This window comes from Salvia splendens, chromosome 22, assembly GCF_004379255.2.
Source record: "Salvia splendens isolate huo1 chromosome 22, SspV2, whole genome shotgun sequence".
Taxonomy (NCBI): Eukaryota; Viridiplantae; Streptophyta; class Magnoliopsida; order Lamiales; family Lamiaceae; genus Salvia; species Salvia splendens.
The window spans coordinates 3,901,312-3,971,202 of record NC_056053.1 but is presented as its reverse complement, the minus strand read 5'-3'; the positions used below and the strand labels follow the sequence as shown (position 1 = coordinate 3,971,202).

Below are 69,891 nucleotides of genomic sequence, written 5' to 3'. Positions count from 1 at the left end.
CGAAGGCTCTTGCCTGTGGGGGAAGTCTCGGGCGTAGCTGTCGCTGAGGACGTGGTGCAGGGAGCATCGCCTTCTCTCTCCTTGGTTCAACCTGGAGTGCCCGTAGTTGCGGACGCTGTCCTCCCGTTCCAGTCGCCTTGCTCGGGCAGTTTCTGGCAATATGTCCCTTCTGCCCGCAGTGGAAACATCCACCAGTCCCGGCCTTACACTCGCCGTCATGTCTCTTCGAGCATCTCGCACATAGAGGTGCCTGGGCTCCGCGCTCCGCAGCTGGAGTCGGGGCAGTTTGGTACCAACGGTTCTGCTGTGGCTTAGGGGCAAACTGTGGTTTCTTAGCATCAGTCGGGACTCGGTCTCCTTCCCATTTCCTCTTTTCTCGAGGGGACCGCTGCTGTGGCGGCGGTGGAGCAGTGGTGACATGTGTCGTCGGCCTCTCTTTGGGCATAGCTGCCTCAATGTCCAGGGCCCGGCCCAATGACTCGACATAAGACAGACCTCCATGACTGGCCAGAGCCATTCTTATTTCCGATCTCAGGCCAGTACAAAACTTTTCGGCCATTTTCTCGTCCGTGTCTACTAGTTCAGGCGCATAGCGTGACATGTCACAGAATAACCTATCGTACTCGGTCACTGTCATCTTTCCCTGTTTCAAACTGTAAAACTCCACCTCTTTGGCCTTGCGGTAGCTCTTGGGGATGTACTTGCCGTACAGCTCATTCTTAAACTCCTCCCAGGTCAGGTGCTCCAACTGTTCGCGAGTCATAACCTTTCGCCTAGCTTCCCACCAGAAGTCGGCGGACTCAACCAGCTGAAACTTCACACATGAGAGTCGCTCTCTGTCGGTGCACCGAAGAAAATCAAAGATGCGCTCGATCGCACGCACCCAGGTCTCTGCTGCAGCAGGATTCCCCAGACCATTGAACACAGGTGGGTTCTGTTTGAGAAATGTTTCTTCCACTCGCCTCTCCGGCACTGCAGGAGGCGGTGGTGGAGGAGGTGGCGGTTGTGCACCTGCTTCCCCAGCTTGATTTCTCCGGGGTACATTCCCTGGTACTTGCGCGTACCTTCTTGGTCTGCCTGCCTGTCTTCTGGGAGGCATTCTGTTTATAAAGTGATGTTAGTACTAGTTATTCACTTTCTTCAATAACAAAGTGTGTATCTCTTTAGGATTCATTTCATATCTTATGCATTTTCTTTCATGCATATACTTAAAATAAATCAATAGGAGCCATAATTTGTGCAACGTCATATGCATTCATCATAGAGTGGAAAATTGCCTCTCGCGAGGTCTTAATATCTTTTACATATGACATCATCGAAGTTCTACAAAAGAAAGGAAACTAATCTACTACGCTAGCACGGCTATGACCCGTCTGACCGAGCCCTACTCCGAGTCGCTGCTGATCCATACCGGGTCGCCGTGGCTCGTCCCTGGGAAGGGCATCTCAAGTGGTGACCACAGCTCCTCCTCGTCCTTGGGAATGGCGACAGGCTGTGGAACTACTGGGGTCACATAAGGCGCCACTGGTATGTTGGGATCGGCGGCAATGTTGGGATCCACGTACTTCGCGTATAGATATAGGCTCCCGTAGAAAGCCTGGTCTACCGGATGGAGCGGCAGCTGCGGCTCCTCAGGATAAGGCTCCACAGGGGGCGGAGGAATCTCTAGTGGAGGCTCAAGAGGCTGTGGTGGTCTGGTATCTGTCATCAGGTCCGTGAGGCCGCCAGTCTGTGGCTCCTCGTCGTCGTCATCATCCCCCACCATATCCTCCTCGGGATCCTCTTCCTCTGGATTCTCCTCTTCCGGATCTTCCTCGGGATCCTCGTTGCTCTCTCCACCTCCTGTGCCACTCTCCATCGGCTCAAACTCGTCGCCGGACTCCGACACATCTCCTATCTCTGCCCTACTCCTGCGACGGCCGGGAACTCGGGACGACTGTCCCTCCTCAAATACCCCGTCTGCCGCCCGCATCAAGGCCAAAGGTGGCAGGCTACGGAACCGCTCACTCCCCGGGGCCTGCATGTCTGGCGGGGGCCCGTTCCCAAAGTGGAAACACCCTGCCGAGACTGCACTCAAGAAGCCCGGCATGTCTCCTATCGGCTCATAGGTCGGAGGCCGCGAAGAAGTGTACAACTGGGCTGTGGTTGCCATCCACCCCTGCCACTCCGGTGGGAACAACTCCACCAGTCTCATGATGCCCTCGTAGGGTTTCACCCCATGCCAATTCGCCTCCTCCCATAGCTTACCATAATGGGCGACGAATTCGGCGAGAGTGTCCCCGTGGCAACGCCGGTACGTCCTGTAGTAACGTACCACCGCATCTGGATCAGCACCTGTCCGGAGTGGGCGTCGGTGGGTAAAACGCTGTCGTGCCATCTCTACATAAAAGAAGAAAAGCCCTCAAAACGGCTCGTAACTGAAAGTATGCATATACAAGTATGCGAAAAGCTGTAAAAGATGGTATGAACTGAGTCGTTGTCTCTCGAAGAGGTCGTACTAGATTTTTCTGTGGCTATGTCTCATAACCGGCTGGTATACACATATATCTATATGTGTACTATCTGTATGCTCAAAGGAATGGATTTCCTTTCTTTGCTGTCTATTGATATTGCAACGATACTTTCTGGTTCGTTGTTGATTGATTTTTTTTTTTTTGAAATTCTGTGGAATTAGGGGTTCTCCCTAACTGATGAGTTCAGTTGGTCTCGTCGCCGTGGAAGGCGGTAACAAGTTCTCATTCTGCTAATACTTGATTCTGCATGTCTCACCTAAGGTACTTCTCTAAAGCACTCTAGGTTCACATACATAGTCCCCATGACATCTATACATTCATGTCAAGCTCATAAAACACAGATACAGTAAGCATATCTCATGCAAAGTATCAGCTATCACGTTGCATCTTGCAAGCATTTCAAATAAACATTTTCGTTCCCATGAGGGCTGTGAAAATTATTTTCTTTTTCTGGAAAAACTTAGAAAATTTCATTTTCTTTCTCAAAATGGAAAAAATATTTTCTTTCTTCAGAATTCTCTTTTCTGGACGAGCGGGCGTCGACCCCTGTTTCTGGTGCAGTTGATCGTGTCGAGCTGAGGTGTTGGGATCTTGTACTGATCATTCTGTTCACTTTCTAGCCTAGTGCTACTGTTCTGGACTGAGGCTTAGAAAGAAGGTTCTTGGGTCAGAGCGAAAGAAAAGTGCTCTGATACCACTCTGTCACGACCACAACTTCCTAGTCAAAGAAAGCGCAGCTATTTCGCGACTAAAATTCTAAACTGCCTCAACACATCATCATAATTACTGAAATTAAGGAAATACTGTCTAAGAGTCATCAAGATAGCAAGTTATTACATCAGAGTGAAATGTGGGACATTGTCTTTACTGAGACAAAGCTAGGTCTATGCAGCGGAAGAGTTCCAAGACAAGTATAACATGTATGGAGACATACTACACTAGCTACCCTTCTTTTATTTCATCTTCAGTCCCAACACCTCCTCTGCCTCGATCGATCAACCTGCACATTTAGGAAAACAATATGCAGGGCTGAGTACTTGATATACTCAGTGGCTTATGCCGAAAACTGTTTTTCTTTTAATTGTCTGCCAAGCTGAGTGAACGCGGGGTTTTTCTGAAAACAAGTCCCGGTCACTAAAATCTGTTATTTCTTTCTGAAATAGACTGCAGTCTTTTAACTTTCTGATGATATACCATGTCAAGCTGTGTGAATCGGGAATGTGGCCACATTCCACGATCACTGGGTCGGCCAACCTGGCGCTAGCTCACGACCCACGAACCGGCCAACCTTGCGCTAGCTCACGGTCCCTATGTGTACACTAGTCCGAGTAGGATTTACTGACCTACTGGGACCCGAATTCGTTTTAACCATGAATGGCAATCACAAAATAAAACATGGCATGACAATTCATTCAAAAGTTCACACTTATTCTCATAGAGTTCTGTAAATAAAAAGGAAAGAAGCCCACACCTCAATTGCTTAACTCTTGCAAAAAGGTGCTTTCCCCTGTTCTGAGATTATGCGTCGAACGACGACGTTCCTTTACAAAATTAATATATTTAAATTAGACCTCAAAAATCTTGCATGAATGCATGCCTAAGCGTGTGCTTATTATTTTAATTTCTGCCTTCTAAAATTAGAAGTCTTAAATCTTTAAATCGGTGATTTAATTTGTTCTGTAACCGGCTGACCCGTTCGGTATTAGAAATTCTCGGATTATCTTAAGTATTTTAAGAAATACTTTCTGTGACTATTAAAGTCCGCTTTAATTATTCACTGGCTTTTATTTCACTCACGGCTTATAAGTTCTTTTCTTCCGTGGCTTAGGAAATAATTTCCATTATACTTGAAAAGAGGCTCTTCACTAAAAGTATTAAACCGGGAACTAATTTCTTAAGTCCAGCAAGGAGTTTACTTAATCTGGGCCAAGGTATTATTTCATTCAGCATTTTCGGTCCAGCTTAACTAATTGGCCCAATTCTTTTCTTCTTCTCATTTAATCTGGCCCAGCTTAATTAATTCCAGGCCCAAGTGATGAATAGTGGAAAAGGCCCAAATACCCCCTTCTCCAACCATCGTCACTATCTCTCTCTCATTTCTCAAAAAAAATCCCCAAATTGAAAATGAGGAACCCTAGCCCCCTTTCTCTCCTTCCTCTCGGCGATTTCGCACCCCGCCACCTTCAGCGTTCCTCGCCGGCGTGTGAGGAACCGGAGTCAGCCCATTTCTATTCCGTTCCTCTCCGCATCGCACGACCGCTCCCACCCTCTGTCTCCTACTCGGCAAGAAGGGGTCTAAAATTCGGAAACCTGGGGAGGTGGAGGACTCGTCGCTGTCTAACCGGCGACCCACTACCCACCATCTCTTCCCCCCTTTGAGGCATAACCTTGTACGGGCAATCTTGACAACGTTTTGTTCGCGGAGGGGTCACCCGTGGAGGGAAGACGTCGTATTCTCCGTCCTTCAGCGGCATCCCTCGGTCCACGCTGCCGTCGCCTCCATCTTCCTCCCTTCGGCGACGCTGGACCCCTCGGCTTAGGGGTGACACGCAGACGGCGGTTCTGCCGCTGCGGAGACCCTCGTAGCAGTGCGCCGTTTAATCAGGCAGTCGCCTCGCCGAAGCTAAGTTCCTACTAGTTATCTTCTTTCTCTTGTCATAGTCTAGTCCTAGTTCGCGTTTGAAAAGCAATGTGGTTGTGCTTCTATGTGACTGATTCTGTGTGGAAGACACCATTCCATGGTTCCTTTCCTCCAGTCTCAAAAGTGCTACACTACCCTAGACATGCATCCTAATGAGGCTGGGGTATGTGCAAGGGAGGTTTACTGATTTCTCAGATTCTCATGTTATCATAAATCGTTTCCATGTTTTGTGTCTATCATGCTCGAATGATGCCATTAAACTTGAGATTTAAGCTGATGGGTGTTACCTTTCCCTTGTAACTCCGCTGAACTTGCTAAGCTACTCTCTTCCTTGGTCTTGACCTCTCTTGCTCCTCCGCTTGCTGCTCCGTTTAGTAACTAGTTTGTTGTGTGGTGGGGGATGGAACTGAGGAGGAGATTGGCATATTTATGCACAGCTTGTAACTGAAAGCTGCACAATGACTGAGGTACTTGGCTGACCTTGCAGCATTCTTTAACTGATTTTGGTGTTTTGTGCTGCCTTGTACTCTGATTCATTCATGAATTTTGTCTTCTTTTGCAGGTGCACACTAGAGGTGGCACTGTGGGGGCTGATTTCCGGACTATAACCGGTTTGGGTAGGGAAAGCAAGGGCTGTTATCTGCAGCTTTGCAGAGTATTAGCTGGAGGGGAGCCTGCTGGCTGGAGTTTGCTTCTTTCGGTCCAACACTCACTCACGTTTCTGCAAGGTATTGTTTCCCCTTCCCTTTCTTAGTACACTTCTCTTGTTGTCTCTGTAAACGATTGAGGAGATCTAACGGCTGTTGAAACGAGTTGTCATAACAGCCGAGCTCTTCTTCATGTTTTGATCTTTCTCTCCAGATCACGGAGTTGCCGAGCTTGGTGCCGAACTGCCGAGCTTGGTGGCGAACTGCCGAGCTCGGTGCCGAACTGCCGTGCTTGGTGGCGAACTGCCGAGCTCGGTGCCGAACTGCCGTGCTTGGTGGCGAACTGCCGAGCTCGGTGCCGAACTGCCGTGCTTGGTGGCGAACTGCCGAGCTCGGTGCCGAACTGCCGTGCTTGGTGGCGAACTGCCGAGCTCGGTGCCGAACTGCCGTGCTTGGTGGCTGCTCGTTTGGCTGGTGTGAGCCGTGGAGTGCAGGGATAAAGCAACCTCTTACCTTCTTTTTTTTTCGGTAAGTTTTGGTCTTCAAAGCTTAAAGTAGGTTTGTTCCTTATCCTTGCTTACTTTGCCAACTAAAAGCTTTAGTGTCTTATGTAACCTCTTGTTTATCTTGTTGTTTTCTGGCAGGGACAAGAGGCTGACTCTCCTCGGTTGCTGTCTCGTCTGTTCAGCCCAACGGGCCATCGGAAACTGGGCCGAAAGCATGCTAGAAGAAGGGCCCGAAGCTAGTAGTTTCATTTGTAAAGAGATAGGGTTTCTATTTGAAATTCTCTCTTTTCTTAACATGTAAAAGTTTATTGGTGTGTATTTAATTCCAAACACTTGAAATTTGGTGGCTTTGAAATTTCTGAAGTTGCACTTGTACCCTTATTCAAGAAATAAAAATACTCTTTCATTCGTCAATAAAAGTTCTAGTATTTTATTTCATAACTCCCGAGGAATCTAAGTCTCGGCTATTACATTCTACCCCCCTTAACAAAAATTTCGTCCCGAAATTTTGTCTCGGTTAGGTAAAAAGCTGTGGGTACTTCTCTTTCATCTGGTCCTCGAGCTCCCACGTCGCCTCCTCGCGGCCGTGATGCTTCCATAGGACTTTCACTGTTACAATATTCTTATTTCTCAACTCTTTAACTTTTCTGTCCAGAATTGCTTCTGGCTTTTCTTCATAGCTCAAATCTGGTTCTAACACCATTTCTTCTTGGTGCACTATGTGTTTGGGGTCAAACACGTACTTTCTCAACTGTGATACATGAAACACATTGTGAACATTCCCGAAACTTGGCGGGAGCGCTAATCTGTACGCCACAGGGCCGACTGTTTCTAGGATCTCATAAGGTCCGATAAAACGCGGTTTCAGCTTGCCCTTGACGCCAAATCTGGTTATCCCTTTCGATGGGGATATTTTCAGAAAGACCTTGTCTCCTGTCTTGAACTGTAGATCCGTTCTGCGAGCATCTGCATAGGATTTCTGCCTATCTTGAGCTTCCTTGATTCTCCCTCGGATTTGTCGGACAATTTCTATCATTTCCTCTACCGAGTCCGGTCCGAGAATCCTTCTCTCACCAACTTCATCCCAGTAAAGTGGTGATCTGCACTTTTTCCCATATAATGCCTCGTATGGAGCCATGTCAATAGTTGCCTGGTAACTGTTATTGTAGGCGAACTCTATAAGTGGAAGTACTGACTCCCAGCTCACTCCACGGTCGAGCACTACAGCTCTTAACATATCTTCCAATGTCTGGATCGTCCTCTCGGACTGTCCGTCCGTCTGTGGATGGAACGCTGTGCTGAAATTCAGCTGAGTGCCTAACTCTCGCTGTAGGCTTATCCAAAATCTAGAAGTAAATTTTGAATCTCGATCTGAGGTGATCGTTACTGGGACACCGTGTAAACGTACGATCTCTCGCACGTAAATCTGTGCCAACTTGTCTGAACCGTATGTGATACGAATTGGTATGAAATGAGCACTTTTGGTGAGGCGATCGATTACAACCCAGATGGCCGTGTTTCCCCGTTGTGATTTTGGCAATCCTGTCACAAAATCCATTGCTATATGCTCCCATTTCCATTCTGGAATCTCGAGAGGCTGCAACTTTCCATAGGGTCGTTGATGCAAAGCTTTCACTTGCTGACAAGCCAGGCATTTTTCCACAAATGACGCTATGCTTCTCTTCATGCCATCCCACCAAAATTGCTTCTTCAAGTCCTGATACATCTTCGTACTTCCAGGATGGGCAGTATAGGGTGTCTCATGAGCTTCACTCATGATCTCATTTCTGAGTGTCTCCTTATTGGGTACGCATAATCTCCCTTTGAAAGTGAGAGCATTATCCGCCTCTTCGTGGTAGTATTCCCCTTTTCCCGTCCTTACTCTGAGACGGATCTTTTCTAGAGCGTCATCGTCTCTCTGGGCTTCCACAATTCTGGCTCTTAAATCTGGTTCTATGACCAAGGTGGATATTCTGCTGTCCACTGTCTCCGGGGCTCTTACTATTTCCAGCCGCATCTTGGCGAATTCCCGGATAAGCTCTTCCCTCTTGTGTGAGGAAAACAGCTGCTTGAGGCGCTGTCTTTCTGCTCAAAGCATCTGCTACTACATTGGCTTTGCCTGGGTGGTAGTTTATACCACAGTCGTAGTCCTTGACTAGTTCCAGCCATCTGCGCTGTCTCATATTCAGATCTTTCTGTTCGAAAAAGTATTTGAGACTCTTATGATCTGTGAAGATCTCACACCGAACTCCGTAGAGGTGATGTCTCCAAATCTTCAGCGCATAGACCACTGCTGCTAATTCCAGATCGTGCGTCGGATAGTTCAACTCGTGCGGCCTCAATTGGCGTGACGCATATGCTATCACCTTACCCCTCTGCATCAGCACGCACCCGAGTCCGACCTTCGATGCATCTGTATACACCACATAGTCGACTCCCGCCTCTGGTACGGCTAGCACCGGCGCTGTGGTCAACTTTTCCTTAAGCAATTGGAAACTTGCTTCACATTCTGGGGTCCAGTTGACTTTAACTCCTTTCTTGAGTTGTTGAGTCATCGGCCTTGCTATTTTAGAAAACCCCTCAATGAATCTTCGGTAGTATCCTGCCAGTCCTAGGAAACTTCGAATTTCATTGGGCGTTGCTGGTGACTGCCAACGTTGCACGGCTTCAACTTTAGCGGGGTCTACTCGGATCCCTTCTGCTGTCACTATGTGTCCAAGGAAATTCACTTCATTGAGCCAGAACTCACACTTGCTGAACTTAGCATAGAGTTTCTCGGCTCTTAACGTTTCCAAGGTGGTTCTCAAATGTTCTTCGTGTTCCTTTTTGTTCTTCGAATAGATGAGCACATCATCTATGAAGACCAGAACGAACTTGTCCAGGTACGGGTGGAACACGCGGTTCATTAGGTCCATGAACACAGCTGGAGCATTGGTAAGCCCAAAAGGCATTACCGTAAATTCATAATGGCCATATCTGGTGCGGAACGCAGTCTTTGGTATATCGTCTTGTCGAACTCTCAACTGGTGATAACCCGATCTCAAATCCATCTTCGAGAACACTCCAGCTCCTTGCAGCTGATCGAAGAGGTCGTCGATTCTCGGTAAAGGATACTTGTTCTTGAGGGTTATTTTGTTCAGCTCTCGATAGTCGATACACATCCTTAAGGTGCCATCTTTCTTCTTTACAAAAAGTACTGGTGCGCCCCACGGCGACACACTGGGTCGAATGAAGCCCAGGTCTAGTAGTTCCTGTAATTGCATTTTGAGTTCCTCTAACTCCCTTGGTGCCATTCTGTAAGGCGCCTTTGATATTGGAGCTGATCCTGGTTCCAGATCGATGCTGAACTCCAATTGCCTGTTTGGTGGCAAGCCTGGTAGCTTTTCTGGGAATACATCAGGATATTCTCGTACTATTGCCACGTCCTCAATTTTCTTGTCCTTTTTCTCTTCTTCGTTCAAAAAGACGAGGTATGCAGGGCATCCTTTCCTCATCATGGTTGTTGCTTGCAGGGCAGAAATAATCGATTTTCGTTTCCTCATGGAGATCCCATGAAACATTACGGGTTCTGTCCCAGGGTATTGTAGCGCTATCTGTCTCTCCTTACAACGGATTGTGGCGTAGTTCTCGGCTAACCAATCCATTCCTAGTATAATGTCGACGCTCCACATCCACATCACATGTAAGTTATGAGCTACTAGGTTCAGGTTTCCCATGGAAAATTTTATGTTTGAGCACGTTCGTGTGATATCTATCAGGCCTCCTACGGGTGAGGACACCCTCATACTATGTTCCATCACGTCCGTAGGCAAGTTCAAAGTATCCACACAAGATGTTGATATAAAGGAGTGTGATGCACCGGTATCAAACAAAAGGGCGATTGGTACGTTGAGGAGAGTTCCCATACCTGCCAAATTGCCTTGCTCCCGTTTCCCTTCCTCGGCCCTGGCCTGCTTCTGCTGCAGTGCGAAGGCTCTTGCCTGTGGGGGAAGTCTCGGGCGTAGCTGTCGCTGAGGACGTGGTGCAGGGAGCATCGCCTTCTCTCTCCTTGGTTCAACCTGGAGTGCCCGTAGTTGCGGACGCTGTCCTCCCGTTCCAGTCGCCTTGCTCGGGCAGTTTCTGGCAAAATGTCCCTTCTGCCCGCAGTGGAAACATCCACCAGTCCCGGCCTTACACTCGCCGTCATGTCTCTTCGAGCATCTCGCACATAGAGGTGCCTGGGCTCCGCGCTCCGCAGCTGGAGTCGGGGCAGTTTGGTACCAACGGTTCTGCTGTGGCTTAGGGGCAAACTGTGGTTTCTTAGCATCAGTCGGGACTCGGTCTCCTTCCCATTTCCTCTTTTCTCGAGGGGACCGCTGCTGTGGCGGCGGTGGAGCAGTGGTGACATGTGTCGTCGGCCTCTCTTTGGGCATAGCTGCCTCAATGTCCAGGGCCCGGCCCAATGACTCGACATAAGACAGACCTCCATGACTGGCCAGAGCCATTCTTATTTCCGATCTCAGGCCAGTACAAAACTTTTCGGCCATTTTCTCGTCCGTGTCTACTAGTTCAGGCGCATAGCGTGACATGTCACAGAATAACCTATCGTACTCGGTCACTGTCATCTTTCCCTGTTTCAAACTGTAAAACTCCACCTCTTTGGCCTTGCGGTAGCTCTTGGGGATGTACTTGCCGTACAGCTCATTCTTAAACTCCTCCCAGGTCAGGTGCTCCAACTGTTCGCGAGTCATAACCTTTCGCCTAGCTTCCCACCAGAAGTCGGCGGACTCAACCAGCTGAAACTTCACACATGAGAGTCGCTCTCTGTCGGTGCACCGAAGAAAATCAAAGATGCGCTCGATCGCACGCACCCAGGTCTCTGCTGCAGCAGGATTCCCCAGACCATTGAACACAGGTGGGTTCTGTTTGAGAAATGTTTCTTCCACTCGCCTCTCCGGCACTGCAGGAGGCGGTGGTGGAGGAGGTGGCGGTTGTGCACCTGCTTCCCCAGCTTGATTTCTCCGGGGTACATTCCCTGGTACTTGCGCGTACCTTCTTGGTCTGCCTGCCTGTCTTCTGGGAGGCATTCTGTTTATAAAGTGATGTTAGTACTAGTTATTCACTTTCTTCAATAACAAAGTGTGTATCTCTTTAGGATTCATTTCATATCTTATGCATTTTCTTTCATGCATATACTTAAAATAAATCAATAGGAGCCATAATTTGTGCAACGTCATATGCATTCATCATAGAGTGGAAAATTGCCTCTCGCGAGGTCTTAATATCTTTTACATATGACATCATCGAAGTTCTACAAAAGAAAGGAAACTAATCTACTACGCTAGCACGGCTATGACCCGTCTGACCGAGCCCTACTCCGAGTCGCTGCTGATCCATACCGGGTCGCCGTGGCTCGTCCCTGGGAAGGGCATCTCAAGTGGTGACCACAGCTCCTCCTCGTCCTTGGGAATGGCGACAGGCTGTGGAACTACTGGGGTCACATAAGGCGCCACTGGTATGTTGGGATCGGCGGCAATGTTGGGATCCACGTACTTCGCGTATAGATATAGGCTCCCGTAGAAAGCCTGGTCTACCGGATGGAGCGGCAGCTGCGGCTCCTCAGGATAAGGCTCCACAGGGGGCGGAGGAATCTCTAGTGGAGGCTCAAGAGGCTGTGGTGGTCTGGTATCTGTCATCAGGTCCGTGAGGCCGCCAGTCTGTGGCTCCTCGTCGTCGTCATCATCCCCCACCATATCCTCCTCGGGATCCTCTTCCTCTGGATTCTCCTCTTCCGGATCCTCCTCGGGATCCTCGTTGCTCTCTCCACCTCCTGTGCCACTCTCCATCGGCTCAAACTCGTCGCCGGACTCCGACACATCTCCTATCTCTGCCCTACTCCTGCGACGGCCAGGAACTCGGGACGACTGTCCCTCCTCAAATACCCCGTCTGCCGCCCGCATCAGGGCCAAAGGTGGCAGGCTACGGAACCGCTCACTCCCCGGGGCCTGCATGTCTGGCGGGGGCCCGTTCCCAAAGTGGAAACACCCTGCCGAGACTGCACTCAAGAAGCCCGGCATGTCTCCTATCGGCTCATAGGTCGGAGGCCGCGAAGAAGTGTACAACTGGGCTGTGGTTGCCATCCACCCCTGCCACTCCGGTGGGAACAACTCCACTAGTCTCATGATGCCCTCGTAGGGTTTCACCCCATGCCAATTCGCCTCCTCCCATAGCTTACCATAATGGGCGACGAATTCGGCGAGAGTGTCCCCGTGGCAACGCCGGTACGTCCTGTAGTAACGTACCACCGCATCTGGATCAGCACCTGTCCGGAGTGGGCGTCGGTGGGTAAAACGCTGTCGTGCCATCTCTACATAAAAGAAGAAAAGCCCTCAAAACGGCTCGTAACTGAAAGTATGCATATACAAGTATGCGAAAAGCTGTAAAAGATGGTATGAACTGAGTCGTTGTCTCTCGAAGAGGTCGTACTAGATTTGTCTGTGGCTATGTCTCATAACCGGCTGGTATACACATATATCTATATGTGTACTATCTGTATGCTCAAAGGAATGGATTTCCTTTCTTTGCTGTCTATTGATATTGCAACGATACTTTCTGGTTCGTTGTTGATTGATTTTTTTTTTTTTTGAAATTCTGTGGAATTAGGGGTTCTCCCTAACTGATGAGTTCAGTTGGTCTCGTCGCCGTGGAAGGCGGTAACAAGTTCTCATTCTGCTAATACTTGATTCTGCATGTCTCACCTAAGGTACTTCTCTAAAGCACTCTAGGTTCACATACATAGTCCCCATGACATCTATACATTCATGTCAAGCTCATAAAACACAGATACAGTAAGCATATCTCATGCAAAGTATCAGCTATCACGTTGCATCTTGCAAGCATTTCAAATAAACATTTTCGTTCCCATGAGGGCTGTGAAAATTATTTTCTTTTTCTGGAAAAACTTAGAAATTTCATTTTCTTTCTCAAAATGGAAAAAATATTTTCTTTCTTCAGAATTCTCTTTTCTGGACGAGCGGGCGTCGACCCCTGTTTCTGGTGCAGTTGATCGTGTCGAGCTGAGGTGTTGGGATCTTGTACTGATCATTCTGTTCACTTTCTAGCCTAGTGCTACTGTTCTGGACTGAGGCTTAGAAAGAAGGTTCTTGGGTCAGAGCGAAAGAAAAGTGCTCTGATACCACTCTGTCACGACCACAACTTCCTAGTCAAAGAAAGCGCAGCTATTTCGCGACTAAAATTCTAAACTGCCTCAACACATCATCATAATTACTGAAATTAAGGAAATACTGTCTAAGAGTCATCAAGATAGCAAGTTATTACATCAGAGTGAAATGTGGGACATTGTCTTTACTGAGACAAAGCTAGGTCTATGCAGCGGAAGAGTTCCAAGACAAGTATAACATGTATGGAGACATACTACACTAGCTACCCTTCTTTTATTTCATCTTCAGTCCCAACACCTCCTCTGCCTCGATCGATCAACCTGCACATTTAGGAAAACAATATGCAGGGCTGAGTACTTGATATACTCAGTGGCTTATGCCGAAAACTGTTTTTCTTTTAATTGTCTGCCAAGCTGAGTGAACGCGGGGTTTTTCTGAAAACAAGTCCCGGTCACTAAAATCTGTTATTTCTTTCTGAAATAGACTGCAGTCTTTTAACTTTCTGATGATATACCATGTCAAGCTGTGTGAATCGGGAATGTGGCCACATTCCACGATCACTGGGTCGGCCAACCTGGCGCTAGCTCACGACCCACGAACCGGCCAACCTTGCGCTAGCTCACGGTCCCTATGTGTACACTAGTCCGAGTAGGATTTACTGACCTACTGGGACCCGAATTCGTTTTAACCATGAATGGCAATCACAAAATAAAACATGGCATGACAATTCATTCAAAAGTTCACACTTATTCTCATAGAGTTCTGTAAATAAAAAGGAAAGAAGCCCACACCTCAATTGCTTAACTCTTGCAAAAAGGTGCTTTCCCCTGTTCTGAGATTATGCGTCGAACGACGACGTTCCTTTACAAAATTAATATATTTAAATTAGACCTCAAAAATCTTGCATGAATGCATGCCTAAGCGTGTGCTTATTATTTTAATTTCTGCCTTCTAAAATTAGAAGTCTTAAATCTTTAAATCGGTGATTTAATTTGTTCTGTAACCGGCTGACCCGTTCGGTATTAGAAATTCTCGGATTATCTTAAGTATTTTAAGAAATACTTTCTGTGACTATTAAAGTCCGCTTTAATTATTCACTGGCTTTTATTTCACTCACGGCTTATAAGTTCTTTTCTTCCGTGGCTTAGGAAATAATTTCCATTATACTTGAAAAGAGGCTCTTCACTAAAAGTATTAAACCGAGAACTAATTTCTTAAGTCCAGCAAGGAGTTTACTTAATCTGGGCCAAGGTATTATTTCATTCAGCATTTTCGGTCCAGCTTAACTAATTGGCCCAATTCTTTTCTTCTTCTCATTTAATCTGGCCCAGCTTAATTAATTCCAGGCCCAAGTGATGAATAGTGGAAAAGGCCCAAATACCCCCTTCTCCAACCATCGTCACTATCTCTCTCTCATTTCTCAAAAAAAATCCCCAAATTGAAAATGAGGAACCCTAGCCCCCTTTCTCTCATTCCTCTCGGCGATTTCGCACCCCGCCACCTTCAGCGTTCCTCGCCGGCGTGTGAGGAACCGGAGTCAGCCCATTTCTATTCCGTTCCTCTCCGCATCGCACGACCGCTCCCATCCTCTGTCTCCTACTCGGCAAGAAGGGGTCTAAAATTCAGAAACCTGGGGAGGTGGAGGACTCGTCGCTGTCTAACCGGCGACCCACTACCCACCATCTCTTCCCCCCTTTGAGGCATAACCTTGTACGGGCAATCTTGACGACGTTTTGTTCGCGGAGGGGTCACCCGTGGAGGGAAGACGTCGTATTCTCCGTCCTTCAGCGGCATCCCTCGGTCCACGCTGCCGTCGCCTCCATCTTCCTCCCTTCGGCGACGCTGGACCCCTCGGCTTAGGGGTGACACGCAGACGGCGGTTCTGCCGCTGCGGAGACCCTCGTAGCAGTGCGCCGTTTAATCAGGCAGTCGCCTCGCCGAAGCTAAGTTCCTACTAGTTATCTTCTTTCTCTTGTCATAGTCTAGTCCTAGTTCGCGTTTGAAAAGCAATGTGGTTGTGCTTCTATGTGACTGATTCTGTGTGGAAGACACCATTCCATGGTTCCTTTCCTCCAGTCTCAAAAGTGCTACACTACCCTAGACATGCATCCTAATGAGGCTGGGGTATGTGCAAGGGAGGTTTACTGATTTCTCAGATTCTCATGTTATCATAAATCGTTTCCATGTTTTGTGTCTATCATGCTCGAATGATGCCATTAAACTTGAGATTTAAGCTGATGGGTGTTACCTTTCCCTTGTAACTCCGCTGAACTTGCTAAGCTACTCTCTTCCTTGGTCTTGACCTCTCTTGCTCCTCCGCTTGCTGCTCCGTTTAGTAACTAGTTTGTTGTGTGGTGGGGGATGGAACTGAGGAGGAGATTGGCATATTTATGCACAGCTTGTAACTGAAAGCTGCACAATGACTGAGGTACTTGGCTGACCTTGCAGCATTCTTTAACTGATTTTGGTGTTTTGTGCTGCCTTGTACTCTGATTCATTCATGAATTTTGTCTTCTTTTGCAGGTGCACACTAGAGGTGGCACTGTGGGGGCTGATTTCCGGACTATAACCGGTTTGGGTAGGGAAAGCAAGGGCTGTTATCTGCAGCTTTGCAGAGTATTAGCTGGAGGGGAGCCTGCTGGCTGGAGTTTGCTTCTTTCGGTCCAACACTCACTCACGTTTCTGCAAGGTATTGTTTCCCCTTCCCTTTCTTAGTACACTTCTCTTGTTGTCTCTGTAAACGATTGAGGAGATCTAACGGCTGTTGAAACGAGTTGTCATAACAGCCGAGCTCTTCTTCATGTTTTGATCTTTCTCTCCAGATCACGGAGTTGCCGAGCTTGGTGCCGAACTGCCGAGCTTGGTGGCGAACTGCCGAGCTCGGTGCCGAACTGCCGTGCTTGGTGGCGAACTGCCGAGCTCGGTGCCGAACTGCCGTGCTTGGTGGCGAACTGCCGAGCTCGGTGCCGAACTGCCGTGCTTGGTGGCGAACTGCCGAGCTCGGTGCCGAACTGCCGTGCTTGGTGGCTGCTCGTTTGGCTGGTGTGAGCCGTGGAGTGCAGGGATAAAGCAACCTCTTACCTTCTTTTTTTTTCGGTAAGTTTTGGTCTTCAAAGCTTAAAGTAGGTTTGTTCCTTATCCTTGCTTACTTTGCCAACTAAAAGCTTTAGTGTCTTATGTAACCTCTTGTTTATCTTGTTGTTTTCTGGCAGGGACAAGAGGCTGACTCTCCTCGGTTGCTGTCTCGTCTGTTCAGCCCAACGGGCCATCGGAAACTGGGCCGAAAGCATGCTAGAAGAAGGGCCCGAAGCTAGTAGTTTCATTTGTAAAGAGATAGGGTTTCTATTTGAAATTCTCTCTTTTCTTAACATGTAAAAGTTTATTGGTGTGTATTTAATTCCAAACACTTGAAATTTGGTGGCTTTGAAATTTCTGAAGTTGCACTTGTACCCTTATTCAAGAAATAAAAATACTCTTTCATTCGTCAATAAAAGTTCTAGTATTTTATTTCATAACTCCCGAGGAATCTAAGTCTCGGCTATTACATTCCACCTCCCCCAGGACCGGGGAAGTCTGGGACCCTACCCCGGGAGTCGGGGGAGTCTTAGACCCTACCCCGGGAGTCGGGGGAGTCTGAGACCATCCCCCGGGAGTCACTGGAGTTCCTGCGTAGTTGTTCTCCATTGCTCGTTATTGATCTTGTACAGAAAGAAAGACAGAGTATTCGTTAAAACAAGTGGTGCGAATGAAAATGACGTTCAAAGCGCGTATATATAGTGTTTTCGAAAAAAAAAATTAAAAATTAAATTCTGACGCCGGTTCGGGGCCTACAATGGCGCCGTGAGGATCGGCGTTAGAACCGACGTCACCACACGAATCGGCATGGGTACGCCGAAATTGACGCCGATATCACTGACGCCGGTCGCAATGGTTCAGCGTTAGAACTGGCGTCGGTAAAAAATCGGCGTCGCTGTTTTGACGCCTCCATTGCTGATGCTCTTATCATGGTAATTCCTATAAGAAAGGAAAATCTAAAACCCATAAAATATGTGAAAAGAAAAACCCTAATTCATAATTCATCCCTATCTATCTTTCTTCCTCTTTTCCTCTGCTTGCAGCCCAGACTCACGACCGCCGTTGACTGACGTTAATTCAGCTGTCAACGCCACCACTGCGCCACTTGTCTCGTCGGTTAACGGCGGCCTTCTGCTTTCTATCATTACCTCTGTGAACTAATTCGAAGATTGATAGAGTCAGTCATAATTTTATTTTTTGCCTTACTCAATGCTTTAATGAAACTACATTGAATTGGAAATTAACACAAACAATATTCCCCCCCTCTCTTTCTTCTCTCAGGTTTTGCAAGAAAAATAATAACTGATGGCTCTTCGTTTTGAGGTAATATTGCTCATCTCGTAAAATATGACGATGAATGTTGAATTATTGACTTTGAATCTTAAATAGTGTAAAGATTGAATTTTGCTTTTTTTCTCAAGCTTTTGAATGTCATTATTGAAACAGCATCGATTTATATTAGATACAATTTCGTTTGATGTGTGTTTCTGAATCAAAATTGCAGCTTTCAGCCTTATTTTTGTGTTTTATTAACTTAAAATGCTCTGTTTCTTCCTAAAAATATTGACTTTAATGCTCAGTTTCTAAATTTCTGAGCAGACATAGAGACATAGAGTATTAATCAAATTCCAGAACAACCTTGTTGTATAACCTGTGCAATTATAACTGATGTTTCGGTATCATGCGCTAGATTCTTGGGAAGTTCAATCGTGCTCGGGCAGCTCGACTTACACTACCTCACTTTGTGTGCCAGACGCCTTTATTTATGCCTGTGGGTACACAAGGTATGCTTTTTCAATGTTTCTTAGATGTATAATATTCCTGATTGAATAAATAAAGATTTCAGTAATTAGTGATAGAGGGAATTGTTGTGAATGCAAAGTGATACCCTTGTTGTCTTGTTAACTGAATGAAGTACAGATATGAAGGATTATAGACGAACGAGAATTCTGTAAATAGGAAGCAAGATAATATTTCTGCTCGAAATTCTATTTTCATAAGATTCAAACACAGAGTCCGAAATAGACTCCTGTATATGTGTGAAAGAATTTTATAATTTCCTGTTCTCCCTCTGTTGTGGTGTTAAAAGTCATATACAGTCCCAGTGTTCATAATGTTCTTTCCGGAAAAGTTTCGATAGTATCATTTGATCATTCACAACTTTGAAAAGATGTAGATTGTAGGGTATGAAACTGAAGTGTGCTTCCTCATCACTCTTATTACCAAGATATACATTACTTTCTTCATCTTTACAGGTACAATAAAAGGTTTGACGACCAGTCAGCTTGAGGACATTGGATGCCAAATAATTCTTGGAAACACATATCACTTGGCCCTCCGTCCCACTTCTGAGCTCATTGATGAGTTGGGAGGGCTCCATAAATTTATGAATTGGCCTAGGGGGTTGCTTACTGACTCAGGTGGCTTTCAAATGGTAATGCATCATTTTAGTGTTGAACATTCTCAGACCATTTGGGTGTTGTTTATATGACTGTCTTTTCTGTGTCTTTGATCATTGCACCATATTATCATGAAGTAATGCAACCCCTACCTCTAAGTTTGTCATTTTTGTAATTGTTTCATGCACTGGCTTTATGCTTGTAGAATGTAGATTATGGTTGGTCGAAGGATTTTAAGGATGGGTTTGATATCCATATTAGTATATACTATATCATCATTGATTAGGATTATAGATTTGAACAATGAATTCAAAATCCATGATCCATCACTCATACTTTGCAGTTCTATTGAAGGATTTCTGGATGGATTTGTTATCCATAATACTGAATACATTTATGCTTCTTTCTCTCGTTTTTTTAATGAGAGAAAAACATATGCTCGAGCCTGCATCTGCGGCGAGCTATTGTTCGACAGCCAAAATGTCCAATTAAAAAAACAAAAAACTGATGCACTTTGGGTGAGCATCTATAGTTTCCAACTTGTTATTTATTATGTCAGGTAACTTGTAACTTTTTGTGCATCGTGTGGAAGACATCTCCTTTTTCTTGATATTGTCTATTAAATCAAGGATTTGTTTTTTTTTGGCTAAGAATAAACAATCATTGTTTCTGCAAATCAGAGAAAGAGGAGGAAAAAGAAGCAACAGAGAAAAAATAGTACTCCGTATTAACTTGACCTTATTACTGGCTTTCTAAATATAACTAACTCAAGGTTTTCAGGAATTCCTCTTATCTTGTTCCACAGTCTAGTGCACTTTGGTTCTATGTTGGAAACCTGCAAACATGAGTGTCATAGTATTTTTCGCATCTTTAGATTTGTTATACTATTTGCACTTTGGCTGTATTATCAGTTTATTATCAACTTCAACAGCTGCTTCTGATTCTGCGGCTGTGTCTCTGTTTTAAAGTTGTTGCTTTGCAAATTTATGATGTGAATCTTAGATATAAGATTACGTACCTGTTTCATGTCTATCTTCGTTTCTGTTGGGACTTGCATTAATAAATCCATTAAATATGTTTTTCAAAAAACATTGGAGTATTAGTTTGTGAATGTGATTGACTGATTTGGTGCAATCTGCATCGTCTTGATATCATATTTGGTTCACATATTGACTATACTTCTTAATGATGGCAGGTCTCCTTATTGCATTTGGCTGACATTACAGAACAGGGTGTCACCTTTCAGGTACTATTTATCTACTTGTTGGCATATAAAAGATCTAAGTTAGAGATTAAAGTTGTTCATTAAGATAGTATATGATAGAGGCCGTTCTTTGTAGTTTGTTCTAGATGTTGTTCTCTGTTATAGAGATCGTTGACCTACAGTTTATCCTTAGAATTAGTTCATTATTTATTAAGTTGTTTACTGTTTAGAGATTCTAACACATGACTAGGAATTTGTTAGAGATACTAGATTTTATCTTTTAGAGTTAGTGTCAAGTTACAAGTTTTATTTCAGTTAGGAGTCTGTCTTTAGATGGTTATAAATAGGGCTTATCCAAAATAAAGTTGAGTTAGGCGTTCTGCTTTGGCCCTTTTCGGAGGAGTGGCCTCTTCGGAGCAGAATCTATCTTTTATTTTTTTTGGTTGTCACTCAAACTATTTAAGGAGATGATTAATTCAATTGTTGCTCTTATTGTGTTTGTTGTAGTTCATTGTTTTTCCCTGGTTCCAGGAGGCCGTACTTAATGCTTAATCCATATATTTATATATGCTTTTGCAGTCACCGGTTGATGGGAAACCCATGTTACTCACTCCAGAAGAGTCAATACAGATACAAGTAAAATTCTTTCACTAATCTTGTTACCTCACCTAATTATTTCTATTATGTATTTCTAGCTCCATTTCCCTAGTAAATGTTAATTTTGTGCCATTGATTAGATAGTCAATGAGCAATGTGATTTATCGTCAAAATAATACTCCGTATATCAGTAGTTTTTATTATTCTGTGCCGCTATGCTTGAATGAACTTAATATTTGTTGTGAAATAATTTAAGATTGTCTAGTTTTACATTTGAATAGGGTAGCAATGTCAATTTTAATGCGACTTTTTTTACTTTTTTTTTTCAGATTGTCTGCTAAGTGATTACTCTTGTTCTGAGATACAAATATTGGTTTTATTACCCAATATTGCTAATGTGTTGTTTCTGTGCCTCTAATATATTTAGCTACATGGTTTCCCTCTTCTGTTGCAGAATCGAATAGGAGCTGATATTATTATGGCTCTTGACGATGTTGTGAAAACCACTATTACAGGTCCTCGGATTGAAGAGGCAATGTACCGTACCCTTCGTTGGATAGATAGGTGCATTGCAGGTATTTATCCAGTAAATGCTGAATTTTCATTATCTCACTTATGTACTTGAGAAAGGCAAGAGAATAACATCTTGTTTTATGAACGTGTCCATGATATTAAGTTTCTCTGTCCATAGCAGTGAATAAGTACTCCAACATAAGTGACATTGAGGACAGTTACTTGAAAATCGTAGAAAGATATTTAATGTTTCATTCGATAGGCTCTTCTGACGTGCTTGAAGTTCTTTGAGAAATGATTCTTTAGCTCTGAATAGATGAAAAAAATATTTGAAAATAGTCTGCTGCTTTTTTGGTAACAGCTCATTGTTACGGCTTGCTAAAATGCTACTGTTTTCATCAGCACACGAGAGACCCCATGATCAGAATTTATTCGGAATTGTGCAAGGTGGCTTGGATCCAGTTTTAAGGTTCGTTTCAGTTTTAACTTTGCTCTAATTTTCTCAAAGACTTCTGTATATTTTCCACTTGTTTAAATTCTTATGATCTTTTGTGCAATAAATCACTGACAGGGATATATGTGTCAAAGGCTTGGTAGACCGTAATTTACCTGGGTATGTCTATCTTACCAGTTACCTGTGCAACACTACAATTTTTTGAATTATTTGAACTAATGAAATTATTGTTGACAGCTATGCGATTGGCGGTCTTGCTGGAGGCGAAGATAAAGATTCATTTTGGCGTGTTGTAGCCCAGTGTACAGCTGCATTGCCCGAGGATAAACCGCGCTATGTTATGGTACATCTTTGATAATATAAAGAATCAGTAACAAGATTTATTATTTGTCGTCCAATTTCTGAGACTTAACGTGTCTTTGCTGATAATATTCCAGGGTGTTGGCTATCCTCTAGACATCGTAGTTTGCAGTGCATTAGGTGCTGACATGTATGATTGTGTCTACCCCACACGTACTGCTCGATTTGGAACAGCTCTTGTGCCCGGGGTATTTATTCTTGATTTTGCTCATCCATTTTGATTCATTATAACTAGAGACAGTGAAGCTGAATATCTGATTTGATGGTGAATATTGTATCCTTTTGCAGGGGGTTTTAAAACTTAAACACCAAGCAATGGCTGATGATACTCAACCGATTGATCCAACATGTGAATGCATGGTATTGTTTACTTTTTTCCTAGATTATGATCTCGATGCTTAACACCTTATTCTATTTCTCGATACTGTGGCAGGTATGTAAAACTTACTCGAGAGCATACATTCACTGCCTTGTCACTAAAGATGCAATGGGATCTCAGCTTCTTTCGTACCACAATTTATTTTACATGTTGAAGGTCTGTTCTACATCATTTTACTTTTTTTCGTACGATTGTTGCTATATCTCTCCGGGCTAGGAGTTTAACGAGCTTTATTATATATTTGTCGCAGCTTAGCAGGGATTTGCACTCATCAATTGTCAATGGCCAGTTTCCAGAGTATGCTTTTTTGCACATTAGTAACTTTGCTTTTATCTTTTCTAGGGTGGTTTTACATATGATTTCAAATGTTTTTAGAATATGTTGTTTGCCTTTTCGATTAGTACACATTAGTAACCAATTTTTTTTGTCTTAACAGGTTTGTTTGCAACTTCCTCCAGAAAATGGTATTTCTCTCAAATTATCTCACACATCCTATGTTTTTGGTGTAATATGGGAAATATGACTACTTTTACTCCTTCGATCTTCCTGTCATTTATATATCCAGTTCCTGATTGCTGATAAATTTGAACTGCTGAATTTGTAGTTTCCGAAAGGAGACGTTCCTCAATGGGTTTGCAATGCTATGGAGGTAGCTGGTATCGACATAACGTCCTGCTGTAGCCCCTTCCCATTGTCGTTGATCGACTCTCAAGCGGGAAGTGTCAAGTATTCTAGGAAAAACTCAATTAAATTGGTACATGCCAAAGATCAATGAGGAGGCAAAAAGATAAAGAGAGATATACACAGCTCCATATAATTTGTAGTCAATATGGTGCAATTTTGTCTAGGGTTATTATTTATTAACATTTGAGGTCCAAGTGTATTGTTGTAAACTGTTTCAGATAAATTTTGATCATAAATCTCATTTTCATGAAGCTAATATGTTCAATAGCACCTCAGTTTACACTAATATTTGAATTTTTATAGAGAAAAGAGTGGTTTGAGTGATCAATATATATACTTATATGCTTTCCTTTTTTTATGTCTGATCATGCTTTATACATAAAGCATGATTTACAATGTAGAGTCTGGTGTTATAGTTGTAGCAAAAGTGATGTGAATTATTTGAAGACTGAAGCAATTCTTCGATTATTATGCCCTTTCTCGTCTCTGCATGCCTTATTGTAGACGTCATAGATAACGAGAAGTATATACTAAAGAGAGAACTCAAATGAGTTGATCTTATTTTGTCTGTCAGGCTCCAGTGAAGCTGGACTTAGCAACATGAGATTTATGTATTCTGCAAGCACCGGAAGGCGTTGATTGTCGTCATAACTATACATGAGCGGCACCATTCTTGCAAGATTAAGAGCAGCTTCTTGAATGGGCCGTGTTGAGTGATTGAAGCTCTCCTTGTTGAGCTGTTTCCATTCTCTTTCCATCATATCTGCAACGTGCTCTCGTGTCTGCTGATATGATACCCCCGGTCGATCATTCATATAGCACTGTATATACGATCCATCAGCACCATTCTGATGCTCATCCTGTTCATGAATAACATCCGCTAAAATTAGCTATCCTCCCATGAGTCACATTAGAGTCAGTCGAACGAAAGATTCAAATTTCACTACCTCAGCAGTCCCTAAGTCGTCCCAAAGGCGAAGAATTGCAGCGACCGATGAAATGAGATTGGATATATCATACAAATTGGCTGCACTGTGACCTAAAAGAAAGAACAAGTGGACAAGCACCACATGCACCCCTGAGCTCACCTTTCCATTGGCTAAATACTCATTTGCATTTGGCAAATTATCTGAGGCAAACCATTTTGCTTCCACTAGAAATGCTTTACACAAACTTGCCCACTGCATTGAGATATTGTATAAGCAATATGAAATAGAGTAACCATCTTCTTGAATTTGAGAGTAAATGAACATTAACATAATTTAAAAAACATACAGTTTGTTTTAGAGAGTTGATAGGATTGTATCCATGCTTTTCACAAATAGTCCATCCAATCTCGTTCGTGGTATCAAGCAGTGCCTTGTAACACGACTTCATGTAGTCCGGCAGCGTATTCATCGCATCATAGTCCCATCTATATAAACATTCATTAATTATTTTTCATAAGAAATTCACATCTTACTATATACTTATGTGTGTAAATTGTCTTACTTTTGAACTGCTTCTGTAAAGACTGTCAATTCATCTAAGGTCCCATAAAGATCAAAAATATCATCAATCAAATAAATAAAAGCAATGGATTTGGAGAGCTGCAGCCTCTGTGAAGAGAGGCTGATATCATCAATGAGCATTGCCATGGACCATGTGTACCATTTAATTGGTTCATTTCTTGCCAGCTTTAGCTCTCTTGTCAGTCCTAAATCTTTCCACCACCTGTAATAACGACAACCTCTTATCATTTTTTTAAGAATTATATATATAAAACCATGTTAAATTATTAAACTATCCTACAAAAACTGTCAAAATCCATTTGCTTACTTGGAAAGTTGGCGCAGTTCATCTCTATGGACATATTTCCCCCGGAGAAAATCCATTTCCGACAGCTCTGTTAACGTTGTTATCGATTTATCGATGCCTCTAACGTCTCTTTGGAAGTTCAACCTTGCAATGCTTTTGTGGAAAGGGTGCTTAAATCTCATCTTCACAACATCATAATTTGTGTTTTCAGCCAAGTGTTTAAGCAGTTGTTTGCTGCTAAAATGTTGTGCCTCATTGAGTATGTTTTCTCCTTCAAAACTCAAATGTGTAGCCTCGAACAATTCAAGCAATCCCCAAACATCTTGCTTTAGTTCATCTCTGAATTTCCCATCCTGTCCCTTGAAATTGTTGAACACATCTGTATATACATTTTGATATATTAGTATCTTCACAATGATGCTAAAATAAATATATTGATATAGATTGAATTCTCGACCAGAATAAGTATTATAACTTGTAAGTTTTCCTATAATAATTGTGACATTTGCATAAACTTTGGAGAGGGAATTCACCTGCCGACACATGGTATCCTGTTTGCCTCAACAGTCGAAATGAAAGGGACATATCAAGGAGAGATGATTGGAATCCACAAAAATCAACATCTCCTAATTTCAAATAATGCTTCTGCATTATTGTTTCAATCTCCTTCCGGTAATGACCGGCCACGCCTAGCCGTTGGATCGTGTCCACAAATACCAAGCTCCCGATTGGATCATCTTCTTCTTCCCCCCTAGACTTCACTAATAAATCCCTAATCTTCTCCAATTTCTTTTCATACTCACTTGCAAAATAACCCTACACATCAAAGTTGTAACAAAAAGTCACTACAACAAATATATAATATAAAGACGCACATGTGAATAGATGCATGTGAATATTGTCAGATGTATCTAAGTTTTTTAACATATAAAGATATAGTTAACAAACTTTACTATACATATTTTGGCATCACAAAACATGACACTATTGGAGTAACTAGGCATATATATATAGATAGAGGATGTATTCATTTCCTTTTTGTATCTTTTGTTCTTTGTTCTTTTTAATCTCAGCCCCACGATTTTGTCATCCGACGGTTAGATTGGTGCCACGTGTCATTTAATAATGCGGATTTTCAGTTGAGTAATGCACACCGACTAATAATGCACCATTATTGTGTAATAATGCAGATTTTCAGTTGAATAATGCACACCGACTAATAATGCACCATTATAGTGTAATAATGCAGATCATCTGGACCGTTGATGAATGAGATCTAACGGCCCATATTAAGAAGAATAAATGATCTAATGGATGAATAGGAGAATAACGCTCCCCTATATATATATATATATATATATATATATATATATATAATTGGTTGTAGTGAAAAAGAATAGAGATAGAGTTGAAGCTTCACCTTGAAAATGTTGTCATTAATGGGATCATCAAAGTGGTAGTCTTGAAGTGTAGAAGCTCCTCTAGGGTTAGCGAGAAACTTGGTGGTGCATTGCACGGAGGTTCTCCTCCGAATAGTGGCGGCTGCCAACGGCCGCTGCGTCGGAGATATGCAAGAATAGTGTTTAGGAAGAGGTGTGTTCATCACTAAACTAGACATTATGATCAACCTTATTAAGGACTATTTTTCCCTCTTTCTTTCAATGTGTTTCATTATTACGGAATTTATACTGTATTGTATTTATAGAGTTGGGTCCTATCCTCTAACATAGAACACTAAGTTACTCACAAACACTCAACCAAACTTATTAAAACATGTGCCCTAAAACAATAGGCATGTTTTTAGAATATTTTCATTTTTTTTATCATACGTACACATTAAGTAGGTCCTACACAGTACTACTCTCTACATTCCCACGCTACTTACTATTCTCTACATTAATCGCTCTCTTATTTTACTTTTTCTCCACTTATCATTTTTCCAAAATAACTGCGAAAAAGAAATGTATCAGATAGCATGAAACAAATGGAGTAGTTGTAATAAAATCAAATATTGTTCTTAGGTTGGTAGTCCATTTTTAATGTAATTATTAACTCTGGATCAAAATATATTGTTTAAGACCATAAACTAGCATAATTAATGTGAGAGCCAAAATACTTTTTGAACAAATAGAAGATTAATTTTGGACGGTAATCTTATTTTTATTAAAAATTCATTGAGGAAAAAATCGTTTATTCATAAAATTGATTAAAATTCATAAAGGAGTATATTTTTATTTATCATGCCCTAGGATTGTGATTGCATAATAATTTTTTTAATACGAGAATATGAAACCAATATGGATCATTGGATCAGAAAATAGATAGCCTAGATCTATTCATAACGATATGAGTTTGTTTTTTATAAGCGGTAGAGAGGTTAATGGCTAATGTAACGACTTTCTCAATTCTAACCATGTGAGTTGGTCAAGCGGTAGAAAGGTTAATGCCTGAACCCAAAGATCTTGGGTTCGAGTAATTTCGAGTCCTTCGTGCGACCTTCAAAATATTTAAATTTATTCATCCATAATAGAAATATCTTAAAATTTTGTATTAAACATAATTCTCTTAGTTTATGAGAAATCTAATGATTTCCTAATTGTATATGTTCAGATTAAAAAAAATCGATAATATTTTATATCGTATTCATATATTTTTCAAAAGCAGTCAAAAATCAACTTATTTATTACTTTTTCTGTTTCCTAAAAATAGAAACTCTTTCCTTTTTGGTCTAGCCCCTAAAAGTAGAAACTTTCTGTTTAAAGAAATTTCTTTTTTTAATGTAGTGGCACTCATTTTCCACTAACATAATTTTCTTTCTATCTTCTCTTACTTTATTAATTTTACATTAAAACTCATGAAATTTTTTAAATTTCTATTTTTAAAGGATTTTATTAGAATTTAGACATGTATAATGGAGTATCAGTTTACGGAAACCATAAAATTAGTTTTTTTACACGCAATATTAATATATGTATTCAAAGTTTTCTTCCACGTCTAACTTAGCTCTAATTAATAATTGTACCATTTAAGAAATAAAATAATTACTACTTTCATCCCATCTTGAGAGGAGTATCAGTTTACGGAGACCATAATATTAGTTTCTTACACGCAATATTAATATATGTATTCAAAGTTTTCTTCCACGTCTAACTTAGCTCTATTTAATAATTGTACCATTTAAGAAATAAAATAATTACTACTTCTTTCATCCCATCATCAAGATGACCATTTTACTTTTTACTTTGTCCCACACAAGATGACTCATTATAAAAAAAAAACCTCTTGAATTCTATTTTATCTCCACCTAAAATATAAAATAAAACTGCATAAAATCTCGTGCCGCCGAAGGAAGAAGTCGTCTTCCTTAGAATGAAGAGAGTAGTATTCACCGTCTCTTTATTCCATATTCTCTCTATTCCACTCTCATTTAATTTGTGACTTGACATGTTCTTTCCCAGTTGTAGTATAGTATAATTTCATTATATAAATTTTCATTGTTGCTTTTTTAATATACTCTCTCCGTCTCACTTAAAATGTCCACATTTCCTTATTAGTTTGTTAAACTCAAGATGTCAATTTTCTATATTTGAAAATAAATATCTCTCTCTTTTCTCTTCTCATTAAAATATTCAACTACATTTTTTCTATTACTTACTCCACCTAATAACTCATCCTAAAATAAATAAGAGCATGACAAAAAATAAATAAATTAGTACTCCTATGTAATACTTCCCATGTTCCATTAAATATACAATATTTGGGAATCAACACGGAATTTTATGTAATGTTGTTTTGTGAGTTAATGAAAAGAGAATAAAGTAAGAGAGATGAAAAAATAGAGATAAAATTATTTCTATAATAGGAAATATTTTATTTTTTATGGGATAATCCTAAAAAAAAACATTCTATTTTTAATGAAACAAGGAGTATACTGTATATATGTAGGCTGATTTTGAAGGCACTGTTGATAATGCCCACCTTGACAATTGCATCTTGACACGTTAACAGAAATATATCTCCTACCACGTGCACTATTATTGCACCATTCATTCAAGTAATGATTAATGAGTATTGTTTTAAATGTGGAGTACTATAGTTAAATGGGTCTAAATAATGCTTTAGCAACCAAATCCTCCATGTGCATCCACAATAATGAATCATGTCCTTATAATATAGACGTTATTCAGATTTACTCCTTGTTTATCAAGAACTTTTTATTTCATGCATTTTTCATGTCCTTATAATATAGACGTAATTCAGATTTATTCCTTGTTTATCAATTTTTTTTATTTCATGCATTTTTTACCCCATATAGCATGAGATCTCTCTCTGCATTCTTCATTTGTCGAAGCTCTGTCCTCGCCTCATCCAATTTGTTGGAGTTTAGTTGCCAAAGGTGTTGCACTACATATCAAACAAAGATATTTTATCTTGGAAAAGACACGTCAAATTTGACAGCACTACCGTGGCGCATCTCGTCTCGCGAAAGAAAATGTCCTCCGGATAACGTATGGTTTAAAGTTTTGTTTATGTATTTTCAATTAATTTCAGTTTTATTTCTGTACAATCTCCTTCCTCGATTACTTTATTTCCTTTGTTTGTAGACTGTAGTACTCCCTCTGCCCGCCATTAAATGTCTCATTTTTCCTTCCGTCCGCAAATAAATATCTCAGTTCACTTTTACTATATTTGGTTTCACTGACTCATTACACTCACATTATTATAAAATCAAGACTAAAGTCCTAAAATGGTCCTTAACATATTGCAATTTTTTGATTTTGGTTCAAAACATTATCTTTTGGATTATTCGGTCCTTAACATTTAAAAACGGGTCACATTTGGTCCATTTTGGACGGTTCCGTCAAATTTTTGACAGTTTTAATTACCGGGTCACAAATCCGTCACTAACACAAACCAAGCTCAACACCGCCCCTTTATGCCCTTTCAAGCAGCAAGCAATGAAGAAATACATCTCTTCATCGTCTCCGCCGTTGTCTCTCCTCTCCCAAACCAGAATCACTCCGCCGCCGGAGGCCAACCCCGCCCCATCCGGCGTCAGTGTGAGAGCATTCACGCTAGAATCGTGCTTCGATAGCGTCGTTTTCAAGCTCCGTTTTCTCCTGTCGCCGGAAGCGGAGGCTCTCCACACCTTGATCTTCCAGTCGGCGGAGCCGGTCTAGACGGTTCCGCCGGAGGAGGCGACGACGTTCACGGCATCGGAATGCGCTGAACCGACGGAGTCGATGCAAGCCATATCGGAAGATGTTTTCCACGTTTTGAAGCTCTTATCCCATGACATTGAGTAGAGCTCGCCGCGATCGCCGTCGACGGCTAGTCCGGAGACGGCGTCGGCGTGCTGGATTCATAAATTCTGCTTGTGGCGGCGGATTTTGACGTAGTTTTTGGCTGATAGGCAGTTGAAATCAATTGGTGATTTTTCAATTTGGGGGAAATTGGAGCTGTCCAAACCCTAATTTTGCAATCCAGGTATGCGGTGAAGATTTTTCCGCCGGTGAAGGTGATTGATTTGGCCCAGCCCGAGCCCGACCCGAACGGTGTTCAGCTCGTCGGCGGACAAGTTGCGACGGTGTTCAGCTCGTTGTTGATTTGGTGGCGACGGTGTTCAGCTCGTCGTTGATTTGGCGGCGACGGTGTTCAGCTCGTCGGCGGACATGCGGTCGGTGGAGGATGCGTTGAGGGCGGCGTTAGTGACGGATTTGTGACCCGATAATTAAAACCGTCAAAAATTTGACGGAACCGTCCAAAAAGGACCAAATGTGACCCGTTTTCAAATGTGAGGGACCAAATAATTCAAAAGATAATATTTTGAACCAAAATAAAAAAATCGCAATATGTTAAGGACCATTTTGGGACTTTAGTCTAAAATCAATATATAAAAGTAAGTCTCACATTCCACTAACTTTTCTACTCATTTTACTACATAAAATCAAACAATTTCTTAAAACCCGTGCCGATCAAATATGAGATATTTAATCACGGACGGTGGGAGCATTACGTATTTATCTTGTTTAAACAGAACAACAGTTCCACAAGTGAAACTATATTCGAAAACTCAAAAAAAAAAAAAATCGACAACGAATGCGTCCGAATCTCTCAATTATAGTGTGCTAATCGTGAGAATTAGTCCCACAACCATTTAAGCTAAAACTCTAAATCTTAGAAATTAGAACAATAATTAAATGATGTTTTAAGTGTAACTATTTTATTGGACTAAAACAGAATTAATTCTTCTTCTTTTTTTTTTATCATAGCTTACTACAATTTCTGCTAAGTTATGTTTTGTTTCTTGATACTTATGAATGTTTTGAATAATGAAAATTTTAGATTATTTGAATACTGTTACAGTCGTAGCAAAATTGATGTGAATTATTTGAAGACTGAAGCATTTAATCAATTACTATGCCCGTTTGACGTCTCTGGGTGCCTTATGTATTCAGTGTAAGCAAGCCTTAGGGCACCCACAATGAGGCGCCGACGCCCTATGCGTGCCATCGTCCTCGGGCGCGGACGATGCCTCCATTGTGGGTGCTCGCCATAGGGCGCGCCCTATGCCCATGCCCTAAGCTTCGGACGAGGAAGAAGCACGGACGATGGCCTATCGTCCGCGCCATCGTCCGCAGCATCGGGCACCACTGTGGGCTCGGCGGACGATGGACATGGACGATAGGCCATCGTCCGCGGCATCGGGCACCATTGTGGGCTCGGCGGACGATGAGCGCGGCCGATGACACTCGTTATTTATTATTTTTTAAATGTTAAATTCAAAAATTTTGTATAAATACCCTCTACCCCACGTTCATTTGTAACATTTCATTTCACGATTTCACTCTCGAAACTCACATTTACTACGAAATAGATTCAAGTCCCAATAGTCCAATGTTTAGTGGTGATGCGCGTTGGCCGGGTACAGAACCCGACGAATATCGGTCGTTCGACGCCAACACGCAGTACGATGCCGAATTCAGTACGGAATCGTACTGTTTGTCTGACATGGAGCCGTCTCCAAACCGACTCGTCACCCCCTCCCGCCGCGCCGTCGAGGCGCCGACGCCACCCCATCCGCCCGCACAAAAAAGAAGCGGATCTGGCACCGCACGACCAAGATGCCACCTCCGGCAATGAATGAAGAGTACGCCCCTGGCCGTACGAACTACCAGCTGGATGAAACCCTTGTCTTGACGAGGTGTTGGGTGTATATATCGGAAGACCCGATATTCGCGAGCAACCAGAAGCAACTCGCGTACTGGGAGCGCATCGCCGAGCGCTACAATACGACGAAGCCGCCGACCGCGTACAAGCACCAACGGGAGCAGCTCCGCAAGCACTGGGATTAGGTGAAGAAGCAAGTCAACCTGTTCGCGGCGGAGTACGAGAAGTGCGCGAGGGAGCAGCGAGAGCTTGAGCGAAGTGCGCGATAGAGCGCTTTTTTCGTACCAGTCCCTGTACGGCGACTTCAAGCATTTGGCCATCTGGGCGCTCTTGAGGGACAAGCAGAAGTTCCAAGGCGGGATTCTGCATACCGTGCTCCAAAGAGGACGAAGACCACCGAAGCTGGTGGTTACACGAGCAGCGAAAGCGGAACTCGTCCGATGGACCTCAACCGGACGTACACGGAGGAAGAGAGTTCCGGCACATCGATGTCCTCCCGGCGTCCCATAGGCGTCAAGGCTGCGAAGAACAAGGGGAAGGCGACGGCGACATCATCCTCGACCGCCGCCACCCCATCGCTGATCCCGGTCCCGATCCCGACCCCGACCCCGACCCCGACGGCCACCGCGTATGAGTCGTTGGCAACAGCCTCGATGGCGAAGACCTTGTTGCAGACGCACAAGGCCCTCGCGAAGTGTACGGCCCCCGCCCAAGCCGAATATCTTCGGGGGTTGATCGATGAGCTGCGACGGAAGTTGGAAATTGCGTAGATTAGCCAACTTGAATCGTGTAACTTTTGTTTAATCAATGCAGTCTTCGCCGGTTTTTAGCTACTCGTTGTGTTTTTTAATTAGTTTGCATTAAATATTTGAAAATATTTAAATTAATTAACTAAACAATAGTAAAACATATAGGGCGTGCCATAGGGTGCGTCTTAGGGCGCCACACTGCAGGTGGGAGGGTAAGAGGATAAAAATGATGACGTGGTGGTGCATAGGGCGTGCCTAAGGGCGCCCCATTGCTAATGCTCTTATTATAGACCTCATGTATAATGAGAAGTACACTAAAGAGAGAACTCAGATGAGTTGATCCTATGAGAATTATGTATTCTGCAAGCACCGGAAGGCGTTGATTGTCGTCATAACTATACATGAGCGGCACCATTCTTGCAAGATTAAGAGCAGCTTCTTGAATGGGCCGTGTTGAGTGATTGAAGCTCTACTTGTTGAGCCGTTTCCATTCTCTGTCCATCATATCTGAGACATGCTCTCGTGCTTGATCATTACCATTTTGATGCTCATCCTGTTCACTTTCCAATTGTTTTATTTAGAGTTAGTCATACAAAAAATGTCTACGATTCAAATAACTTCACTACCTCGGCAGTCCCCAAGTCGTCCCGAAGGCGAAGAATTGCAGCGACCGATGAAACGAGATTGGATATATCATCCAAATTGGTTGCATTGTGACCTAATGTTGTTTCATGAATTAAATGAAGATAGAATAAAAAAAAAAGAAAAAGAATTGAGATGATGCTATTTCAATTTTGGGAAACACTTCGTTTTACTAGGATAATTTAAAAAGAAAAACGTTTCATTTTTAGTAGGATAAATGGATTATTAGAATTTTCAAAAGCATGCTTTGATATTTTCATGTCCGTTGTGATCAAATGTTTTATTTCATTTTTATTATTTTTAGGTAAATAAATCATTATATTCTACTAATTAATGATTATGTAGATATTTTATTATAATATGAATATATAAAAATAAAATTTATAACTTATATTATTAAAAGATGCTTAAGTGTGATATTTAATCTTGGGAGAGGAACTTTTATATTTGGCCACTTAAACGTTGAATTTTCTTTTTAAAAAAAAAAAAAGGTAAGCACACTTTGTCTGCATGAAATTTTCGGCGCCTGAGGGTATCGACAATAGAAGACAAAAAATCTGTCTCAAAATCTTCATTTTAAATTCCAACCTCAATATCTGTAATGATGCCCACTCTAAAATTGGTGCCAAAATTCGCTACAACTTATTTAATCATTTTTATTTGAAATAAAAATTATTTAATTATCAATATTTTATAAATATACTGTATTAATTAGCTAGTACTAATTGGGTTGACAATTTTTGGAGAAAACTAGCCAATACTTGGCCATTAATTTTGGGAAGACAATATTTGGAAAAAATCAGCCATTAATTTTGGAAGGATAATTTTTTAAAACAAAATTAGCCAAAAATCTCAATATACGTATATTAATTGGTCATTAATTATCAATATTCTTTCTCTGTCACTCATTTCTCCTATCAAACTTCTTCTTCCCAACACTTTAATGAAAGAACCGTGAAAATGGAAAATTCCCACATCTTCTTTCTCTCACATTTTTCCTATTCATTTTCTTCTTCCTCACTTCATCTCCTTTGTTTGTTTTGTAAATTGAAAAAAAAAATATTACCGGCAGCAGTTTCGGTGGCGAAGCCTGCCTCAAATCCACAATAGCGCCCCCGCCGCTGCACCCTCCTCGCCCAGCCCTCTGCTGTAGTGGATTTCTAACTATTTTCGAATACTAGATTTCATTATTTTACATTCAGTTTTAATTACTCAATTATTAATACATTTAGATTGCTAATGTAAAATATTTATTAATAACAGTTAGAAACTGGATATAAAATAATGAAATCCACGATGTGTAGATATATAATTGGAAAACTTTAAGAACTCAAAAGAAAATAAAATAATAATTAAAAACTTAATTTATACAAGAAAATCGAGTTATTTTGACACAGTCGAAGCTTTTGGTGTTTTGTACGCATTGTAGCATTGTCGCATTATGCTAAATTAAATCATTTCATTTATTATATCCAGTTCCATGCCATTTCACATTTTTTTCCTCCTCCAATCTCAATCTTTTTTAATATAAACCCTATTTCAACTAATGAAATTATCTAATTTAGATTAATACCATGGCTTTTAGTTAACATTCCTTTTCATCACCAAAAAAAAAATATTGATTGGTGGCAAAAATTAGTAAAAAATGAGCAAAATCAGAAGACATCAATCAATCAGTAAGTAATTACTATAAAACCGTTATGATGAAAGAATTTACATACAAATTACCCTTTATTAATAAAATGTCAAAGTGTCTATTTTCATTTTTATCATAACAAAATGATTTACTTGAACACGTGCCTAATAATACATAAGAAATGAAACCAGAAACTGATTACAAACCAATAAAAAACCACAATTCAAAATCCAATCGAGAAAGGTGAAATGAACATTAAACTAGTCCGTCCTAGTTAAAGTAAACCGGACATCTGGTATGCACATTAATCGGCAAGAGCGAACCGTCCGGTCCAACCCGAACCGGACAGTTCGCGTGCATCCTATGTCTCTTGCTATCCCAACTCGAGATCTTGAACCGGATCACCGACGTCACCTCGACCCGGAAAACCGCCTCCCCGCGGGCCCTGTCCGCCGCAATCTGGTCCCACTGCTGCCCCGTGGCCGTTGCAGCACCGCCGATCGCCCTGGTGTTCTTTGGCTCCTGGTAGAAGGCCTCCAGCGCCGCCCCGCCGCCTAGGCGCTGGTCATCCTGGTAGAAAACCGCCACCTGGACCGAGTCGTAGTAGACGCCGATGTTCTGGTTGGAGTTGCGGGCGGTGACGTTGAAGGAGACGGCGGGGCTGGCGGCGGAGAAGGCCTCGATGAAGAAGCGGGGGCGGTGGGGGCGGAGGCTGAGCCAGAGGATGAAGGAGATGATGCCGATCAGGAAGAGGAGGCCTAGCACGATGGCGCATATGAGCTTCGAGACGCGGGTGGTCAGGCTCTCTTTCACGCGGTGGGCGTAGTAGCGGGCCGAGTGGTGGCGTTTCATGGGCCGCTCGTCGGCCGCGGGCTGGGGAGGGATTCGGGCGTCGGTCCACATTTTTTGGTTGTAAGTGAAGGGGTGTGGTTTGGGGGGATTGGATTTGTATTGGGATAAAGGGGTTTTTTTTGAGGGAATGTTTGTGTGGATTGGTTTTGAATGTGGAAAGAAAGGAATCTAGTGATTGTTTTAATTTTGTGTGCATGTTTTATGAATGGAAGGTTGCTTGGGAGGTAAGGTTGAAGTTGCATGTGACACTACTTAAAAATGAAATGGTTTGAAGTGGAGAAGGTATATGATTCCTATGAGTTGTAATATGGTGATAAAGCTTGCATGTGTTATAGATAGTACTAAAATAAACAAGGTCATTTTTAGTTTCTCCACTTTATTAGCCTTGAATTGCTATGGAAGAACCACTTTAGCTTTTAACGTGGTTGTTAATTACTACCTCCGTCCCATAAAGCTTGTCACATTTTTTCGATTTCTATCCGTCCTATAAAATTTGTCGCATTTCACTTTTAAATATTTTTAGTAGAGGACCTCATATTCAACTAACTCATTCTCACTCACATTTTATCATGAAACTAGTATAAAAGTAGGAGTGACATTCTACTAATTATTTTTTCAACTCATTTTTCATTATATTTCTTAAAACTCGTGCATTGTCAAAGTGTGACAAAATTTATGGGACGGGGGAGTAGCAGATAATTTACTGAAATTTATTATCTGGTGTTCTCACGTTGGATTAACCGAGCCAAAAATTGTTGTTCTATGAAATGTGATGCTACAGAGATTTGCCTAAAACTGTTGTTCAGGAATTGTGATCACTTCGATCCCCAAAAGGAAATTATGATCACCAAATAAATTCAAATTCAAAAAATTCAATTTTAAAGAGTTGGGCCCATTTTAATAAACTAAAAGGGTTAATGTTTAATAGAGGGCCCAAATTAAAACAAAACCGCAAGGCCCAGATTCTAAATCATAGCCCAGTATTACTTGATGCATAATTAATAGGCTAATAGTACCCCTTCAATTCCCCCTAATAATGGTACATTCCAATTGAGGTATGAAATCAAATTTTAATTAGTCAGTCTTATAAATTATTACCAAAACATGAAGCATGTAAAAAAATACTCCCTCCGTTTTTAAAAAAATAGCAACCTTTTCCATTTTAGTCTGTTCTTTAAAAATAACAATTTTCAAACTTTCTATTTTAGAAAATCTTTATGCCCATATACATCAATTTTTTTCCACTTATACCACTACAACAAACACCTTAAAGTGGACTCCATGATCCACTAATATTAATTCCATTACTTTTTTCTCTCTTTCTTACTTTACCAATTTTTCTCTTCCCCTCTCTTACTTCACCAACTTTTCTCCCCATCTCTCTTACTTTACCAAATTGTGCATTAAAACTCGTGCCATTTCAAACCTCCATATTTTTAAAAAACGGAGGGAGTAGTAGTAGTAACTATTTAAATTTGATTTATTTTAAAAGTGTACTAAACTGTATACTTGGAGTTTAAGGATCTAAAAACTAGTTTCCTAGGCAAAGAATATATAGCTGTATTATTAATTATCTTACAAAATTTGTCACTAAATACGACCTAGTAATTTCCACCAACCTGCATTTAAATTCTACACTGCTACAAACATTTTGAGAAACTACCACCACCTAAACAACTCACATCCTCAGCTGCAAACATCTCTTTCCAACATTGATTGACAAGTATATATATATATATATACATATATATATATTTATATATATATATACATATATATATATTTATATATAGATGAAAAAGAATAATCTAATATACCAAAAACTCAATTGGCCGGTGGAGCCTAATTAATGAGTTTGTAGAAGAAACCTTGGGAGTCCAATTTTGTGGCCAAAAATCTTGACATCTTCTTGGACTTGTTTCCTATATTCTCCAAAGCTAAAGCTTCTATAAACACCACTCTCTATAACGGTGTCGTATGGTGGACAGAAGAAGTACGCCGTTGAGAACCTTTCATGTAGAGGGTTTGCCACAACCCTATGCTCCACACTCTTATACACATTATTACTCCATGCCTGCACCCATTTCATTTTTATATACATTGAAAATCGAATCTATAGGGCCATGATCAATTGAGAAGTTAATTATAATGAGAACTTATCACTCTTGATTCAATCATATCAGTTCGCACACAAAACATATCAGTTCCTGACTCAGTATCAGTCCTGATCATGTTTTGTGCCGCCCTACCGTTTTAATGAATTAACGAACTGATAAGTTCTCAAGTTCTTATTTTAATTCGCTTCTCAATTGTTTATTGCAACATTGAATATATACTCCTTCTGTCCATCATTTAAAGAACCATTTGTCATTTTGGATTATCCACGATTTACAGAATCATTTACTTTATTCCACTTTTAGTATGCGGACCTAACATTCCACTAACATTTTATACTCATAATCCATTATAAAACTAATAGGAGTACTGCTAAAAATAGAGAGATGATAGATGAAGTAGTGGAGGGGGTGTTAGTACCTGAAACAAGTCCCCAATGTTGATAACAAGGGCTTGGGGATTGGGTTTGACAGCAAACCAGCGGCCATCTTTGACAAGCTGGAGGCCAGCGATTTGGTCTTGGTGTAGGACAGTGATGAAGTCACTGTCTGTGTGTGGCATTATTCCAAACATCTCTGGGAAAATAGGGCAAGCTGGGTATCTGTTCAACCGGAGGTAGCATGTGCTTGCCACACATTTCTCTTTGAAGAATTCTGATTCCTGCCCCAGCTCTGATGCCAATATGTCCACCAATTTCTGAGATAATTCAGACACCATCGTCGCATATTGCTCCATTATTGAGCTGAAATTGTACCAATTTAATTAATTCATTGCATGCACGGACGACACGTAGCAAACACTCTTCAGTAATAAGTCTATTGCAACTACAGTCATAAAATTGAGTTTGTCATGCCCTTGGCCTTAATCCAAAAGGAGCAAATTTATTATACAGTACTTGAATCTCTCTATAATAATAGAAATAAACTAGATAATTGAAAGTAAAGAAATTGTCAATTTCGAAAGAATTTCGGAGATGTCAGATCAATCAATCGATTAGATTGGCAGCGTGCTAATCCAAAAGAGGCTTATTTATCACATTTTGTGAATGTAGTCATTCTCAATCCATTTCTTCCATATCTTAATCCAAACTCTCCAAATTGTCTATTCATAAGAGCAGCGCCGTTGAAACACAAAATATTTAAAACAAACAAAATACTCCTCCCCCTGGTCCACTTAATTATCTCCAAAAATTATACTGTCACGAAATTGAGTGATTTGACTTATTAATCTTTAACATGTGACAAATTAAAATTTTAAATTGACGAATAAATGATGTTCAAATTATAGTCAATCTCATATTTTAAAAAAATAAATAAATTATGGATTAGTATAAATTTTGCGATTTTTGCAATTATCTCACGGCAAAATATATGATAATAAGACGGACTATTTTAAACATGTCACTCACCACATAAACATGTATCATCCTAAAGAGGAAGTTAGCATCCTAATATAGTTATAATATTTCAACGTGTTTAAAATATCACATCATCACGTATTTCACAGAAAATGAGAAGACTAAAATAACTGCAGAAATTGTAAACTTAAATTTTTTTTAAATATGGGACATCCCATCGAGGCGTAAAAATAAATTACCTGAGGTTGTTGTGGACATCACGTGAGCCAAGTACGTCGCTCAACGACACATGAAAAGCCTCCGACCACGAAAGCTGCCTGAGGCACGTCGCCAATGGCGTCCCCCACCGGTAACTCCCGGCCGAGAAGTTCGAATCCTTGTTGGCCGCCTTGTCGGAAAACGGCTTCGCAAAAAGCTTCACTTGCTCCTCCCTCATCTTCTCCAAAACCTCTCTACAAATCCCATGATTTATCACTTGGAAAAACCCCCATTCCTTCGAAGCTAAAGCAATCTTTTTCATGCATGCCCGCCTTGGCAAATCCCCGAGATTCAACTCATTCAAGTCGATCATCGGCAGCTCGCATTCCGCCACTGCCGAGACCTCCGGCACCGCCGTCACGTCGTCGAATAGCCTCTTGTATGTTGTCTCGAATGGTGGATCGGGCGAGTCTTCCATTCTCACCGCCTAAAAAAAGAAATAATAATAATTAATAGTATTAATTTATTGGAGAATTAGGAAAAAATATTGTCTTGAAATTAATTTTGGATTGACGAAAATGAAAAGAAGAGAAGGTGATAGAAACACTAAATTTTTCTTCGGAAAAAAGGGAAAACTACAATTTACCAAACTTTCTTGTTTTGTCATCGATGAAAACGTTGCAATAGTATTTCCGTTTGCACGCCATTGATGAGTTTGAATCATGTCCTTTACTATATGGGGTATCATAGATGTCACGTTTTAAATACTATTTGTGATGTAAAACTCGAAGCTTCCGATAAATAAATAATTCTCTATAATATTCCTTTACAGGAGGACCCCATCACTCTATGCAACTTAGTTTCACAACATATCGATTTTGTAAATAGAATAAATGGCGAGTAAACAAAAAGATATGATGAAAAGTGCATATTCATATATATTTTGCTTGAGGGGTTTTAATTAATTAACATTGACTAATTAGACTTGATTTATTTGAATTAGGATCATGGGCTCCATCGAGAATAATGTATATTCGGACATAGACATGGATGAATAAATAGATGATTATAAGACAATCTTTGACTATGTTATGTTCTTGTCCCCCACATTAAGCCTAATTTGGGTTTAATTTGTACTCGAAAGAGATAAAGGGAAAGAACAAAAATACAGAGTGCACATGTAACATGTCTACTACACTAGAAAAAAGAAAGAAAAAACAATATTTAGTGGTATGCTTCTTGCAATTTTGCAATTTCTACGACACCACATGTTTCTAGTTATAGACACCACGTTTATGCTCGTGATTTAAATAAAGTACTAACACTTTTTTTTATATTGAGAAGATAGTTTGCTTACTTGGTTCATGTGGTTCGAGTCATTCTCGGAGGCCACCATTTTTCTGCATTTTAAGCATTAAATTGAATGAATTATATCGATTGCATGCAATATTTGACATATTAAGGTGACATGCATGATTAATTAAGAAACTATATATGCATGGTGGTTGAATCGAAGATTAAACAATGGAGCAATTAACTTACCTTTCTTGGATTTGGGAGGAGAATTGAAACGTGTGATGGTGAAATCTGGATTTTTGGTAGCAAAATTGTTAAGAGATGAAGAAGAGAGGTTGAAAAGGAATATGATGCGTGTGAAATTGGTGTCCAGGATGATTGGAGTAGATAGATATTTATAGAGGGAAAAAAGGGGGCCTTCAATAATTATCAGTGTTGAATTTTCATTTTTATTTTCTTTAGGGAAAAAGGGTGCCTTCAATAATTATCAGTGTTGAATTTTTATTTTCATTTTTATTTTTATTTTTATTTTTATTTTTATTTTTATTTATATTTTTATTTTTATTTTTATTTTCATTTTTATTTTCATTTTCATTTTCATTTTCATTTTCATTTTCATTTTCATTTTCATTTTCATTTTCATTTTCATTTTCATTTTCTTTCTCAACTTGGGAGAGAGAGAAGAGTGAAATGGGAGTCTATGTTGAAAGAGATGAACACGCGGCTCACATTGCAATCACTTATCTGAAATTGGATGCTCTATTGCAATTTGATAGTACCTTATAGATGTATATATTAAAAATTAACCTTTAATAGTTATATTATATATGGGATTATGAGTTCAATTTTTTGTCATTTCACTTAAAGGCCATATGGAGGTCACTTTATGATTTCCACTTTTCAGAATAGGACTATGTTTTTAATATAATCCAATTTATATTTTTATGTTATGGACTACAAAAAAGTCCAACACATGACGCCAAAAAGTCAAAGTTTCGGAATGACCACTTGATATTCGTACGGGCTAGCAAAACATCAAGAAGAATCTAAGTAATCACTATGCCATAATGTATGAGGGAATTTGGTCATCTGACATCGTTTAAAGAGTGATATCGTCATTTTATTGTTTTCCACATTTTAATTTAATCTCCGTAATTCTGTTAAATTTAAGTTGCTAGGATTTTTGGCCACTTATAAATACTGGGTTTCGTTGTTTTGCAATCAGTCTTGATATTGATAGTAATAAATTTTGCATTAATGAAACTAGGGATTCTGTGATTTTTCTATCAATTGGATCATTTTCACGGCACATTTCACTTTAAGTTCAGTCGTTGTAACATTGGAGTATGATAGGTTTTGTGTTGTATAGAAAATGGTCATTTAGCTGACCGTGTTCATTATCCTATAATAACGTAATAATTTATAATAAATATAATGACAAATGGAAGCATAATTGTGGGGTAAATGTTGATAGATAATTCCATAATTAGACTTTAAGCGTGACATGAGTTTACAAAGTGACGTGAGAATCTAACTCAATATTAATCTTATCTCCGCCTAGAATCTATATTGGATTAGCATTTCTATATCATTATTACATGACAAATAATAAGAAAAAATGATGTGATAGATATATCCATATTGTAAACGAGAAAATATTTAAGAATTATTTTCAATTCAAAAACCAATCCGGAGTTTTCCTTCGCAATAATAGAATGTTTGTGTAGTTAGTTGAGATATCGACAGCATTAATATAGAATCTAGATTAGGATGAACTCGAAACCAAATTATGTAAATTTCATTGGAAAAATAGTCAAGACTAATTAAAGTTGGTATTAGATATATATGGTGATTGAGAAAGAGAGATGCATATCACAAACATAGTCGAATTATTGATTGATTTTCACTTGAGAAAATACTATATATAGATGTTATCAAGAGATAGTGATTTGCGAGTAGTTCAACTGTCCCATATCATTGCAGGGAAAAAGATGTCTATTATATATTCTTTTTTATTTTAAAAACAAGAAAATAACAAAACATTTACCTTCAATCCTGTTAAAATCACCAAACTAAATTACTAGTGCATAGATAGAAAAGGTCGACTAAATGAATGAACATATATAAATTGATTAATTATATGCAACATTCAAAACGAATTTACAAATAAATAAAATGTAAACAATGATTGGAGTGCAAAGCCTGATATATCTTTAGTCATGTCACATATAAAAGTCGTAGTACACAAATGAATAATTTGGTCATAACTAGAGGAGAAAGGAAAAGGCAAAGATTGTTAGGTGTAGATTGCACCAAGTCTTCCACAATATCCCACTTTCCACATTCATTTGGCCATCCTTGTTCCAAGTCTTGTCCTTCTCTCTCTCATTCTCCCATTGAAACTTTTCCATGTTCATGAACCCACCTATTCAATATAGTACATTGCTCCAAATATATTTTTTCACCAATATCATAATTAAGTGTTGGCGAGTAAATATCTAAAAGAACTGAGACTACTGGGGAGTCATTATTATTAGACTATAAACAGTGCACATGAGATGATAAAAAAAATGAAGAGTGGGCCCAACTGTAATAACGGCAATGGGGCAATGGCCATGTCGGCATGCCCCAACGTGGACGGCTACACCAATAAACCCACTCTCTCACTCACATGCATTAGGTCACCCGCAACGGGTCACGCGGGTGGCCCGTAATCCGTCACGCCGGGATGAGACGGCGGCGTGACGCGTTGCAGCGCCCCGTCTCGTCCCCAGCCCGCCGAGAAGGATGGCAAGACGTCTCGCCACGCGCCAGCGCGACGTGGCGCGCTCCGGCGCCATGCGTGACGCCCACTCACCGGCCCGCGAGTGGGCATCGTCACGCTGACACAATAAATCATTTTTTAAAAAAATTTAAATTAAAAAAATTAAATAAATGAAAAACGGTAATATTACCGTTAATATTACCGTTTTTCTTTTTATTTTTATTTTTATTTTTTTACTCTATAAATACTCCTAATTCATCCTCATTTCACACACAAATACAAATCTATTCTTCCCAAATCATCTTCATTTCCTCTCCAATTTTCATCTAACCTCTCATAACAAAATGTCCAGCGACGGAAACTCTGGCGGTGGGGGCTCTGGCGGGTTCGACATCAACGCGTTCGGCGACTGTGGGGGCATGTACAATGTCCTGGGTGGTGGTTTCGGTTCGTCGACGCCGAGCACCCAGGGTTTGTCGACGCTGGGGGGTACCAACCACCCCATTTTGATGTGGATGCATACGGCTGTCCCTCCGCCCCGAGGTATTCGCACGGATTATCCCAGATTCGGGAGGATTATTCCGTTGAACCCACTTCGGAAGAAGGCCGAGGCGGTGGAAGCTCCAGGGCGGAGGCAGAGGCGGACGAGGAGGAGGAGGAGGATCTAGGCCGGCATCTGTACAGCCCCAAAGGAACGCTTACGGTGTACAACACCCGGATCAGCGTCTCGTACGATCCCATCATCGGGAATCAACAATCCCGGAAGTGCTTCTGGGAAAAGGTCACCGAGGAGATTAACCCGAAGGGGTCCTGCCGCCGCACATTTAAGATGCTCCGCGGTCACTTTGACCGAGTCGACAGAGAGGTCAAAAAATTCTACGCCATCTACAAGAGTGAAGCGGCTCATTACTAAAGCGGAGCCACGAGAGCCGACATTCTGAGGTCGGCTTTGCGAGTCTACTTCGACGACACCGGTAAACAATTCAAACATGTAAATGTTTGGGAGGTCGTAGAGTATTTAAGGGACTCCATGTGCTTTGCCCACAACGAGAACGACTCTTTATTTACCAACAGAAAATATTTTCCCATTTCTTTAATTCCTCAGTTTTACTCTTTAATTAGGTATGACTTAATTATGAGCGGACACGCTTCTCACACGGTATATTCTCAACAATCATAATTTCTGCAATCAATATTCGTGCTTCAATCATATATGTTGATGACTAGATTGGGCGACAGTTAGTCGGCAACTGAGTTTATGGTCTATTCAGGGTGACAGTTAAGTCGGCAACTGAGTTTTATGGATATATATATATATATAACTCACTTAGATATTATTTACATATGACATCAACATGGGGAGTTGTCTTTAGGGATGTGGATGTAATGATATGGGTACAAATAAAAGTTGACGGCACAACACAATAAAAAAAGAACAAAAAATGGAATTGCAAAATTAAATTGAAATTGAAATTACAATTAAATTAATAAACTATAATTATAAAACGGTAAATGAGCTGAGTCGAGAAATGTCTCGTTCCGGAAGACGAGATACTCCCGATAGTGTTCTTGGTTCAAGTGTGTTGTTTGCAAAGATGAAACGACTTTGTCTCGTTCGTAGCAGCATCGAAGTAGTCTGAACAACCTCTGACGAATTTGAAGAGACGAGGAGAGGGCATTGACAATGAAAGATGTATAAAACTTTTTGTACATTGTGGTACATTAAACATTACTCTGCTTGTAGAGCTTGGTGTCGAGCACTTGTTTTCCGCACATCGCACACACTCCTACATTACCAAATAAAGAACAAATTCAAACGCTTTGCATGCAATTCTTCGATAAAATTAAATTTATTTAACAAATGGAAGAAACTGGTATACCTTTACTGTAAGTGCATGCCATTCTGATGAACTTGCTGCTTGCATATGGCACACTTTGACTGTCCATAAGGGGATAGACAAACAATACACACTAAAATTATCAAGACATGTAATACGAAGAACGTCTTTCCTTCACGTAACAATATCAGCAAGCAATGTAAACAGAGCTTAGAGATACAGACAAAGAAATCAATAAACTACCCTACCAACAAAGTTGCAAAGTGAACAAGCATTCCAATTCATTTTGAATACATAAATTATTCACAATGCAAGAAATCAGATCAAACTCTGCTGCCAAAATAAGCTGTGCACAGATTGATTCAACATTTGATGCAGGAAAGTAAATGTAATGAACTCTTTAATTTATTGAATTATTGACTTACTATTATTAGTGAAATTATTATTATTATTATTATTATAAATGTGGACGTGTGTAACTAGGAACTAAACTTGTTAAGATCAATACTTTCACTCTCCATATTTGTTGTTGACATTTGTAATTTTGTCTTTAGGTAAAACATAAAATTAATATATATCTGGGTTTTGTATCTTGAGTTAACCATATACTCCTATGTAAACAAATCCTGATTAAGTAAGATGGAGTACTTAAAAACATCATTTCAATGTCATCGTAAATTAATGATTTTGGTCACATAAATTAGTGATGTGAATCAAATATTTTATTGTACCATACTAAATTTCATGCATTTTATCATTTGTGGTTCATATTTGGTTTAAGTGAACTTCCTAGATCGAGAATCGAGATGGTAACGAAATTATGACAAAGTTCGAATTAAAAAAAAGATGAGTTTTTAATGTACAATGAGTTATAATAATACTACGAAATTGTCACCAAATTCTACACGGCCGGATCAACCACATTTGGTTTATATCCAGTTGGGCTTAGTCATATTGATTTGCAAACCAGGCATACATGAAAATTCATCAAAGATTATCTCCATTACCAAAGAAAATAAAGTCAATTTAATTCGTTAACATTGGTGTTTTCCACTCGAATAATTGATTTGGATTTACATTACTTATTAACAATTACGACAGTTTGGCCGAGTGTTATTAGGCTCCCGTTTGAAAGGGCGTGGGTTCAAATCCCACAGCTGTCAAATGAAACGCGTTAGTTTTACAATATACTCCCCACGTCGCTAAAAATTTGTTATATTTCATTTTTTCACTCATTTTAGAAAAATGTAGAGGAAGTTCATGTATATTGTGTTGAGCTTAGAGCACTCACAATGGAGGCCGATCGTTAGTTTTTCAATATACTCCATTCATTCCTAAACATTTGTTATATTTCATTTTTTGCACTCATTTTGAAAAAATATAGAGGAGGTTCATGGATATTGTGTTGAGCTTAGAGCACTCACAATGGAGGCCGATTGCGATCCGCCTCCCCATCGGCTCTCTAAGGCCTTCATTGTGGAGCAAGGGCCGATGGCCACCCACCTCCTCGGGGCCGATTGATCGGCACAACTAAACTCCTCTTTTAATAAAAAAATTTTATTCATTTTTTATCCTTTATATATAACCCATTCCCCACTAATTATTCACATTCATCCTACTTTATTTTATCTCACTCTATATTTTACTTTCCCCATTAATTATTCACATTCCCCACTAATTTTAATATTTTTATTAATGTTTTTTGTTTGTTTTTTTATATTTTTTAAATGTAGGATGTTTTCTTTTTAATAAAATTTGCTTTTTTATTGAGTTGCCTTTATTTCTTGTTATTATAGTATCATTTTATTTCACTAAATTAGAAGTGAAATATATAAAATAGTGATGATGTAGAAATGAGATGGGCTTTGAGATAGGCTCTGGGATGGACTCTCATTGCAAGGAGATAGGCTCTGAGATGAGCCTGCTGACGTGACAGGAAAAAATGGAGATAAACTCTGATATGGGCTCCGGAGATAGGTCATCATTGCTAGTACTCTTTCAAAGAATAAGGTCATGGTGAAGTCTAAGCAAGATCAAGACAAATAATTGGATGAGTTTTACAAAATGAAGTCGAAAGAAGTTTTCTAAAGAAAAAAAGGAGTTGGATGTCCGCTAGCTATAATCAAAACCAAATCTAGAAATACGGTGATACAGATGGTATGATAGGGTGTATGAATTCAAAGAATACGCGACAAATAGCTTAGAGAAACAACGTAAAATGTAGAGGTCCGAGAAATTAATAGTGTGATATAAGATATTGGGGCAAGTTTCAAGGAGACTAGATCGTCTCACTGCACCAGAAGCTGTTGAATCAAATCCATCTTTGGACCAACATAGAGAAGAAACCATTTTCGTTGAAGAGGTATATATACCTTTTGGATATTTGATGTTATAGTTATGAATTGTTTGTATACTTATTTTGAAATTATGTTCAAAAATGCAAAATCTTGATTGAAATGCTCTTCAAGAGATTGGAGTATTTTAGGTAAAAAAATGACCAAACAATGAAAAAAGTACTTCAAACGATATCAAATCAAAATTGAAGGATCTCTGATGGTATTTTTAAAGTTTTAGTACATAATTTGATACTAACTCTTATTTTTATGCATGGGTTCGAATCGCATAGCTGTCTAATTATTACTCCCTTCGTCCCACAATAAGGGTCAAATTTCACTTTTACCATAAATGGTAAGTAGGTCTCACATTTTACTAACTCACTTCACTCACATTTTTATTATAAAATCAATTTAGAAAAGTGGACCTCATATTCCACTAATTTTTCTAATTTAGGATTCTCTACATTTCTTAAAACTCGTGTCCATACCAAAGGTGACTTCAATTGTGAGATGGAGTAGTTTTTTTATCTATTGCCAATTTAATTTTTAGAGGGAACACTTTTTATGGTTTGTGCACTTTGCCAAGGTACTCTCTTGATCCACCAATAAACGTCCTACTTTACCATTTTCGTTCTTCAACCCAATAAAAGTGGACAATTAATGAAGGATGGAAGGAGTATTTCTTCTTCGCCATTTTATAATATTTTCTATTTTAAATATATGTTGGTATATATTACTCCCTTCGGTACGGTAACAAATGTCACATTTTCCCTTTTAAAACTGTCTTACAAAACATATTCTATCACATTTTTTTAAAAGTTATTTTTACATTACTATAAACATATTATTTTTTCTTTTCAATTAATACACAAAATAACATATACTAAAATTTCATATCATTATTTAATATTTAAGTGCGTCATCTGTTATGCGATTGGGCTATTAAGATTTAATGAAGTGGCACGACACGATTGGCTCCACCACCTATACGAAATCCTAGTCAGCTTTCTTCCCACTTACAGTCCTCCAAAGTCCAAAGTCTCTGCTTCATCAAACAAACCTCACTCCCTCCGTCGCAATGGCGATCTCTCCCACCACATTCGCCGTCGCCGCCCTCCTCCTCATCACCCACCTCACATCCCCCGCCGCATCCCTCTCCTCCGACCCCGTCGTCGCCGAGCTCTCCGCCCTCCAATCCCAGTCCCCCACCGGCGTCATCCGCCTCTCCGACTCCCTCCTCCGCCGCATCCTCTCCCTCCCCACCCCCCGCCCCTTCCACACCCTAATCTTCTTCGACGCACACCACCTCCACTCCAAGCCCGAGCTCTCCCTCCCCACACTCAAATCCGAATTCGCCCTAGTTTCCGCCTCTTTCCTATCCAACAACCCTAATCACAAATCCAAACTCTTCTTCTTCGAAGTCGAATTCCAGGAATCTCAATCCTCCTTCGCCCAATTCGGCGTCAACTCCCTCCCTCACATCCGCCTCATCCCGCCGACCGCCTCCGATGTCAAAACGCAATCGATTCAAATGGACGGCGCGGATAACTCGAGACTCGCCGATTCCATGGCCGAATTCATCGAATCCAGAGCTCAATTAACCGTCGGCCCGATCAATCGCCCCCCTGTCATTTCGAGGAAACAAATCGCATTCATAATCGCTGTAATCCTGCTCATGACCCCCTTCTTCCTGAAGAAATTGATCTCTGGCAACACAATTTTCCACGATAAGAACGTATGGATGGCGGGGGCGGTTTTCGTCTACTTCTTCAGCGTTTCGGGGGCGATGTTCAACATAATTAGGAAAATGCCGATGGTTATTGCGGACAGGCAGGATCCGTCGAAGCTGGTGTTCTTCTACCAGGGGTCGGGGATGCAGCTGGGGGCGGAGGGGTTCTCGATCGGCTTCTTGTACACGATCGTGGGGCTGCTGCTGGCTTTTGTGACTCATGTATTGGTGGGGGTGAAGAACAAGACTGCGCAGAGGGCTGTGATGCTGTTTGCGCTTTTCGTGTCGTTCTGGGCCGTGAAAAAGGTGATTTACTTGGATAACTGGAAGACCGGGTATAGCATTCATGCCTACATACCTTCGAGCTGGCAGTGATGGCTTTTGGTAAGCAATTGATGTAGGCTGAGTGTGTAGGATGTATTCATCAGTTGTAGCACTTAACAGTCATAGACATACTTGAGGCTTTCTTCTTTTGATTGGATATGCAATACTGAATATTTTTGTTAGATGTTTTGTTCCTTGCTGATGCCTTTTCAGTTAGTTATTACAATTTGAACTTTCCACTCTTGAATGCATCTATGTTTGTGTCTGTTTTTGTTTGATGTGCTTTCTTTCAGTGTTTCTATGTTGTGATATGAAGGAAACCTAAGTATAACCTGACAATCGGTACTGCCATATCCCAAAACGAATGAACTGCAGCCTTAAAAGTAGACTGCTGAGTTTACTGTCCATCTTATGCTCATTCCATAAATAGGATTACACCAATGTTTACTGTCCATCTTATGTTCCTTCCATCAATAGGATTCGCTATAACGTTTGTAGAATGTTCTCATACGCATACACCATCATAGAGCTCGTAATCAAGTTTCCATAGACACAGTGTTGTTGTCTTCTATTTATTCATCTTTGCTAAGCCAGGCCGATTGCTTATGCAACTTATGTTAAACTTTGTTAATTTGCAGTGCTAGTACTTGTGATACTTTCCTGTTTGAGATTAAAATTACTTGCATAGATTTTGAGTTTCAAGTGCCACTTTGATAGCAATGAAGAGAGTTGATGACTCCAAATACACTGAACTCGTAGATTTGTAGTTATGAAGGGTTCATGAGGTTCTATCTCTAGTGACATGAATTCTCTTTCTCAATTCGAGGTTATAGGTCTAGTGATTCGTATTCTTCTTTTTGCACTCTTCCTTCTGTGGTGACCGAAGTTTGAAAACACCGCATAAGTATGGCGTGAATGTCGCTGGAGTAGTGTATGAATGCTCTGCTGAGTGATGATCTATTCACTGGTAGTATCTCTCAGTTTCTAAATAGTACTTTCTTTCCTTGAGTATACTTTTTTGCATTCAACCCAAGGCTATTCATAGGGAGAATATATTCCTTGAGTCCAAATCAAACTTGGACCCTCACAATCTCACTTAAAAAGTAGACATAAATAAGGATTCAACAAAAAGTCTCATAGCAGGGCCGGCAAGAAAGCATGCATATCTAAAAATTCTTTGCTTAAGCATGCAGCAGCAGCAAGATTCCCTAATAGATATAAATCACAATTACCCCTTCCTAATTCTGGGACACTTAGTTACAAATAATTGGGATATGGAAGAACAAGCCGAAGTTGTCGGATTAGCCTTCGTGGAGCACTACTACCACCTGTTCGACCACAACCGGGCAGCCCTCATCTCGCTCTACAGTCCGACGTCTATGCTCACGTTTGAGGGGCAGAGGATACAAGGGGCTGATCAAATCTCGACCAAGATCAACCAGCTGCCGTTTGATCAATGCCGCCATGCAATCAGCACCGTTGATTGCCAGCCGTCAGCTGTTGCTGGTGGTGTCGTCGTCTTTGTCAGTGGCAGTCTTCAGCTGCAGGGAGAGGAGCATTCCTTGAGGTTTAGCCAGGTGCCAAGTGTATCCTAATAGTAGGCAACATTATTGATAAACGAGTTAATTTTAGAATTGAAATTAAAAATAAGGAATTTGTTTTTTTAATTTCTTGTAATGAACTGCAGATGTTTCACTTGATTCCGACGGGAGAAGGTAGCTATTTCGTGAAGAACGATATGTTTCGACTAAACTATGGTTGATTTCTACACATTGGAGTTGTTGTGAACTTATTTTATTACACATATATTCGAATATATGTACTTGGGTTGGTTGATCATGTTGTGGTTATGCATATATGCAATGTTCCATTTCTATATACTCCATATCTTTGAGACTATATATGAAAAGATATATCTCTCATAATTAGACATGTTAATAAGCTTTTTCTCTATAAATTCTCAATTGTATTCGACTTAAAACAACTAAGTTATCACGCCATATGTTGGAAATTGCATGCAGTGTTACGTATATCAGTATATGAGATGTTATTCACATTTTTAAATGTTCAGCCTACTTTATTAAACGTATAAATCAAGACATCATAAAGTTCTTAAAAAACCAAAAACAAAAAAGTTTATGAGTACAGATTAATTAACAAAATTTGTATATACAAAATACCCTTAAATTTTAAACCGGTTTTTATTTAAATCGGTTTTCTCATTAACTATTATCCCTTTACTTAATTGCCCTTTTGCTATATTTGCAAAGTTAAATCAATATCAAATTACATTGATTATATATGGAAATGGAGTATGACCATATCAAATACGGTCACTTCAAAAAAAGGTGCCATTTTTCTAGAGAAATAACATAAATTGAGATTGCACTAAGAAATTAGATGATAAGATTATTATTTGCCTAAAGCATTAAGAAATACCATTTGGTTGGACGACAAAAGAATTAAGAATATAATAATAGAATAATTAAATATAAAATACTATTATTATTTTGTTGGATGATTACACTAAGAAATTAAGTATATATATAGTTATTTTTATAACTTAAACTTTTAAGAATTATTTAATAATAAATTAATAGAATATAAAATACTATTATTACTTTTTTGGATGATAACACTAATAAATTAAGTATATATGCAGATAGTTGTTTTTATTACTTAGAATTATAAATATAATTTAATAATAAAATAAGTAGATATGAATGACTATGATTATTTTGGTTGATGGTACACTAAGAAATTAAGTATATACACACACGTAACATTTTTGTATTTATTTAAAAGTAAAATAATTGGATGTGAATATACATGATTAAATTGTCGGACAATAACACTAAAGAAACTAAGTATATATGCATGTAGTCACTTTTATAACTTATAATTATAAGAATTTAAAAATACTATTAATATTTCATTGGATAATAAAATTAAGAAATTAAGTATATAATAATATAGTCATTTATAACTTGGAATTTTTAGAATTATTTATAATAAAATAATTGGATGTGAATGACTATGATAATTTTGTTTGATGGTAACACTAAGAAATTATGTATATATGCATTTAGTCATTTTCATAATTTAGAAATTTAAAAATTATTTAATAATAAAATAATTGGATGTGAATGACTATGAATAAATTGTTGAATGATAACACTAAGAAATCAAGTATATATGTATATAGTCATTTTTATAACTTAGAATTTTAAGAATCATTTAATTATAAAATAATTGTAAGCGAAATACTTTATTATGGAAATTTAGTATATACACATGTACTTATTTTTTTATAATATGGAAATTTAAAAATTATTTAATAATAAAAAATACTGTATAAATTGGATGCGAATGACCATGATTATTTCGTGTGATGATAATACTAAGAAATAAAGGAATCAAAATAAACACATAAATTTAAAAATTAAGGAATTAGATTACTTTACATGCAGAATCTTGTCAACAAAACATGGCTAAAGAAATTAAGCATATATCCATGTAGTAGTTTTTATAACTTAGAATTTTAAAAATTATTATTAGAGTGAACTACTCTAAGAATCCCTGGTCTTGTCAAAAAATACACCAATAGTCTCTGAAAATTTTTTATAGCATTTTTAGTACTTTAAGTCTGAAATAACCCTAGACACAACCATGGTAAATATTTAACATTTGAGGGCATTTTAGACCTTTCTGTTTTGCAATCATTACTTGACATCACCTCAATCTCTCTATCTCTCTTGTTCCTCTTCCTTACCATAAAGAATGCTAATTGACACCAATGTCAATTATGTTATGATCAATCTTGATTTTTATTTCTTTTTTCCTTTTACCTGAACTAATTATGAGTTAATAACAAGACTAAGCTCATCAAGTTTTACAAAAATGCCGACAAGTCGCTTTCTCAAGTTAATTCATAGTCAAAATCAGATTATGTACTGCAAAATATTAGTTGGTTCAAAATTTTAGAGAAAAAGAATGATTGTCGATTTTAGCTTTGGCAATTTTAAACTATTGGACACATATTTTACATTGTTTGTAAATTTTTCGTGACTCCACTCTCGAATAAAAATGAAATTACTTGGTAATCGAGCATGGATATATTTTCAAGCCATCCCAAATCAGCTTTTCAATACAAAATTTCCCTTCTCCTTAGTGGCGGAGAACAGCGCCTCCGGCCGTCGATCAACAACACCAGAGCTGCTCAACATGCGGCACGGAATCCGAAGAAGCGCTACCGTGCGCAGAGGTGCGCGCCAACCATCGTCCTCACCACAGACACCACCAATTTCAGAACCATGGTCCAGGAATTTACCGGAATCCCCACGCCGCCCTTCAACACCTCCTCTTTCCCTAGGAACAGCCTCGATTTCTTTGGCTCTAGATCTGCCCACCCCTTCTCCCAGAAGGTTCACCACCTCACGCCTCACCCCTTCTTCTCCACCACCAACACCGCCGCTTCCACCTCTATCAACTACACCTCCCAAATTTCTTCAACATCCCAAACCAAAACCAAAACATTCTCACATCTCTCCTCCAATCAAACCCCAACACCAAAACATTATCAGTGACAATAATAATATATACAAATAAAGCATCTCGGTTACACTTGTAGGAAAAACATGTAACATGTGGGAAATTAGAAAGGTCTCAAAACCTTTCATTTCCTAAGTCTTTTGGCTTTTCAACGTCCATGTGTTCATGAGGTGCCTTAAACCCGAGACCTCTCGTGTGGCCACTCCTAGCCTATAAATAGGCTTGTTTTGAGAGATGGAAGACACACAACACAATCTACAATCATTCTCTCTTCTCTCATAGCTCAAGCACTCTAGTTCGCATCTTAGGAGCATTGCATTGCTCGGTTCTCGCCTTCAATTCAAGTTCGCCGGAGCCTACGAGTTTGAGGTGCTTCAACTCGATAGGAGGAAAGTCGTTTCATCTTTGGGGACATTACGCCAATCCGTGAGCACTAGCCGGGGCGTATTTCGTCTTGCGGAGAGAGGGTCACCTCGACTCGACTTGAAGAAGACAATAGTTTGCATCTTGTTCCTTTTATTGTATCTACTTTGTTTTATTTACCTTCCAGTTTTTTGTGTTCTTTGTAATAGCAAGGGTTGCCAGTGTAAAGGCCACTATTTTTCCAACAATCGCAAGACGAAATACTATACTCTTGCTGAAATCATGAGCACCAGAGCTGGAATGAAGAAACGAACAGTACCAATGTTCATGAGCTACGAAATGGTTAATTCCTTGAGATCTATTCTCTTGAGAATTGTGTTTATCGTTTGTCAGTTGACAAGCAAGACCAATTTTGACTTGGTAGTAATAATTGGGATGCAGGGGTTGTTGAATATACCAATGCACATATGGTTCAATATAATTGTGTACTTATTGTTGGAGACAATATTGTGCAAATTATTTGAACGTGTTGTTATAAACAACAAAGATCACGAGGTGATCGCAATGGTCTCCGATGTGAACCATGGTAACAATCCAAATGAATGGTTTGTTGATACAGGTGCCACATGTCATGTGTGCTCCGAAAGAAGCGTTTTTTCTACCTACAAATCTGTTGGAGATAGAAAAGTACGTATGGGAAACCAAGCCTCTTCTAAGGTGGTTGGTGTGGGTAATGTGTTCCTAAAATTAGGATCTGGAAAAGTTCTTACCCTTAGGGATGTACTGCATGTCCCAGACATCCGAAATAATTTGGTGTAAGGCTCACTTCTAGTAAATCATGTATTTTCACTAGAATTTGAGTGTGAAAAGGTTATATTGACCAAGTATAAAAAGTTCATAGGTGAAGGTCACCTAGTGAATGGGCTTTTTGAGCTGAATGTTACGGCCATTCACCGTGGAAAAGGAATAAGCAATAAGGAAAATGACACATCCTCTTATTTGCTTGAAAGCTCTGACTTATGGCACAATAGATTGAGACATGTAAATCTAAATGCTATAAAAAGATTAGTAAATCTTAATTTACTAAAAGTAGATAAGTTTAACTCACAAGAAAGATGTGAAGTGTGTGTTGAAGCCAAAATGGCTAAACTGCCGTTCCATTCGGTAGAGCGAAGCACGAAACCTCTAGAGTTAATCCATACAGACGTATGTGATTTAAAATTTGTGCAAACTAGAGGTGGTAAAAAGTACTTCATCACATTTATAGATGATTGCACAAGGTATTGTTACCTTTACTTATTAAGAAGTAAAGATGAGGCAATTGAAGCGTTTAAAGACTTCAAAAATGAAGCCGAAAATCAACTTAATTGTCGAATTAAGTGTGTTCGAAGTGATAGAGGTGGTGAGTATGTAGCCCCGTTTGCAGAATTATGCCATGCAAGTGGTATAATTCACCAAACAACGGCTCCATATTCTCCCCAGTCAAATGGAGTTGCTGAACGAAAAAATCGAACACTTAAAGAGATGATGAATGCTCTGTTGATTAATTCTGGTTTATCCCAGAACATGTGGGGGAGGCTGTGTTAACAGCGAATCATATCCTGAATAAAATTCCACTAAAAAATAGGGATGTGACTCCTTATGAGTTGTGGAAAGGGAAGAAACCTTCATATTCATACCTCAAAGTGTGGGGGTGTTTAGCGAAGGTAGAAGTGCCACCTCCGAAACAAGTTGCAATAGGGCCTAAAACAGTCGATTGCATCTTTATTGGTCATGCACTTAATATTAGTGCCTATCGTTTCCTAGTCCATAGGTCAGCTGTGCCTGGCGTGGCTGAAGGAACAACGATTGAGTCAAGAAATGCTATATTCTTTGAGAATGTATACCCTTGCAAGAGGCAAGAGGATCGTTCTAGTGAAAGAATGATGGATGAATCCACTAGTTCTAATCCTCCAAAAAGGACGAGGTCAAGTCCTGAGGATGTTGAACCAAGACGTGGTAAAAGAGTTAAAGTTGCTAAAACATTTGGTCCTGACTTCATAACTTTTATGTTGGATGACGAACCAAAGTCATTGGCGGAAGCTCTGTCTGGCCCAGACGCGGCGTGGTGGCAAGAAGCTATCAACAGTGAAATTGAATCCATCATGAGAAATAACACTTGGGTGTTAGTAGACTTGCCTGAAGGCTGTAAGCCTTTAGGGTGCAAGTGGATTCTGAAAAGGAAATATAAGCCCGATGGTACTATAGATAAGTACAAAGCTCGCCTAGTTGTCCAAGGCTTTAAGCAGAAAGAAGGGTATGACTTTTTTGATACCTATTCACCTGTTACGAGAATCACTTCCATTCGGGTGCTTCTAGCGATTGCTGCTTTGCACAATCTCGATATTCACCAAATGGATGTGAAAACTGCGTTTCTGAATGGTGATCTGGAAGAAGAAATATATATGGAACAACCCGAAGGGTTTGTTGTGCCTGGGCAAGAGCGTAAAGTATGCAAACTGGTAAAGTCATTATATGGGTTGAAGCAAGCACCATTACAATGGCATTTGAAATTTGACAACGTGATGTTGGCAAATGGATTCACTATCAATGAGTGTGATAAGTGTGTTTACATTAAGAACACAGATAACGGGTTTGTTATTGTGTGTCTGTATGTTGATGATATGTTGATAATGGGCAGCGATAGTGCCATTATTAACGAGACAAAAAACATGTTGAAAAGAAATTTCGATATGAAAGATATGGGTCTAGCTGATGTGATTCTCGGAATCAAAATATTGAGGACTAATGAGGGAATTGCCTTAACGCAATCTCATTATGTTGAGAAGATGCTTAAGAAATTCAACTCATTTGATTGTAAGCCAGCAAAGACTCCTTTGGAGCTCAATGTCCATCTAAGCAAGAATATGGGTGATTCCGTTGCTCAAGAAGAGTATGCAAAGGTCATAGGAAGTTTGATGTTTATCACAAACTGTACTCGACCTGATCTTGCTTGTCCTGTAAACAAGTTGAGCCGATTTACGAGCAACCCAAGCAAGGAACATTGGAAAGCTCTGTGTAGAGTTTTGAGATACTTGAAGTATACTATTAACTTTGGGTTGCATTACACAAGATATCCCCAAGTACTTGAAGGGTACTGTGACGCAAATTGGATCTCTAATTCAAAAGACTCATTTTCGACAAGTGGGTATGTGTTCACTGTGGGGGGTGGTGTTGTCTCGTGGAAATCAACGAAACAGACGTGTATTGCTCGTTCCACCATGGAATCTGAGTTTATCGCTTTGGATAAAGCAGGGGAAGAAGCCGAGTGGCTTAGAAACTTCCTAGAAGATATTCCATGTTGGAAGAAGCCAGTGCCCGCAGTATTGATACACTGTGATAGCAAAGCAGCTATAGGTAGAGCACAAAGTGGCTTTTATAATGGTAAGTCTCGACATATTCGTCGACGACATAATACCGTAAGGCAGTTGATCACAAGTGGCATTATCTCAGTTGACTATGTAAAGTCAGTGGATAACTTAGCGGATCCGTTAACAAAAGGTTTAAACCGTGATCAAATGCAAAAATTGCTAAAAGGAATGGGACTGAAAACCACATCTTAAAATATGAGTATAGTGGTAACCCAACCATACGATTGGAGATCCCATGGGATTGGTTCAATGGGAAAACAAAGCTATACAAATCTAGCTGTAACACTCAGAAGATTTTAATCTTCGCCCATTCTTTAGAAAGCATTGAGTGTTGTAACCTGCACGTGGTAAGAGGCTAAGTCTTTTGACTTTTAATGATTCTTGAAATCTCAAGGAGATGCAGTATGGCAGGATACTCATGAAAGAATCACCTATATAAGTGAGAAGTTAGGCCGCTTCGTGAGAGTAAGTCACTTATGAATTCGAAAGAGGTGTTCCACGGCCGAAACGGACACAAACGTGAGAACTGATGGAGTTGAGACTATATTGTGTTGATACTATTGACTAGGCATACACTAAGGAGGAATAGTTCAAGGCATCGCGTCCACTAGCCCGCCGGTATGTCCGATAGTATTGACTATGGAAGGTTCAAAACCACAAGTTACCTCTCCAAATACAGTATTGTTTCTCGAGAACTGAGCAAAGAGTCTGCATACATGCATTTGTGTCTGGTGTTGGTTTGAGCTTGCAGCGCTCTAACCAATGTGGGGGATTGTAGGAAAAACATGTAACATGTGGGAAATTAGAAAGGTCTCAAAACCTTTCATTTCCTAAGTCTTTTGGCTTTTCAACGTCCATGTGTTCATGAGGTGCCTTAAACCCGAGACCTCTCGTGTGGCCACTCCTAGCCTATAAATAGGCTTGTTTTGAGAGATGGAAGACACACAACACAATCTACAATCATTCTCTCTTCTCTCATAGCTCAAGCACTCTAGTTCGCATCTTAGGAGCATTGCATTGCTCGGTTCTCGCCTTCAATTCAAGTTCGCCGGAGCCTACGAGTTTGAGTTGCTTCAACTCGATAGGAGGAAAGTCGTTTCATCTTTGGGGACATTACGCCAATCCGTGAGCACTAGCCGGGGCGTATTTCGTCTTGCGGAGAGAGGGTCACCTCGACTCGACTTGAAGAAGACAATAGTTTGCATCTTGTTCCTTTTATTGTATCTACTTTGTTTTATTTACCTTCCAGTTTTTTGTGTTCTTTGTAATAGCAAGGGTTGCCAGTGTAAAGGCCACTATTTTTCCAACAACACTTCAGCTTATGCATATAGCAAAGTTAACATGCAATTAAAGAAAGGGGAATAAGAAAGATCGGAAAGTGGATAAGAAAGAGTCAGATGATGGATGGGCATGTTAAAACATGCACAACTGAAAAGGTCATTTTGTGCTTGACCGAAAATGCCCTCTTGGCATTTAGGTGATTTTTCGAATGCAAAGGGGTATAAAAGACCGATAGGTACCAACATTGTAATTCTTAGGGACCAAAAAACGCTATAAAATTTTTTCAGGGACTATTGGTGTATTTTTCGATAAGATCAAAGACTATTTAAGTAGTTCACTCTTATTATTATTAATTTTTTGGATGATAACACTAAGAAATTAAGTATATATACATGTAGTCCTTTTTATAATTAAGGATTTTAAAAGTTATTTAATAATAAAATAATTGAATGTGAATGAAGATTATTATTTTGTTGGATGATAATACTAATAAATTAAGTATAAAAATATATGTAGTCATTTTTATAACTCAGAATTTTTATAGAATAGTTTATAATAAAATAACTGAATGCAAATGACTATGATTATTTTGTTGGATGATAACACTGAGAAATTGAGTATATATACATGTACTTGTTTTCAAAACATTCGAATTTTAAGAATTATTTAACAATAAATAATTGAATGAGTATGACTATAACTATTTCGTTGGATGATAACGCTAATATATATACATGCAATCTTTTTTTTAGTAGAATTTTAAGAATTATAAATATTTGTATGAGAATGATTATGATTATTTCGTTAGATGATAAGAAATCAAGTATATACACCTGCATTCTTTCTATAACTTAGAAATTTGAATATCATTTAATAACAACATAACTTGATACAAATGATTATTATTATTATTTCAGTGGAATTATAATATTAAAAAAAATATGTATATACGCATATAGTCGTATTTGTAATTTAAAATTTTAAAAATTATTGCCTAATAAATAATTTGATATCAATAACTATTAGGTGAATAAATTTAAAAATTAGTATTTTATCAAATTTTAAGCACACGCGAATGATAAATAAACTTTTGTATTAGTTTTGAATATTGAATAAAATTCAGCATTGAGGTAAGTCAATTCAAATCCTTTTAGTATTTTGCAAATTTGAAGGGATGAGTTAAATTTTGATAAAATGATAAAGAAATATACTCATTCTTGTTATTGGAAGAATAATTATGTAACGGTCAATCTTTATAATTAATTACTAGTGTGATGTAGTAAATCATTCCTTAAATGTATATATGTTGATTGAAAACTAAATCTTTCCTAAATGAGCAATAAAAGGGTAAATATGTAATACATTACTTTAATTAATAATTATAAATGCAAAATATCTAGAATGTCTAATTTTGTATATACAATATTTGTTAGTTTATCACTACCCAAAGTTTATATATCATGAAAATCATAGCAAAAAAGAACACCCTAAAAATTTGAGAGCGATTTACTAAAAATCAAATTAAAATTGTCGAAGGAGGCTCTATTCGTGATTCAGACACCTAAAATGATTTAGACCACGCGACTTATCATAATACTCCATCTGTCTCATTAAAAATGAAACATTTCTTAAAATTGAAACAACTTTATCTCTATTTTTTTCATCTCTCGTACTTTACTCTCTTTTCATTAACTCACAAAACAACACTACATAAAATCTCGTACCGATTTCCAAATATTGCATATTTAATAGAACGGAGGGAGTACATTATAGACTCAGTGGCGGAGCCAGGAATTTTGCAGTGGGGGGTCCAAGAACAAGAAAAAATTTAGCTCTGCCACTGTTAATAGTTGCAGGTATCCATCGATGATTTTTTCATCAAAATTAGTCGTAGGAAGACCCTTTTATGTTTTGCCTTTTTTTATCATTAAGATTTTAGAAATAAATGCATATCAAGCAAACTTAATCTAATCGAGAATAATTGATATAAGCATCTTGTCATGCTCTTAAGAAGAATTTTACCTATTACCATTAAAAGTCATGAATTAGAAATATAGCATTGGATAAAAAAACTTTTAAAAGTCATTTGGTAAATATAATATAGCCGAGACGCTTGCCAATTGCGCTATAAAACATTATGATTAAGTTTTCTGAATATATGTATATATATTATACTTAAAATTCAAATGGCTGGGGGAACAAGGACCCTCCATGCCCCACCGTAGCTCCGCCCCTGATTATAGTGGTAACCGGAACCGATCTACGTAGATGGATGATATTAAAATTATTATCTTGATCGAGTTCGACAACTTAAGTCATTAGAGATGCATTATGCGGTGTGAATGATACAAATTATTTGCTTCTTCAGTTTCACGTGTATGGACTACTAGTAATTCATATAAAAAAACATAGACGTGAAACTAGATCTAGAGCCATAACAAATATAGGTATTGTGTGTTGAAATATGAAAAAAAAAATACAAAAAAAAATAGTACTACTTATGAACGTTTTTACGTTCAAAATGTTCTGATCTTGACCTGTGTCTGTATAATAGAGAAATATATTAACTGCTCCACTTAGTCAATTAAAATATAATCTGAATTAATTAAATTTGAATATCCTAATTAATTTAGTCCATGTTTATTTTTGATCAATTCTCTTCTTCCTAGAAATTGAGCCCCCACCAATTTTTTGGGAGAATTTAGCGGTTTTCCCTCATCTCTCCTCCCTTCTCTCTCCCCTTCCATCTCCTCTCTTCCAAAATATTCCCACACCCACCAACACACAATTCGCGTTGGATTACTTCTCCGACAACGCCACCGTCACCACCCTTATATTCCCTCTAAATCATTTCTTCATTTTCTTCATTCCATGCCAACCTTAATCACCTCATCAATCATCTCCAATCATTGAACAAATAATCCCCTTTTATCCATTTCATAATTTCGTCGCATGCATGTTTACACCAACATTATTTGAAGATATATACACGCCTCTTTTAAATCTCATGTAATCATTTTACTCCTTTTCCTTCATTGCATGATGCTTAATTAATTATAACCTTTAGTATTATTATGAAAAATACTTGACTGCAAATGGAGAGATGCCCATAAATCAATTTTAATTGTGATTAATTAATACTTTATGGCACTATTGCTTTGGAAGTAGGCAAGGGAGGAATCCTTTTTGACACATATTGGTGGTGCTTTGTCCTACATTTCTGATATGGGAACAAAAATGAAGGGGATATATAAAGGATTCAAATACGGCATCACCAATATGTTTGGTAATTAATTTTTCCTATTTCTCCAAAATTAATCATCTTCTAGATTAGTGTTTGGGGGCTTATTTAATTAGCAGTATTGGCTGGTTTTGCAGCAGTGAAGGAACCAGAAATGGAAATTGGGGGTCCCACTGATGTCAAACATGTAGCACATATAGGGACGGATGGCTCCTCCGGAAATGCACCCTCTTGGGTAAATATATAATCGATGTTTGTGACATAGATGTATATAGTTTGAATGTCACAGATTTTATCTTTCCTATTGTTTACAAATACAGATGAATGAATACAATAGCGGGAATGATTTTGCAACAACATCAATTGGTAATTCCGCCTCTGGTTCTGAATCCACCGGCATGTCTCCATGGTCATCTCGAGGTCGCCCTCTTATCATCTCCATCATTTTTTTGTCGGAATACTCTTTACTCGCTAAAAAAACGACTAAGGATATTTTTTCGTTCAAATACAGACGCTAATTTGCGTTTTAAATGCACCATCTACGCTTCAATATAACCATGCTTTCCTTTGTACAATAATTTTACTAGTTTTATCACTATAAGATGAGTTTGTTGTAATAATGTATATTACACGTGAAATATGTTTATAAATGTACATGCAAAGAAAATTGAGTATCTATGGATTGTAATACTATAAGATTTCCCATATATTGGTGAGTGAATAGTGATAAGAGGTTGGTTTATCATGAACAGAATTTGGCGATTCCGTAAGGCAAGATGAGAACTCGACGGAGGCTGCTCCTGTGAAGAAGAAGGAGAGGAGGAAGAAGCCTAGATCGAATAATGTTAACTCTCCAAAATCATCGAACGGCTCTTGTTCATCAAGGCCTTCAAGGCAAGGAAAGCAAAAAACCAAATTCATGGAAAACAATGCAAAAACAACAAACATCCAAGTTGTGTAGAATTAAAAGTTGTGAATTTCATCCATTTTCTCCACTTCTTCAATAAGGGACTTCTTGTTTTGTTCCTACACATGAGAGTTAATTAATATCCAATTGATGTTGTAGGAAATCTGTGGTATTTAGGGGGGGAAGGGTGTATTGTGGAGTATTATTGGAGGTGAAAATGAGTTAAAAGATCAAACACTATATATAAAGATTGATATGAGAAACTAAATTTCTTTTTTCTTCTTTTAAACTTAGTTTCTTCCTCGGAGTTGAGGCGATGAGTACATATTTGGTAACTTGTTACCTTTGTTGACAAATAATTGTGCCAATTTGAATACTCTTATTATTTGATCTTAACAAGCATACAAGTATATTATATTTTTCATTTTGTAGTGTCACTTTTCTGTGCCTAGTTTCTTGAATTGGTATCTTTTAAATAAGTGCAGGATTTTTTTTACAATTGTCTACAACTTTAATCATAGTCCAAATGTTTTCATCTCACTATAATTAAGCTTCTGACTAGAATGTCTTTAAGTTGTGTCTTTATTTTCAATTTAAGAATTTTAGTTAATGTAATTTTTAAGAATTTTAGTAAAGTGATTTTCATATTTTTTGAGTTAGTTATTATAAGTGGATAGAAAATAATAAATAAAAAATTAAATTAACTTGTGGTATTATTTGAGCCTTGAGATTTGGTTTGGGGTCCATCATTCATATTGGGCCTAAATAAATATAGCAGCCCATATAAGTAGTTTTCAAAAATTAAAAAGAATAGAAATGAGGCCCAAAGATATGTTTAAAACACAGACGAATTAACCGTCACACCGCCGATACCTTCGTCTCTTCTCTCTTTCTCTGATTTTCTACTTCTCCATTTCATCGCCGATTAAACGCAAAAACGGTCGATTGCATCCAGTCATTTGATCGTCTCGGTGTTGGATGCTGGTTTTGAAAATCTGATTGAGTATTGTTCAATTGGGGGAAAGGGTAAATAAACAGAAAAATGATTGCGGATTTCCACCTATTGCGGACAATCAGCGCCGCGATGCGCCACCGCCAAATCGGGGAACGTCTCTCCAATATCCACCGCCGCTTATTACACCTCGGTCCAGACACCGTTGAAGAGCTATTCGAAAGGCATGTAGTGAAGGACGATAACAGGCACCTCGATGATGACGAAAAGGAACTTTTGACTCGGCAGCGACTCACCAGCACTCGCCGCGAGGCGCTGAGCCTGTACCGGGATATCATCCGAGCGACTCGGTTCTTCATGTGGCCTGACTCGCGAGGCGTCCTTTGGCGCGATGTTTTGAGGGAAAATGCGCGGAAGGAATACGAGGCTGCACGGTTTGAGAAGGATCCGGAGGTAGTGACTCGGCTGCTAATCGGAGGACGGGATTCAGTGCAGGCGGCGATCGATAAGCTCGTGGAGAAGCAGAAGGAGCAAATCGAGAAGGAAAGAAATGAGTCGCGCCGCTGATGATGTTAATGGTAATTACTTCATATTTGGAATTGAATTAGCTGTTCTTAATTGTATCTGGAATTGCTCCTATGCCATATTTCCAAATAAAATTACTTAAGCGTTGCAATTTCTGCCTCGTTATTTTTTCTGGAGCTGTTGATCGCAGTTATCTATTTTTTGGGGGAAATTGGGGATTAAATGGGATTTGTATGCTATAGGTTTCCGGTGTCTAGCCTGTACATGCTTATGTTGTTCATACTATAACATAGAATAAAGGTTTTGAATTGTGGTTTATTTGTATGTTGGGGAAACATGATTGGTGGAGCATGTGAGTTAGTCTAATTGGAAGGTAGGAGCTTAACCTTAAAATGGATGGGGAGCAGATGAAATTGAAGCTCTTTGGGTATTGCTGTTTAAAAACTTGTCTGAATCTTCGACAAGTAATTGTCTTTAGTGGCCATATGAATATGGATGGCAGATCAAGGTTTTCTTCAACCTTTTTGGTCCCCCTTAGAATAAGTCACCTTAGGTAGCAACTCGATCTTTACACTAGTCAGGGTTATAGAATGGAGAAAAAAACAGACATGAAATGGCACAGTATATGGAAGATTCATTACCTTAATGGTTTATGCATATATTTACTTGTAGATGATTGAAAGTTAGCCCAATCACATAACTATTGTTGGTTGTTCAGTACACTTATAGTGAATAAAGCTTGTGGGTTCTGTCTACTGCCAAACCTTGCTAGTTGATGAAAATCAACTCTGCTATTTTATCCTTGCTAGCTAAGTGCGTCAAGTCAATTTGTATCCAGGATTGTCACCGTCCGTATCTTTTACTGTTAATATTAGATGAAAGAGTTGTTGATGCTAGTCTATCTTGTCTAAAAAGGTTTAATCTATAGAGATGCATAACTATTGGAGTGTTCTTAATGACTAGATGTAATCATGAGCCCCATTCCAATTGAGATCCAATTACTGAAAACGGTGCATCTATTCCAACCTTTTAAAACTTGCATTCATTAAGTTTACTCCCTCACGTTCTCGTTAAGCTTGAATAGTAAGCTCAGACGTGAAATTTGTAAATTTGAGCTGTAGATGATGCTTGGTTCTATCTGAGCATGAGAAGCAAGTTGATAAAAATGTTATATGACAACTGAAATGTATTACTAGTTGTAGATATCCACGCTTCTGGCTGTAGATATTAAACTTAAATCTAATAACCTTGTGAGTGACAGATTATGCACATTGGCTAGAAAAGTTGGGATCATAATATTACTAAGCAAGGTCGATGTTTTGGCTCAATGACAGATACACCTCCTCGAGTGCTACTAATGTATCTGTTGTCTTTCTTCAGTAATACTTCTTGGAGAGAGGTTGGTTTAGGAATCGGATTTTAGGTTGTTTATTCTATTTTTATGCAAATACATGTTAAAGAAAGGAAGGAGGAGAGTAATTTGGATATATGAACTCATATAAATGCTCTAAGTCTAATGCCATGTGCTTCATATGATGCTGGAGTGAATTCTATGTAGTTTTTCTCGTCTCTGGTTTCCAGTTAAAAATTCCTATGAATTTGCAATCAGGTGTTATCCATAGGAATGAAGAGGCCATGCCATATAATTGTTTGTTCAGATGTAGAAGCCTTCTGAGTGTCCACCGTTTACTTCAACATTAAAAGCTTGCCACCAACAAAACATTGTTGTAAGATTTCATGTGAAGTTGTAAGATTTTCCAGCATTGTCATTGTATAAGGGAAAGTTGTAAACTAGGCAGTTTAATGTTCATACTTGTTTTTAACCTTTTTTTTCCCTTGGAGAAGGGAAGTTTGTGAAATAGGCAGGAAATTAGATTTACCCATATATCAAAATATTCATTTTGCTTTTTGTAAAGTTACAAATTGGCCATTTTTTACTTAAATGGAGTACTAATTTTCCCTTCATTCAAAACTATGAAATGGCTGTGAACTGTAGGCAAAATAAGGTTAATTGACAACCAAGAAGGTCAGTCTTATAAATTGTAGGTAAAATAGGGCTTATTCACGACTAAGATGCATTTTTGTTGGGAATTATAATACATTGTTCATTTAACTATGATTGTCAATTGTAGGTGAAATCAGGCCAATTTGGGAATAATGAGCTTCGTGATTGTGAATTACTATCATAATATTAACGGCTGTTTTTGGGATATCCCAAGGAATTTGGTAATTTCTTGAGCTAATTTTGTTTGTTTTGAAATTGGAGAAATCTTAGCATTGAGTTTAATCACGTATCATATAAATCATGTAAGGTAGAGCAGATAAAATAGAAATAGTGTTTTGGGGGAATGATCACATTGCTAACTCAATCTCAAATTGCTAACTACAACTAATTTAAAACCATAAGATATGTAGAGATCTAATAGTCTATAAATTGTCATGTGTAATTTCGTTTTATTAATAATTAAATTTGAAAAGATTAGAAAACTACCAAAATTAGGGGTTTGGATCAAAATGTCAATATAGTGTATTAAAAATATCAATACGATTCATTGAATATGTCAACACAATTTAACATTGACATTTTATATGTATTACATTGACATTTTATGATAGCTACATTGATATAAAACTGATACTTGAAAAATACGAAAATTCTAAAAAAAATTAAATTTTGACATCGGAATATATGCAAGTGAGATTTCGTTAGAATCCTTATAAAATTATCTTTAATTATATGTATGTTGTGTAAAAAAATAATTTAAATTGAGTTAGTTATACTCATTTAAAGTTTTGGGATATTTTTTAAAAGTTGGTTATAACTAACTTTTTGTTAATTGACATTAATACCCATAACTGATATTTTTTTACACTGTATTGATATCCGTGGCTAAATGATCTTGTGCCTTGATTTAATTATCTAATGCGATTTAATGATCTAATGCAATCATTTAGTTGTAGTTAGCAATTTAAGAATTAGTTAGCAATATAACATACCCCTAGTGTTTTGTTATTATCTTTTATCCATATGGCTAATTTTCAATTTTTTTAATGATTAAATAAACATAAATTTAAAGGCCGCACCACGGAGGATTCAAACCCAAGGCCTTTGGCCTAAGGCATTATTAACCTCTCTACCGCTTGGTCAACTCACACACTCACTATTTTTCATCTTTACAATAGCAAAACGTAGGTCTTTTATTAGTTCACTAAACTATGACGATGCAATTCTTCTGTTTTTTAAGTGCTCTTCTACTTCTTTGGTTCTTTTGTATCGTGAACTCTTGAATAACTAGTCGACTCATTTAATGGCCTCTTCTTTTTTTTCTTTTTACTTTGTGCATAACGGAATGCCAACTGAAATGGAAAATTCCAACCTTCGTTTTAAAGCATAATTGCAAAACTAAAACAAAATTGCATAACACTAACATAATCGCCGTCATAAAAATGTCAATAACAATACTAATATTACTAGAATCAAACTAAATGTACAAAGCATAACAAACAATGTTAAATATGCATTAAACGGGTGTGGTGTTCATGCTCACAGTGTGTAGCCTATTTATTATAATATGTTGATTCTGATAAAATTACTTTTTAATACTATTAATATGATGTGTTATAAAAAAATGTAATTGACTGATGAGTAGAATGCATACTTTTTTAATAAAATTATTATTACATTGGATCTGTGTTGTTGATCATGATCTGTTCAGATCGATAACGTCTCTTTTTTCATGTTAATGACTTCTTAATAGTCCACCGTTAACTTGCTGCAAGAAATAATCAAGCAATCAAATTTCAAGAACATAAACACATCTTGCTCGTTTCTCATTATCTCACGCATCAATAAAGCAAATAATAAATTTTCGAAACAATTAAACTTATAAAACTTGATACATGCATAAAATTAAATCTATTGAACAGGCCGAAAAATCACAATATCATTACGGGAGTGTATGTTAGAATGGAAATCGCAATTTTAGTGTAATTGTAAATTTATGAAATTGAATTTGATCAAGTTATAATTTTCTCATTCAATTCAAATTCCTTATTTTGTAAATTTAAGTTCGATTATAGGTATCTAATTGTATAACTATTTAGAATCTAAATATTTATTTTATGATAGAATCAAAACTTTAAAATTGATAGTATTTGAAACTGAAATTTTAATTCAAATCCAAACATTTTTGTGTATAAATTTGTAGATTTGGAATAGAATGTTATACCACACACTCAATAGAGTACCAAACGTTTCCTAATAGAAAATTGGAACAAAAAGAATTTGGAACTAAAAATACCAAAACAACAAAAGTAAGAATGCACTCAAATCAGGCATTACTTATTGTATGAAATAATCACACCAAATCTTTTAATCTACTCATGATTACTATGTTATTAAAATTTCTATAACCAAGGAAATAGTAATTAATTTCAGAAGGAACTTGGCAACAATGTCCCACGATTTCGAATAATAGATTAAAACGGGTTAATTTACAATCATACCATTATAAGTCTCATACTCTGCACATTGAAAATTAAATACTTTCAGAAGCTCTGAGAATTCCTGGTGGATTAAAATAAATAGTATGGCCTACAGTGGCTATGCGAAAGCTACACTAGAGAATTTATATCAATAATTCCGAATATAGTACTGTCAAAATTTGAAATATAAGATCCACTAGAAAAAAAAAATCCCTATAAGATTACTGAGTAGGACAACTAA

General features: G+C 38.9%; 9 protein-coding genes and 1 long non-coding RNA gene across 13 annotated transcripts in view; 5 read left to right on the top strand and 5 right to left on the bottom strand.

Annotated features, from left to right (window-relative positions):
• LOC121787918 overlaps window positions 1–1,099 on the bottom strand; it is a gene marked incomplete at its 3' end in the record, with an annotated part of 2,325 nt that extends 1,226 nt beyond the window's left edge. The window contains exon 1 of the mRNA XM_042186763.1: window positions 1–1,099. This exon is cut by the window's left edge and continues 749 nt beyond it. Within this exon, the coding sequence (XP_042042697.1) occupies window positions 1–1,099 (1,099 nt within the window).
• A 7,949-nt stretch (window positions 1,100–9,048) lies between these two features.
• On the bottom strand, window positions 9,049–11,373 carry LOC121787917 (the record flags this gene model as incomplete). The annotated part of the gene is made up of 2 exons (XM_042186762.1): window positions 9,526–11,373; window positions 9,049–9,474 (listed from the first exon to the last, which is right to left on the bottom strand). Coding segments are annotated over exons 1-2 (2,274 nt in total), but the record flags the coding sequence as incomplete, so codon positions are not given.
• A 6,155-nt stretch (window positions 11,374–17,528) lies between these two features.
• On the top strand, window positions 17,529–23,383 carry LOC121787951 (queuine tRNA-ribosyltransferase catalytic subunit 1-like). Its single transcript, XM_042186793.1, has 16 exons — window positions 17,529–17,719; window positions 17,824–17,865; window positions 18,233–18,326; window positions 18,798–18,976; window positions 20,137–20,187; window positions 20,725–20,781; window positions 21,197–21,317; window positions 21,658–21,724; window positions 21,827–21,868; window positions 21,947–22,052; window positions 22,147–22,257; window positions 22,358–22,429; window positions 22,503–22,604; window positions 22,699–22,745; window positions 22,885–22,912; window positions 23,053–23,383. Exons 2-16 carry the CDS (start codon window positions 17,848–17,850, stop codon window positions 23,221–23,223), a joined length of 1,266 nt encoding a protein of 421 aa, XP_042042727.1. The 5' UTR covers window positions 17,529–17,719; window positions 17,824–17,847; the 3' UTR covers window positions 23,224–23,383.
• Window positions 23,335–26,596, bottom strand: LOC121787949 (tricyclene synthase 0e23, chloroplastic-like). Its single transcript, XM_042186792.1, has 7 exons — window positions 26,350–26,596; window positions 25,463–25,745; window positions 24,951–25,308; window positions 24,624–24,845; window positions 24,408–24,546; window positions 24,080–24,313; window positions 23,335–23,992 (listed from the first exon to the last, which is right to left on the bottom strand). Exons 1-7 carry the CDS (start codon window positions 26,545–26,547, stop codon window positions 23,663–23,665), a joined length of 1,764 nt encoding a protein of 587 aa, XP_042042726.1. The 5' UTR covers window positions 26,548–26,596; the 3' UTR covers window positions 23,335–23,662.
• An 8,759-nt stretch (window positions 26,597–35,355) lies between these two features.
• Window positions 35,356–37,370, bottom strand: LOC121786095 (protein NDR1-like). Its single transcript, XM_042184624.1, has one exon. It carries the CDS (start codon window positions 36,027–36,029, stop codon window positions 35,397–35,399), a length of 633 nt encoding a protein of 210 aa, XP_042040558.1. The 5' UTR covers window positions 36,030–37,370; the 3' UTR covers window positions 35,356–35,396.
• A 143-nt stretch (window positions 37,371–37,513) lies between these two features.
• LOC121786094 (gibberellin 2-beta-dioxygenase 8-like) lies at window positions 37,514–41,301 on the bottom strand. Its single transcript, XM_042184623.1, has 5 exons — window positions 41,191–41,301; window positions 41,006–41,048; window positions 39,690–40,135; window positions 38,514–38,835; window positions 37,514–38,052 (listed from the first exon to the last, which is right to left on the bottom strand). Exons 2-5 carry the CDS (start codon window positions 41,042–41,044, stop codon window positions 37,825–37,827), a joined length of 1,035 nt encoding a protein of 344 aa, XP_042040557.1. The 5' UTR covers window positions 41,045–41,048; window positions 41,191–41,301; the 3' UTR covers window positions 37,514–37,824.
• Window positions 41,302–48,902: 7,601 nt separating this feature from the next.
• On the top strand, window positions 48,903–50,117 carry LOC121786142 (probable dolichyl-diphosphooligosaccharide--protein glycosyltransferase subunit 3B). The gene has a single exon (XM_042184686.1). The coding sequence runs from the start codon at window positions 48,961–48,963 to the stop codon at window positions 49,984–49,986; it is 1,026 nt and encodes a 341-aa protein (XP_042040620.1). The 5' UTR covers window positions 48,903–48,960; the 3' UTR covers window positions 49,987–50,117.
• A 148-nt stretch (window positions 50,118–50,265) lies between these two features.
• Window positions 50,266–51,857, top strand: LOC121786144 (nuclear transport factor 2B-like). Its single transcript, XM_042184687.1, has 2 exons — window positions 50,266–51,512; window positions 51,623–51,857. The coding sequence occupies exons 1-2, from the start codon at window positions 51,123–51,125 to the stop codon at window positions 51,695–51,697; spliced, it is 465 nt and encodes a 154-aa protein (XP_042040621.1). The 5' UTR covers window positions 50,266–51,122; the 3' UTR covers window positions 51,698–51,857.
• A 10,413-nt stretch (window positions 51,858–62,270) lies between these two features.
• LOC121786531 (CRIB domain-containing protein RIC10-like) lies at window positions 62,271–63,951 on the top strand. Of its 4 annotated transcripts, none has more exons than XM_042185170.1 (5): window positions 62,271–62,549; window positions 62,709–62,826; window positions 62,922–63,016; window positions 63,102–63,201; window positions 63,534–63,951. In XM_042185170.1, the coding sequence occupies exons 2-5, from the start codon at window positions 62,766–62,768 to the stop codon at window positions 63,740–63,742; spliced, it is 465 nt and encodes a 154-aa protein (XP_042041104.1). In that variant the 5' UTR covers window positions 62,271–62,549; window positions 62,709–62,765; the 3' UTR covers window positions 63,743–63,951. The 4 variants fall into 4 exon arrangements, with proteins under 4 accessions (XP_042041104.1, XP_042041103.1, XP_042041101.1 ...); XM_042185169.1 differs by having other exon boundaries at window positions 62,706–62,826; window positions 62,919–63,016; XM_042185167.1 differs by having other exon boundaries at window positions 62,272–62,549; window positions 62,919–63,016.
• Window positions 63,952–64,539: 588 nt separating this feature from the next.
• LOC121785695 lies at window positions 64,540–67,130 on the top strand. Its single transcript, XR_006047035.1, has 2 exons — window positions 64,540–65,218; window positions 66,775–67,130. It is a non-coding gene; the product is annotated as an uncharacterized LOC121785695 (long non-coding RNA).
• The last annotated feature ends 2,761 nt before the right edge of the window (window positions 67,131–69,891 follow it).

What these genes read in the sequence shown, in the direction of transcription:
- LOC121786094 (XM_042184623.1), bottom strand. Translation starts at nt 41,044, where the DNA reads ATGGTGGCCTCCGAGAATGACTCGAACCACATGAACCAA. An exon ending in ACTCGAACCACATGAACCAA is followed by an intron (nt 40,136 to 41,005) that starts GTAAGCAAACTA and finishes TTCTTTTTTTAG; the next exon opens with GCGGTGAGAATGGAAGACTC. An exon ending in GATGTCCACAACAACCTCAG is followed by an intron (nt 38,836 to 39,689) that starts GTAATTTATTTT and finishes GTACAATTTCAG; the next exon opens with CTCAATAATGGAGCAATATG.
- LOC121786095 (XM_042184624.1), bottom strand. Translation starts at nt 36,029, where the DNA reads ATGTGGACCGACGCCCGAATCCCTCCCCAGCCCGCGGCCGACGAGCGG.
- LOC121786144 (XM_042184687.1), top strand. Translation starts at nt 51,123, where the DNA reads ATGCAGCAGCAGCAAGATTCCCTAATAGATATAAATCACAATTACCCC. An exon ending in ATTCCTTGAGGTTTAGCCAG is followed by an intron (nt 51,513 to 51,622) that starts GTGCCAAGTGTA and finishes AATGAACTGCAG; the next exon opens with ATGTTTCACTTGATTCCGAC.
- LOC121787949 (XM_042186792.1), bottom strand. Translation starts at nt 26,547, where the DNA reads ATGTCTAGTTTAGTGATGAACACACCTCTTCCTAAACACTATTCTTGC. An exon ending in TTTACAGAAGCAGTTCAAAA is followed by an intron (nt 24,547 to 24,623) that starts GTAAGACAATTT and finishes ATGTTTATATAG; the next exon opens with ATGGGACTATGATGCGATGA. An exon ending in ACGACTTAGGGACTGCTGAG is followed by an intron (nt 23,993 to 24,079) that starts GTAGTGAAATTT and finishes ATTCATGAACAG; the next exon opens with GATGAGCATCAGAATGGTGC.
- LOC121786142 (XM_042184686.1), top strand. Translation starts at nt 48,961, where the DNA reads ATGGCGATCTCTCCCACCACATTCGCCGTCGCCGCCCTCCTCCTCATC.
- LOC121787951 (XM_042186793.1), top strand. An exon ending in GATAGATAGGTGCATTGCAG is followed by an intron (nt 21,318 to 21,657) that starts GTATTTATCCAG and finishes TGTTTTCATCAG; the next exon opens with CACACGAGAGACCCCATGAT. An exon ending in ATCCAACATGTGAATGCATG is followed by an intron (nt 22,430 to 22,502) that starts GTATTGTTTACT and finishes ATACTGTGGCAG; the next exon opens with GTATGTAAAACTTACTCGAG.
- LOC121786531 (XM_042185169.1), top strand. Translation starts at nt 62,766, where the DNA reads ATGGGAACAAAAATGAAGGGGATATATAAAGGATTCAAATACGGCATC. An exon ending in CGGCATCACCAATATGTTTG is followed by an intron (nt 62,827 to 62,918) that starts GTAATTAATTTT and finishes CTGGTTTTGCAG; the next exon opens with CAGTGAAGGAACCAGAAATG. An exon ending in GTCTCCATGGTCATCTCGAG is followed by an intron (nt 63,202 to 63,533) that starts GTCGCCCTCTTA and finishes TATCATGAACAG; the next exon opens with AATTTGGCGATTCCGTAAGG.